General features: G+C 34.0%; 1 protein-coding gene, 1 long non-coding RNA gene and 1 other non-coding gene across 27 annotated transcripts; 2 read left to right on the forward strand and 1 right to left on the reverse strand.

Moving 5' to 3' along the window:
- Positions 1-14,471: 14,471 nt before the first annotated feature.
- LOC121222707 (small nucleolar RNA R71) lies at positions 14,472-14,579 on the reverse strand. Its single transcript, XR_005920071.1, has one exon. It is a non-coding gene; the product is annotated as a small nucleolar RNA R71 (small nucleolar RNA).
- Positions 14,580-32,500: 17,921 nt separating this feature from the next.
- Positions 32,501-38,271, forward strand: LOC121222226 (putative lysine-specific demethylase JMJ16). 25 transcript variants are annotated; one of them, XR_005919395.1, is made up of 12 exons: positions 32,501-32,836; positions 33,211-33,426; positions 33,509-34,237; positions 34,379-35,127; positions 35,275-35,353; positions 35,517-35,668; positions 35,751-35,857; positions 36,279-36,728; positions 36,940-36,985; positions 37,101-37,178; positions 37,583-37,747; positions 38,000-38,056. XR_005919395.1 is itself a non-coding variant. In XM_041102379.1 (5 exons), the coding sequence occupies exons 3-5, from the start codon at positions 33,745-33,747 to the stop codon at positions 34,550-34,552; spliced, it is 405 nt and encodes a 134-aa protein (XP_040958313.1). In that variant the 5' UTR covers positions 32,501-32,836; positions 33,211-33,426; positions 33,509-33,744; the 3' UTR covers positions 34,553-35,079. The 25 variants fall into 25 exon arrangements, 2 of the variants coding, with proteins under 2 accessions (XP_040958313.1, XP_040958314.1); XR_005919392.1 differs by having other exon boundaries at positions 36,940-36,980; XR_005919394.1 differs by having other exon boundaries at positions 36,646-36,728; positions 36,940-36,980.
- Positions 38,272-60,696: 22,425 nt separating this feature from the next.
- On the forward strand, positions 60,697-63,206 carry LOC107942249 (uncharacterized). The gene is made up of 4 exons (XR_001695804.2): positions 60,697-61,141; positions 61,262-61,322; positions 62,738-62,859; positions 62,947-63,206. It is a non-coding gene; the product is annotated as an uncharacterized lncRNA (long non-coding RNA).
- Positions 63,207-72,089: the final 8,883 nt, after the last annotated feature.

The following is a 72,089-nucleotide window of genomic DNA, read 5'->3' on the forward strand; positions in this document are numbered from 1 at the left end:
AAATACAAATTGTAAGTTATCTAAACCATTCTTTTAAACCATTTATTACTTTATTTTCCTTGTTGCTTAAGTACTACTGTACATAATATACCTTCAAATCTGTTCCATATGTACTAGGTTTTAATATTTACACTCTGCTCCACTCCATTATTCCCAGACATGGTTCACAAGCGATGACAACACATTTGGCGATTACTCACCCATAATTGATAACCACAAACTCTTATTCAAATCGTTCTTTAGTTCACTATAACACAAGTCTATACTTATGATATATTACATATATCAATCAGAAGAATTCCACATCAATTTCATTCAAAACCACATATATTCAAAATACCCATATTCTAGCTTTTATAGGATTTCAGGAAAAATCCTTAAATCCCAGACATAACCTCGATATGACAGATTCCAAGAACTCTAATTCAATAATTTCTTAACCCAAATGAACTCATAATGACAGATCCTTAAATCTTGCATAGATGCAATCATATATATACCCAAACTTTTCAAATCATCATGGCGGATACCTTTATCATTATGCAGAAACACTATTCCTTTCAATAACTCATTCCATTAATTCATAGATCTTACTCAACTTTTAACCGTGAGCATGATAATACTTTATCTTAGTCAGGCTTATTTTAGAAAAAAATAGATTTATCCATAACTCACCATAGAAATAGAGAGACACATCTTGCAGATATACATAATAGATCACACCACAAGGGCCAAATAGAACACACCATAAATGCATCACACAGATTATGACATAGAAGTGTCATACAAAGTCTCGTGTTTACTTTCTCGATAGACTTCACATATGGTGCCATGTTTTATTTTCCATGGTCTTATATGGAGGTCCATGTATCGTGATCTACCATTTTGATTTACACATTATCGAAGGCTACACCATGGACATACATACAGACATATTATATCATGCCATGGTTTTAACCATATGGTTTTTCTCACATTCATGTATCGGGTTCTGCCTTTCCAATCTCATCTTACTGGAAGCTAAACCATAAATGGTTCTAGATTATACTAAGCTACCACAGGTCTCTATGTTGTGGTCCTACACTCGTTTTCAATTCCTGACTAACATTATAACCACCTTTCTAGAGGCTCCACATTGAAACATTTCTCTTTACTTACTCACCTAGAAGTGATCATATTCCTGACTAACATTCTTTTCGTATCACGACTATACTTGCATTCTTACCAATCAATATTCTTCTCAACAGAATTTTTCACATATCATTATAACACTCACTTCATATTTACTATGATTATCCATTTACTGACTATTGTAGATATCATCATCCTTTATATATATACTTCTACCTAAAATGTTTACATAATAAAGTCTGAGTAGAGACTCACTTAAACTGTATTTCAAAGCTCTATACTTGGACATCTAACACGATCCTACAAGAACAGCTGGTTACAAAACAAAGAAAAACCATTAAAACTTATTTGTATACTTTCTACCATAATCCCAAACACTGACAATGCCCATGCAAAGCCTTTTTCTTACACCTTATTGTTCATACACTCTTTACAGACTTGCTCTGTCCAAACTTAACATGCAAAATTGTAATACTTACCCAAAGATGGAATAATCAATTATTAGATTTAGATCATTAGCTTTCAGTTTACAGAGGAAGAAATACCATTGAATCATAGTAGAGGAACTAGTGAATAACATAATCAGGAAAAAGAACCTCCCCCTAAAACTCTTGTACACATATATATACAACTCTAACTCACTTACAGAGATTCAATAAGTGCCACTTAAATTCAGAGTTTATCCTTCTTAATGGTCTACATTCTCTTAAGAAAACATAAACAAGGATCTTAATAATAAATATGAGATCAGTCTATCTAGTTGGTTTCTAACCAGATTTTCTTACGACTTAACTAGCACAGTACTTCAGACTAACTGGTCTTACTATACCTTTGGTGATAGCTCATATCATAGATACTTTTCATAAAGAAAAATTTCTGAAATAAAATCCTTACTTACAACCCTAACGATTACTATATGCCCATTCTATTCGTTGAAAGAGATATTTAGGCAAACAACACTTTGCCAATAGGTTACTTCATACCTACACGCCAACTTAGACCTGTTAAATATGGATTTCAGAAAAACTTACTATGTTCGTAAGAACTTACAAATTTTTTGACGTAGATCAGCTCCTGCTGTGAAAGTGTGTACGCTAGGAGGGACTAAGCGAGGATTGTGCCAAAGAAACGACAAGTTAGGATATTATGCTTACAGAGGGCATCTTAGGAATAGTGTATATATAGTACATTAAGCCAAGAAGAGTCTATCTTTATCGAACTTATGTGTTGTAATATCTTATATTATTTTTAAGAGTCTATTATATTCTTGTATGTTTTCTTTATTTCTTTTATTCACAAATATTTAAATAAATAATAGGGAATACGTTGAAAAGTGATTATATACAGATTGTTTAAAAATTATAGTAAGTGTTTGTATGTCTTAACATCCAATATTCGGACTTAGTGATTCTGATCGGGTAGAGGATGTTACACGAGATTTTGATGTATCGAACTACGAGCACTATGGGAAAAGGCATCGAGGTGAATCATGGAAGTTTTCATGAGCCTGTTTCCATTATGGTCCATTGGATCATTTTGCTCGTGAGTGTCCGAGGAGTGATAACGCTACTCCTGTTTCTACTCAGAGATTTGCACCTGCGACTAGGAGTCGAGGAATTAGTCGTGGTGGTTTTGTTTCTAGAGGTGGTGCGAGAAAGGGGAGTGGAACTGTTGTTTATCAGCTAGAGGCCAAAGCGTTGGCTCGAGCATACGTCGTACGGACTCACGAGGAGGGCGACACTACAGATGTTGTAGCAAATATTTTTCTTCTATTCTCTAAGCCTATTTACACTTTGATAGACCTTGGATTCTCCCATTTTTATATAAATGTTGAACTGGTTAAATCAGGAAGCCTAAAGTACGAGACATCAAAAGTAGCTATGGTTGTATCGAGTCTTTTACGGTAGTCAGTGTTCATCGATCAAGTGTGCAGGTGACATCCGTTAAAGATTCATAATGTATCTTTTCCAATTGACTTGTTGATTATGTCATTCAAAAATTTTGATATGATTTAAGGTATGGATTGACTAGCCAAGCATGAGGTATTTTGGACTACCGTGAAAAGAAGTTTGTGGTTTAGAGTGCTGATGGTAATATGATTGAGGTGAATGGTGTCAAAACGAGTGGTTGAACTCATATCATTTCAAAAATTTGAGTTAATAAACTCTTTAATCAAGGCTATGAAACATTTCTAGCTTATGTTTCTAACTCGAATGCTAGTGATAGTCAGTTCAGCAAAATTCAAACTACTTGAGATTTTCCTGATGTGTTTCTTAAGGAATTACCGGGATTATCACTAGATCAGGAATTTGAATTTGCAATTGAAGTGTTCCTTGGAACGGATTCGGTGTCGTTTTCCCTTTATTTATGGCACTGACGGAGTTGAAGGAACTAAAAGTTTAGTTACAAGATTTATTGGACTGTGACTTTATACGCCCTAGTATATCGCCTTGGGGAGCTCCAATATTATTCAACAAAAAGAAAGATGATTCGATGAGATTGTATAGACTATCGTAAACTAAATAATTTGACGATTAAGATTCTGTACCCTCTACTCATATCGATTATTTATTCAATCAATTGAAAGAATATTCAGTCTTTTCCAAGATTGATTTAAGATCGGGTTGCTATCAATTGAAAATGAAAGATAGTGATGTACTGAAAATGACATTTCGTACGTATTACAACCACTACGAAATCTTGGTAATGCCTTTCAGTTTGAAAAATTCTCATGTGACTTTCATGGATCTCATGAACTGCATCTTCTACCCCTAACATGATCAGTTTGTGGTATTTTTCATCTATGATATTTTGATCTATTTGAAATCTTAAGTTGAGCACGAGCAACACCTCCAGATCGTTTTGCAAGTGTTACGAGAAAAGCAATTCTACGTAAACCATAGCAATTCTATGTGAATTTTGGTTTCTTGAGTTGTGTTTCTTGGGCATGTTATTTCATCTAATTGGATTACGGTTGGTCTGTAAAAGATCGAGGCCATCTTATGGTGGAAAGCACTGAGAAATGTGTCGAAAGTCCATAGTTTTATTGGATTAGCCAGTTACTACCATAGGTTTGTAAACGGCTTTCCAAAAGAAGTTATGTTGATGAATAAGCTATTGCAAAAGAATATTAAGTTCATTTGGACTTCTTTAGTCTATTTCAATTCTTGAATGGAAATAAGATCGCTGATTGTACTAGAAAGAACATATGTTTTCTCCCTACTTATTGGTTAATCTGTCCCCATTTAGTTATCTTTAGCACATATTTTAGCATTTTTAGTTCAGTAAATTGCATTTTATAACTCAGTGGATCTTAGTCTATTTATCCTTAATTTTGTCATGTTTTGGTACTGATGTTGTTGCATGAGTATTTCCAGCTTACGCCCAGAATTTTGGCCATACCTAACAACTGTTTGGATAAGAACAAAAATGTGTGAGCTGTTCAGTCTAGTACAACCAACTTGTACGTAATAGGACACCTGTGCTATTTGGATAAATATTAATATTGACGTAAAAATGAAAGAAAGAAAAGAGGCTTTTTGGGGGCTATCATATTCTTCAACCTATCTTTTGAAGCTTTTCGGCTATGGCGGCTGAAGTCTCCTGACGACAAGCCCTGAGTGCAACACAAGAGGGAATGGAGAGATTGGAAACACGAAAATATACACACTTTTTCATGCCCTTTTTAAATCAAATTCATGCAGTTTCGATAAAATTCTTATCGAAAAATATATAATAATTATAAAATAATTAAATTGTACTTAAATTCTTAACATGTTGAATTTTAATTAATTTTATAAAATTTTTTTATTGATTTTGATCATTTTCGACAGATTTTCACTAAGGGCGAAAATTGGCGCGGTAGACACTGTTATAAACATATAATCGAGAAACGATTTTTGAAGCATCGAGGCAAATTAATTTTAAGCCAAAGACGGTCCAAATTATGAATATTAATTCATATTATAATTAATTATAAAAAGTGGCCCAGTTGAGCTAAACCGAGAAAACCGATCCAACCAAGCACTGGGCAGCCCAAAACCGTCCCACATGCTAACCCAATCAGCTTGTTTGGCTGATTATTTGGCTTGCAAAATGGCCCTTGAAGACTCCTTCAATTTGCATTCAAACCCATCCACTATTCACGCCTTTCAATATTTGCTCCAACCTAAAAATAACATGTTTGAAATATTCAAACATGCCACATGTGTGGCTGGCCATGGGGGAGTCTTTGGCTACTGATTTTGACTATTTTTAGCAGCCTTCTGAACCTATAAATATCCCCCTTGGCTGCTCACTTCAAACACATCTCAAAACCATTCATTTTTCACTTCTCTCTCTCTTTTCTCTCTTCATTGTTCTTCATTTTCTTCCCTATTCCCTTGCTAATTTCACCTCTTGAAAAAGAGTCATTCAACCACCATTTGGAGCAATATTCAAGTGTTCATAGAAGCATCGGTTCAACAAGAACAAGCGGAGAAGGAGGAGCAGAGCAAACTAGTCAAGCCTTAGAGAAACACTGGATTTGATTCTTGTTCCTTATCATTTTAATTTTATTGTTGTTGTTATGAACATGTCTATGAATATTTGTGATGTTGATATGTTATTTAATTAATATGACTTAAATTTAATTCGTGTTAGGTTGATTTCATTTCGTCTACTTGAGTTATTAACCATGATTAAGTTATTCTTGCATTACAATTGCAATGTAACTAATGAATTAATTATTTAAATGGATTAAAATTGTAATTAATTGACACAATACTTAATCAGTGCATGTTTACTCATCTAAGATAGCTGAGGGTTAAATTAGTAATGGTATCTAACGATACATTAGCCTTGCATAACTTGCAAGATTATTGTGATTAAACTGTTTCAAGGTAGAAATACATTGTTACCTCACGTAATATTTTATGTAATTATGAGATTGAATTAATTGTTTGAATTGACATAAAGATATGTACAAGAGATTATTTTGATTTCATAAGTATGTATGTGCATTAACACATTTTCTTATTAAAATTTGTTTAATTGGTTGAATTGACATAGAGATATAGTCAATAGATAAATAGATTTTGGTAGGTAAGTATGTTCATAAGTTAGCAAATTACCGAGTTGCCGTGAATTTATTCGTAACAACATGAACATGAGTTTAATAATTCTAAGTTAAGAAATGTAATTAATCTAACACAATTATGTCATCTTGATTAAAATCATCTTTTGAAATCGTGCATTGCAACTTTTATTTTCTTTTTATTTATTTTACTTAGTTAAAAATCTTAGTTTTCAATCACCTCCTTAAATCAAAATATTTTTCTTCATCAAAGTGTTTTAAATTGCATTCATAAATAATTTTTTTCATAATCCATGTGGGTACGATAACTCGACATTTACTATTCACTTTATTACTTGTTGCGATTGTGTACACTTGCACATTTCTGTCGTTCCAGAGATTCAAGTCAAGATTGTTTAGGAATAGTATTCTCCACTTTTTTCTTCTATATTTCTTTTCTAAATGATGATGGTTACTTTCTATTTCATGTTTGTACGGATGTACAAAAGATTTTTGGGTTAAATGTTATTTTATTCAATCTTGCTCTACTGTTTAATCTTTGGGTTTGAATGTTTTTAGCATGGAAGTGTTATTGTGGTCACCGAGATTGGAAAGTGCTGTGACAATTCAAGCTAAAAAGCATGACAACGAAAGTTGCTTAAGGATTAGAGGAATTTAATCCACTTGTTCTTAATAGTGTTCTATCCTTATCATCGAAGGTGAGGTTAATGTGCATGTTTAAGTCTTAGATTAAATATAGAAGTTAAGTTTGGTAAGATATTCATTACAATTTAATGCATCGACAATCACCTATCCTTTTATACATTGTGAGCACTTAGTATTCTGTTGAATATTCATGTTGGGGACCCCAGTTTATCATTATCATATTTTATCTTATTCTTTTCAAGTTATTGAGTCGACAACTACTCTCACAATTTATCTTGTTTCTATCTATTTATTGCACTAGCATTGATAGACAAAAGACAACCATCCTCATAGGATTGATATTCGAGAGACTCATACCTATCTACTATACTTGCATCGACAGTGTTTGCTTGCACATTATTGCTGTGACGTTGAATAGTCGATCAAGTGCATAACGATGGATTTTGTAACAGGGTTACTGTTGTCTTTGAACAAAAGAAATGTCATTTGGGTAAGAGTTGATAGACACGGGAAATCATCTCATTTTATCGCTCTTAAAATTGATTGGTAACTTACGAAGCTAGCTAAGGTTTATATTCTAGAAATTGTTAGACTACACGACATACCTATGTTGATTATCTCTGATCGAGATCCTCGATTTACTTCGAGATTCTGAAAATAGTTGCACAAATCTTTAGGTACAAAATTAAATTTCAGCATTGCTTTTCACCTAAAGACGGACGGACAATCAAAGTGTGTTATTCAGATTTTGGAGGATATGCTTCGAGCCTACGTAATTGATTTTGAAGTGGGCTAGGAACATTATTTACCGTTGCATGAATTTGTGTACAATAAAAGTTTCCAATCGAGCATTCAAATGGCTTCGAATGAAACATTATATGGTTCTAGATGTTGAACATATATTTTCTTGTCTGGTTTGCATGAAAAGAAAGCTATTGGGCCATAATTGATTTAGGAAATGGAACATATAGTTAAGGTGATCTGAGATAAATTGAAAATTGTTTTTGATAGACAAAAATCGTTCACGAACCTAAAATGTCAAGACAGTAAGTTTTCAGTGGGTGATAAAGTTTTTTTAAAGGTTTCTCTTTTGAAAAGGGTCTTACATTTTGGACATAAAGGAAAACTAAGTCCTCGTTTTATCGGATCTTATGAAATCACTGAAAGAGTTGGACCAGTTGCGTATCAGTTGACATTACTAGTAATGCTCCAAAAAATACATGATACTTTTCATGTGTCAATGCTCAGGAGATACTGATCGGATTCGTCTCACGTTATTTTAGTGGAAGAAATTGAGATTCAACCTGACTTGTCTTACGAGGAAGATTCGGTTGAAAGTCTAGCTTGTGAGGTGAAAGAATTGCGAAACAAACATGTTCCTCTCTTGAAAGTTTAGTGGAATAGCCATAGTGTTGAAAAGGTGACCTGGGAGTTGGAAGAGACGATGAGATCTTAGTATCCCCACCTCTTTTCAAGTAAATTCTGGGGACGAAATTTCTTAAGGGGGAGAATTCTAATGACCCAAAAGTCAGTGGTGTCAGAAAGTGTGATTTTGGAACCTCGATTCTGTAAGCCAGACTCGTAAATATTTTTTGTTAAATATATACGGAGTTATAATTGAAGTGAATTGAAACTTGGTCGGGTAATTTTATCGAATTAGGGCTTAATTAGTGTTTAGGGACTAAAACGTAAAAGTGTCAAAAGTTTAATTTGTTAAGGAATATTTAATTGGAACTTTTTTGAGGGCCTTATAAAGTAAATATACCATTTATATGAATATAGTGGACGATGATGTACTTAGAAATTCAAGAAAAAGTGATAAAAGTATAAAAATATAATAAATAAACTAATCTTTTAATAAGAAAAAAAAGGTTAGTGGAAAATACCAAAACCATTTCATCCATTTTTAATTTTCAAACCGAAACTAAGGGAATAAAGGAGAATAACTTTTGGCAAGAGTTTCTAAGTATTCAAGCTTCAATTTGATTAATCCAATTTATTGCCTTTCTTGTAATTTTTATGTTTTCGAAATCCCGTTAGTTCAAGCTAGTTGACCCATGTCATAATTTTTGGTGCCACTAAAGATTTTGAATGTTACCATTGTTAGATATTTGAAGCTCTTGGTGATATTTTAATAGATTTTAAGTTTAGTATAGAAAAATGAGTAAATTGTGAAGGTAATTGATTATATTGTGTAATAGGGATTAAAATGGATAAATTGTGAAATTTGTGGTGTAATTGAGAAATAGGAAGTTCTTTAAGGGCTCTACTAATTTTGACATAAGATTTGGGGGTTAAATGTAAAAATTATGTTAGTCGATTTTAGGGACTAAATTGAATAAAATGTAAAAGTTGCAAAATTTAGAAATTGAATATGAAAATAGTTGAGTATTAATGAAATACTTTGTTTATTTTAATTCACAGCTAACATAAACCCTGAATTCGTCGAAAAAGAAAGGAAAAGACAAAGTCGTCAACGAATAGCTTAGAGTTCATGGTTTCTATCCCATCCTACCTCTTGTACGTTCTTGACAACCATCTTTGTCTCAGTAGAGTCTTTCAGTGGCCTGTTTTGGTCCTCTTTCACATTACTTGGAAAAAGTGAGCCACCGGTTCATGTACAAGATATTATCATTACTGCTTGGACAATTAGACACCCAACCTGTAATCGCAACAACCCAATTGCAAGAGTGGAGCTCTACCAACTAAGCTATATCCCCCGAGCCAAGTGGAGCATGCATGAAGGAGTCAGATGCTTCTTCTATTCTTTTCCTTGGCGTAGCTGGGCCATCTTAGACTTGAACCAAGACATATTGAATTATTTATACATGGTGACATTATGAGGTAAGGTTTCTTGTTCTATTGAGATGATTTGAATTGATTGAATATTATGAGGATCCTTCTTACAATATATATGTATCTAGTTTCCCTTTAATGGAACTCGACAAATGTAATTTATATCCAGAGTTTGTTTTAATAAATGACCTACAAAGTTTGAGAAAAATAAATGAGAATCCTTTACAAATATTATTTGACAAGTCAATTCAGTTGGCTCCTAACCAGATCACATTACAAAACCCAACTAGCACAATTCTTAGACAAACTAGGCGTACTGTGAATTTGGCGATAACTCACACCGTGCTTACTCTTTCCTTGACACATTCTTTTCTTAAATAGCAGAATAACCTGAGACAAAATCCTTAATTACTTATACGAAGGGTACTATACACCAAAGAGGTAATTTCATACTTACACACCAGATCTGGGGTGTGATACTGACCGTTATGCTATGTGCACAAAAAAACAAGCAAAATATTTAATAATCTAATGTAGCTTAACTTCGAGTATACATTGTCGAGTTGTAATATAGAATTTCTTTTACAATGAAATATAGAACATTTCGAGGATTGAACCTAAGAGATTGATAAGGGAAAATGCAAGTGTCAAGTTGATTACTAGTTACGCAACTAGTAACATAAAAAAAACTTAGGAATTATTAGTGCAACCAAATAGAAATCATGTTAAGAGTAATGCTAGATTATCAATTGAACATACTAACCTAATATTTCTTAATCTTGCCTTATTCGATGTAAATAATCAAAATGATGGTTGATTGGTTCGTTAATCACTCACTAAGTTAATGAACCTATTTTGATTATATTTTTCTCCACTGCTAACTAGGAATTTTCTCTCGATCTCATCCTAAACTAGGCATTATCACCTAAGATCTCCTCTTGGTCTCACTATTCGATCTCGTTTGTTCTAGATCTTCTACTAGAGGCGTCAATTCTAGTGTATTTAACATTTTGATACAATTGAACAAACAATAAACCAAAACATAGATATTAACCTAGATTAGGAATTAACTCGTAAATCAACCATCAATAAAATTTAGCACATGATGAAGCTCAAAATCCAAACAAGCATTTCATTATACCAATGATACACAAATGTAAAAACAATAGTTGAGAAATGTTCATTCATAGATGTAGAAAAATTGGAGTGATAGAGCTTGTGTGATCTTCATTTACAAAGCCTCCAACAAGAGAGAATGAAGAGCAACATCAAAATATTTTTCTATTTTAAAAGAAAAGGAGAGAAAACCTAAATCTATCAACTATTAAAAGATAACAAATGATCTAATTATCTAAAAATTATGTAGAAATGTTATAGGATAAAGGTTTATATAGTAATAAATGGAAAATCTTTTATGCCCCTACTAAAAATCCCCTTTGCAAAGTCTAAGGACATAAAATGACACCAAAATGCCCTTTCAAAATAGCTTCATGTCTGGGCAGTTATGATTGCATTGCCAAAATTGTGGCAATATGTAGTCACAACCATGGCCTGTGGTTACAACTGTGACATTCTTATGGTCATGACAATGGAATCTCGATTTCAGGTTCTTTCAAACAATGGAGGTGTGATCACGATAATGGTTGTGCTTACATAGTTCTCTACACCAATTGAGTGCCTAATCATGCCATCATCCATAGGAACCTATAATGTCATTTTCACACAAGTAAATTCACATTTAAAATGACACAATTTCAATTCTCAAAATATGTGGAAAAATACATAAAAATGGCATCTAATATAACTCAAACTATTTATGTAAAAACACACAAAATGACTCTAAATGCAACTTGAAAACAAGTTCCTTAGGTGCAAAAATCGCCTAATTTATCATATCAATCCAAGACACATCAAATTTCCTCACACTTAAGTCTTTGTTTGTCCTCAAGCAAACTATACATACAATACGCAAAGGACAACCCTTAAATTGTAGTTATTACTAGATCATGTTATAATTTACCATTGACAAGACAAATAGGAGACTACATATTCATGTCAAGATTAATTACTAGTTAATTCGAACTCTCTAAGATAAACCAATCTTATTTTACAAAGTTAAAAGACCAATAGACTAGAGGTAAATTGTGTTCTTGTTTGTGTTAGTCCATCAAAGCATATGAAAAAGAAGCTTTATGTATAATCAAATACAAATTACAAGTTTTCATACATTCAAACATGAACATTCATGAAAGTTATCTAATAGAGATGTCAAATTCACATTGAACTTCTCGACTTGTAAAGTTATGAGGCTTGGGACGATTCAGATAAAGAATAAAATGTTAACTTAAAATGGGTTCCAAGCACTAAAAATAGTTAAGCATATAACATTGTTCCCATTTCTTCTCTAGTGTATTGATAAGGCTCACCTCCTTTTCTCTCCTTCTCTAACTGTAAACTCGAAATTATATAGGATTTTCTAGTGTTTTTTACCATTTATTTACTTGAAAATAATATTAATCTTAAGTATTTGATAATTAATTAAGTGAATTTTTCTTAAATGTTAATAATGGACATAAATTTATAAAGTATGTGAATTTGTGCCTTTTTATATGATTTTGTGCATAAAATTAAAGTATTTCATGTTATTTATTAATATGCTAAATTTACTAAAGCAGTGGGACCATAGAGTTGAGCTTATTATATTGTTGCAAGGAAATGAGCTATTATTCTCATGTGTTGGATGACAAGACCAAGCTTAATGGGTCATCAAGATGCCACCTTGACCTAATAAAAAAAGAAGATACATGTTGTTCAAGTCTACAAGATAGTTGTGTCATTAACTGTCCAATTCAAGAGAAGAGAGGCCCAATTCGACAACCACAATTAGGTAGCCAAGAAATCAATTTTGGGACAATTATTTAAAGGTCATCACACTTGGAAGAACATTGGAAATCGGCACACAAGATTTGCTTGAGATACCGTCACCTCTTGCATGATTCAAGCATGAAATCATGCTTGAATCAAGCAACCAAACCACCTTCTCTTCCATATTTCATGGCTGACCATAGGAGGGAGAAATCCAAGGGATTGTCGCTACAATTTTTAGTAAACTCTCCCACCTATCTCACCTTTTCAATCATCCCTTACTCATCCCTTCATCTCTTATTTTCACAACATTCTTCATTCCCTCTCTTTCTCTCTTCATACACCATGCCTACCATTCCATTTTCCCCTTAGTTTTAGCCAAAAAAAGCCTTGAAGAGATCATCTCTTGGCCGACCACCTTGGGGATCCATTAGGAAAGGTACAACAGGAGGAGCGGAGGAAAACACCTTCAATTAGAGCCCGTGAGACTGCCGACTTGAAATAGAGTTTATTTTTCCAGTCCTTGATGTTTTAAATTAATTATGTTTGCAATGTGTTTCGTGATCTTGACATAAAAAATGGTAGCTTAAATCTATTTATCTAGGTTAATTGCATTAATTCAATGAGATTTGTTTGATTCATGTATAAAATGTTTGTGCCTCAGTCGATCAAGTTTTCAAATAAATTCAAGTATGTATTTCGTTCATACATTATTCGATGCATTAGAATTAGTTGAGCGATCCTAACCAGACGATGGCTAGTGGACGCAATAACTGAAAAGTGCATGCTTAATTTAGTCCTAACCCGACTAAATTGAAGGTTCATAATAACTTTAACAAGCTCTATTATCTTGCATAGTTTTTAAATTTATGTGATTAAATTGTTTCAAACCTAACCCGTCCCTGTGACTTCACATAAATACTAAGAAACCCTTAATTTAATATGATTAGTAAAATGCATGTTTGACTAATTAGAAGATTCCGAAAGGACTTAATTTGGTTTCCAAACTCATGAAGATCGCGTTGCCATGGAATGTTTTCCAAAAACTATTAAGCATGATGAAAATAAATCAAGTTGATTAATGTAGTTATCCTAGCCTGTTCATGTTATTAATTGTTGAAGTTGTGTTTTTGCTACTAAATTCATTCATTAATTTAGATAATTTGCATACTTAGATTAAAATTGCATTAGGGATAAATTTTGGATCTAATTAATTTAATCTAGTTTAATCATCATCACTCAAATTATTGTGTTTTTATCACCAAATTGTTAACTTCTAATTACTTGAATGATCATGTACACTTGCACAAAATAAACGTTAGAAGTTTTTGGCTCCATGGCCAGGGACTGTTGCCTTAATCATTCTTTGTGAAATTATTTTTCCAGTTTGGTTTTTATCTAACTTCTAAGTCTACTAATTTATTCTTTTAATTTTTTGTGATTTATTTGAAGGTGTTTATGAGCATAGATCGAATCATCGATTTATTACCTATAGACCCTGAGATCGAGCGAACGTTTAGACAGAGAAGACTTGAGAGATCAGCTCAAAGGCAAGCCAAGATGGTCCTTGGAAATTAAAATGATGGGCAAGGTAATAGAGCCGATCATGTGCACAATTCCACTTTTCAAAGAATTAAATTCGGGAATTAGGAGGCCAGATATTGAGGCACCGTAATTCAAATTGAAATTGGTGATGTTTCAAATGCTTTAACGGTGGGCTAGTTTAGTGGTATGCCCATGGAAGATCCACATCTTCATTTTCGATTATTTATGTAGGTGAGTGATTCATTTAAAATAGTTGGTGTTACTGAAGATGCATTGAGGTTGAAGTTGTTTCTATACTTGTTGCAAGATCGAGCACGAGCATGGCTAAATTTGTTGCCACCAAGTTCAATATCTACTTGGCAAGATTTAGCAAAAAGGTTTTTGGTTAAGTATTTTCCATCGAGTAAGAATGCCAAGTTGCGAAATGAGATAACCATTTTTTCACAATTGGATGACGAATCCTTGTACGATGCATGAGAGAGTTTCAAAAAATTACTTTGTAAGTGCCCTCATCATGGGAATTCACATTGTATCCAGTTGGAGACGATCTATAATGGTCTCAACGCACACACAAGATTGATGGTAGGTGCTTCTGCGAATGGTGCGATTTTGTCTAAGTCTTATGATATGGCTTATGAGATCATTGAGAAGATCGCTAGCAGCAACTATCAATGGCCAACAAATCGAACAAATTTAGGAAGACGAGTAGCCGGAGTGCACGAAGTGGACACACTAACATCACTCTTAGCTCAGGTATCTTTTATTTCTTCAATGTTAAAATAGTTTACCACTAATGGTTTTAATAATTTTGCAGCTCAATAACCAAGTCAATATGATTTTGTTTCTTACGTATATTGTAAGGATGACCATTATTTTGAGAATTGTCCTTCAAACCCTGAGTATGTTTTTTACGTAAGGAATCAGTCTCAAAATACAAGTTGACAAGGACCACAGTCCAACTTCTATAATAATTCGTGGCGTAATCATCCGAATTTTTCTTGGAGTAACTAAGGAAATGGACCGAACAAAACCTACATACAGCATAGGCCCAACTAATCTCAAGGGTTTAACCAACAAGCTTAAACACGTTTGATATACCATTCACTCAACATTTCACATTTCCATTTTAAGTGTTCATTTCAAATGTCCCCTCTTACATATCTATCTATATAAAAATTTCATATAACACCTCATATAATTATTTACATATATCTAATTCATATAATTATTTTATTTATCTGTAACTGATTCATATATCCATTCCATATATCTATTTCTATATAACTAATTCTTATAATCATTTCACATACCCATTTCATATAAACAATTCATATAATCATTTCGTATAGCCATTCCAAAGTGTTAAAATTAACACAACATGATTCAACAATTACAAGTCAGTAAACAACAATATATGGATATTCAGAATTCGTATTTTTATCTATTTTAATGAAACAATTTAACATTGTGCAATCTTTGTTTTTCCGATAGAACTTTGTAAAAGAACTCAATACACAAGTCCAGAAAACAGATGATGCTCATTTGAGCTAATCGTATTCAGAAATATGTGTCAGGTTACCATCTGGGCTAAACCAATGACAACACAAAAAAATAGTCTGGCCAGGACTATATATATCCATGTAAGGTTTACCAGTCTAGGCTAAACCTTTAAAACAACAACATATTACCAGTTCTAGCTAAATCTATGTCACATGTATATTCATGTTTGCAAAAAGGGCTAGAGCTCGGTCCAGAACGGAAATCATTCAGAAATCTCATGTATGAGACTTTTACTCGATCTATTGGAATTATCACAGAATTCAATTTAATACCAAATAAATTGATTTCCATTTTAGCAATATATATAATTAACCACATTTAATAACAATTTGTAACTACAAAAAGAAGAACAAACCCATACCAAAATGATTACTACTTGACAACTTTTTCTTTCCCGCGGTTAACGATCAACCAATTTGTTTCTTGACATAGTTTAACAATTCTGGGTCAATAAGTAATGAATATATAGATATTCATAATTCATATTTTACTTATTTCAATGAAACAGTTCTGTATCAAAATAACCTTTATTCTTTTGATGGATATTTGTAAAGTATTCAATACATAAGTCCAAAAACAGATAATGCTTATAAGAGCTAACCAGATACAGAATAAATGCGTCAGGTTACTCGTCTGAGCTAAACTAGTGACAACACAGGTAAACTAGTTTGGCCAGAGCTATGTATACATGTAAAACAAAAATGATTACCGGTCTAAGCTAAATCTGAGTCACATATAAATTTGAGTTCGCAACACATCTAGGAGCTCGGTCTAGAACAAATATTCAGACAGAAATCTCATGTATGAAACTTTTACTCGATCCATCGAAATCATTCTAGAAAATTTCATTTCTATTTCTTATAGACCAAATTCTTTCCTACATTGTCAACTAAATATACATAGATATAATTATCCCCATTTTATTTCAAATTATAATGAAAGACATCAATAGAAACTTACCTATCAAAGTGATTCAACTATCAAGGACTAATCGACAATTTTTCCTTTTCCTCGTACGCCCTTTGATCGTTGAGATTCTTGATCTAAAGTATAGTTTAATTTAATTATATCAATTAAACCTACATGATCACTCAAATTTATGTATTTAAGCCTTTTTAATAGCATTTTAAAATTTTACCCCTAAACTTTACTCTTTATGCAGTTTAGTCCTTAAACCCGAAACTATCAAATTGAACACATTTAAGCTTAAACCAAGCTAGCTGAAATTCCTATAATCCTTGTATAACTCATACATTTCTCAATTTCACAATAATTCCAGGAAATTTTACTTCTTTAACAATTTACTCCTTAAACATCAAATTCACTAAAAACTACTTTACAAAATAATCTTATTTAGCTACCAAACTTACAAAACTATCATAAAACTTCAAGAATCTCACAAATTCAACAATGACACATTTCAAAACATTTAACAGTTTTACGAATAAACACCCGGGTTAGTTAGACCCAGTTGTAATAATCTCAAGAATATAAAAATTACAACAAATGAGATAAAAATACACTTACTTGGTCGAACCTTGAGCTATCAACAATGCCCTCTCAAGTTTTTGTTTCTCTTGTTTCAGTGGTAAAAAAAAGGGTAAGTGGAAGATGATGGTTTTCATCATTTTTTATTACTTTATTTAATTTAATTTACATTTTTAAACTTAAAATGACCAAAAATCTCATACCATGCCAGAACAAATCGTCCAATACAAATTTATATAGTATAATTGCCATTTAAAACCTTTAATTAATGCTTTTATAGTCATTTTCCATAATTAAACCTATAACAACTAATTTTAGTAACTTTTACGATTTAGTCCTTTTCATTTAATTAACTATATAAACGTTAAAATTTTTGGACAAAACTTTAATATACCTATTTAGTAACTCCGTAAATGTTTATTAAAATCATTTACATGCTTGATTTATAAAAACGAGGTCCCAAAACCTCATTTTCAAAACCACTTGACTTTTATGTACTCACTCATCAGAATTGTGTCCTGAAATCACTGTTTCTGACACCATTGAAAAATGGGCTATTAAAATTAACTTGAGATTTCGAATCATGTTGCCTTGATATATTTTTACCCAAGAACCCAAATGGTGAAGTGACATGATTAAAATCTTCGTTTGATTTCTTTGACGGTGGTGTAGAAAAAGACTTAGAAAAGCTTCTTTTTCCAAAATTTCGAGCCTTTTTATCTCTCTGTCTCTTTGGATTATAAACTTCCTCCATCTTTTGATCACGATCAGACAAAACAATGAACTCATGTATTTCTATCCCTGCAATCAACATTTTAATTTCGTCATTTAATCCATCTTCAAAACGGATGCACATTTTTTCCTCGTTCAACACGATTTTAAAAGCATTCTTGTTGAGATGTACAAACTCTCTTTCATACTCAGCTATCGACTTGTTACCTTGTTTCAATTCAAAAAATTCTTTTTTTTCCAAATCAGGTATCATTTGCTAACATACTTATGTTTAAAATTTGTTTTAAAGAATTCCCAATTGATGTTACCTCTCAGCTGATACGATCTACTTTACTGCAACTTCAGAGAGATAAGATCTATTATTTTGATCAGCTCCACTGCAACTTCAGGGAGATAGGATTACTGGCTTCAATCTACTCCACTGCAACTTAGGGGATAAAATCTGTAATTTTCAACCTACTACACTGCTGCTCAGGGAGATAAGGCTAGTGGCTTAAATCTGCTTCCCTACTACCTTGGGAAGATCAGATTCGCCATCTTCGATCTGCTCCACTACTGCTTATGGAGATAAGATCTATAATTTTCAACCTACTCCACTACTGCTTAGGGAGATAAGGTCTACAATCTTCAACTTACTCCACTGCTGCTCAAGGAGATAAGGCTAGTGGCTTAAATTTGCTTCCCTACTACCTTGGGAAGATAAGATTCACCGTTTTTGATCTGCTCCACTACTGCTTAGGTAGATAAGATATGTAATTTTCAACCTATTCCACTGCTGACCAGGGAGATAGGATTCACCATCTTCAACTTATTCCACTGCTGACCAGGGAGAATCCTATCTTCAACCTATTCCACTACTGACCAGGGAGATAGGATTCACAATCTTCAACCTATTCCACTACTGACCAGGGAGATAGGAATCACAATCTTCAACCTATTCCACTACTGACCAGGGAAATAGGACTTACAATCTTCAACTTGATCTGCTGTCACTTAAAGATGAATTTGATGTGATCTGTTCTGCCACAATCTCAACGAGATAAGATCCATCACTCTAATCCACTCCACTACAACTTTAGGGAGATAGGATTTGTTTATTTAGTCTGCCCCACTTCAATTTCAGAGGGATAAGACTTGCTTTCTTGAGTCTGCTCCACTACAACTTCAGGGAGATAAGACCCAATGTGATCTACTCTACAGCAACTTCAGAGAGATAAGATCTGTGGATTTAATCCACTCCACTGCAACTTCAGGGAGATAGGATTATTGGCTTTAATCTGCTCCACTACAACTTCAGGGAGATAAGATTCGCCACCTTTAGTCTGCCTCACTGCTACTTCAAGAGGATAAGACTTGCTTACTTAGTCTACTCCACTACAACTTCAGGGAGATAAGACTAGATGCGATCTGCTCTCTGCAACTTCAGAGAGATAAGATTTGTGATTTTAATCCGCTCCACTGCAACTTCAAGGAGATAGGATTATTGGCTTTAACCTTCTCCACTGCAACTTCAGGGAGATAAGATTCGCTATCTTCAGTCTTTTTAATTGCAATGTTGGGGAAACAAGATTCGCTGTCGTAGCTTCAATTTGTTCCACTACACCGCCAAGGAAGTAAGATTCGCCGTTGCGACTTTAATCTTTTTCACTGTAATGCCAAAGAGATAGGATTCGCTGCCCTTAGTTTCAATCCGCTCCACTTTAGCTAATCCAAGCCTTAACGCCAGGGAGATAAGATTCACCGTTGTGGCTTCAATTTGCTCAGCTACAATGCCAGGGAAGTAAAATTCGCTGTTTCGGCTTCAATCTTGCAATGTTAAGGAAACAAGATTCGTCGTCGTAGCTTCAATCTGTTCCACTACACCGCCAGGGAAGTAAGATTCACCGTTGCAGCTTCAATCTTTTTCACTGTAAGGCCAAAGAGATAGGATTCGCTACCCACAGCTTCAATCTGCTCCACTTCAGCTAATCCAAGCCTTAACGCCAGGGAGATAAGATTCACCGTCGTGGCTTCAATTTGCTCCGCTACAATGCCACGGAAGTAAGATTCACCGTCGTGGCTTCAATCTTTTCTGTTGCAACGTCAAGGTGATAAGACGGGTGTCTTCGATCTGCTTCACTGCCAGCACAGGAAGGTAAGATCTGCTATTTTCAACCTACTCCACTGCTGCTCAGGGAGACAAGGCTGGTATCTTCGATCTACTTCACTGCCAATACAAGAAGACAAGATCTGCTATTTTTAACCTACTCCACTACTGCTCAGAGAAATAAGGCTGAAGTTTCACCGGTTTGTTCTCTAGGGAACATGACTTATATAATTCAATTCATGAACCTAATTATGCCTATTAATTAGGATGTCATGATCAGAATGAATCAAATGCTCCTAACTAGACGTGTATGAATGACATTTGAATGAATGCAGAATGTCATTCTTTTCGAGAATGATCCTTCATTATCACTCTAGTTATCATTACTCAAAGTTTATTAAGGATTTATCGCTGACGTGCTACAATGCATTTTTGCTCGGCTGGCATCTCCAAAGAAACACTTAATCAAATTGCCCCACTGTGAACTTCAAAGCTCAATCCACCGGGACGCAAAATTTGTACCATATTTCTTCTACTGTGACCCAAGGGTAGAAAAATTTGGCTTTTCTCAATCTTCTCTTATCGCAATGTGAAGCACTTTGGTTCTTTATACCATTCTTAAGGTGTCACACCAAATGCCTACGCACAAATGAAGGATTTCCTTCTCCAATGAAACCTCTTCCTATCACAAGGTGATCATTGCTTATTTGTTCAACGAAGCTTTGTCTCCAACACCCCATCTTGTCATTTTGTTCAATCAATGTTTTTAACAACAAAAACCAAAGAGAAAATCTTAATTTAGACTCTTTCTTCTCAGATTTCCAACCTTTAAACTTGGTGTGCTCTAAGCAATAGTCTTGTTTCAGGTTCCTGTATTATTTAGAAACTTCTAGAGTAATATGCAAAACTTCCCTTGTGAAAGTTTTATTAGTCCATTAATCATTATTCCAATGCAACATGCTTGCAAAAAGGTCATAACAATGGATAAGAATAAAGTTAGTTCTGAGCATAGCTTGAAAGAAATAAATTATCAAAAATAGTAAATAAGGAAAACAAAGAAATTGATTGGGAATGTGTATCTTGGAAAAGAATGAAGTATTCCAATAACAAAAAATTCAATATAAATAGTATGAAAATTGGGTGCCCTAGATATCGCAACTTGAGCTTCTCTGTACAAACTTTCTGAAGACCATTCTGAGTTTGACATGTGTTTAGGAGATCTACAGTGCTTTGTCGATACCCCCAAGATGTCGCCTACCCTTTCCTGTTGATTACAGAATAGCAAGATTATCATATGCCCTAATCTGATCAAAATTTGAACTGCTCTGATCACCTTATGCCCCATTCTGATCAATATTTGAGCCGCCCTTTTTGGGTTTTCAACTCAAATCCCCTTTGGTCTCAAGGTGCCCTTTGCAGGTTTTCGCCTTGACCTCTCCTTTTCCTCTTCTTCTTTCTTTTTCTTTTTCTTTTTTCTTTTCTTTTTCTTTTCCTTTTTTCCATCATCATTTTTTCATCATTTTTTTTTGAATCTGAACTCATAGGATTAGGCAAGTCATTGTTCTCCCTTTTGATCAAAATCAATGCTTTTCTAGGTAAAGTCTTCCACCTTCATCTTGTATGCGTAAAATCTTCTTTGTGATCAAGTTTCTTTTATAGAGCCTTTTAGGGCGAAATTTAACTATGACAAAAAACTATGGATCTTCCTCTTCAATTAGGATGAAATCCAACGACAGAGAAATGACAACTTGACTTCGACGGGCAAAACCATGATGAGCCAAAGAAGAAGGCATTGCTTCGGCAAAGAATTCTAAATGCATCGTTCATGATGTTAATCTTGAACATGATGTAAATTTTTGATACCGTGCTGTTGTTCAAATTGCAATGACAGTGCTTAATCCAGGCATATTCTGGTATGACCATGCGAAGATATCTTTGAATTCTTGAAGTAACTCAGCAACGTCTTGCTTTGTTTCTTCGGTCATGCATGTTCCCTCAAGGTCACAATCTCCATTGTCTCCTCAGGAGGTAAATTTTTTCTCTTCTTGCTCTTCCATCCTCAACAAGTCAGGAGATAAGTTACAATCTATGTCATTTTCAAAGTCATGAAATCCGTCGAAACACATGCCTCGCTCAAAAGGAAATTTTGAGACTGTAGCAGCGTCGCTCATGTTATTGATATCTGGGGACCCATAATGAATATCAAAGAATGTAAAAAAGAATGTATAAATTTATGAATAACTATTTGTTCAATTATGATTATGAATCAATAAAGGAATAATGTGGAAGAAAATCCAAAATAATGAAAGAATAATTATTCGAGAAGAATGAAAGAATATTGGCTCAAAAATGAAATGTATTTTATTAGAATAACGACGTTCAGACATGAGCCTATTTCATAAAGGAATTCTTATTGCCTCTAGGCTAAAGGCAACAAGTGTGTTCTGAACATTACTCTAAGTAAGCTCTAGATGCTACAGAGATTTCTTCTACAATCCGATTATTTAGAACACTCTCAAGTTTATAAGGGTGGATGTCTAACAAGGTTCCTTTTCAAGTGTGTCTTCATATATGGCATTGATGTGATCGTTTCCCACCACTTCTTCATACATTGCATTCAATCCATTATCAATCATGATTGGGTAGTGGATTTTCTGCACTAGATGAGTCACCAAACTTGACAACACCCATGTTGATTAGTCTTTCAACTAGCTTTTTAAATGTAGTGCAATTCTCAATTGAGTGCCCCATAATTCCCGCATGATAATCGCATTGTGCACTTGCGTCATACCATTTCGGGTACGGAGGCTGTGGAGGCTTCACATGAAAAGGGGAAACAACATGCACCTTGAATAAGCTTTGATACAGCTCCTTATACTACATTGGAATTGGCGTGAACTGGAGCTTCTCAGTACCTTGCTTTACACCTGATTCTTATCTTTATGAACCCTGCTGATTAGCAAGCACTTTTCTTGTTTGATTCACTGCAATCGATATACTATTCACCTCGTTTTCTTTTGAGGCTTGCCTTTTGTTATTTCCTCCAGTATCAATCTTTCCACTTCTGATAGTATTTTCTATCATTTCGCCATTCATAACTATGTCAGAAAAGCTTTTTGTGACACTTCCTAACATATGTGTGATAAATGAGACCTTCAATATGTTAACGAAAAGCATGGTCATCTTTGAACTTGGATGGCAACCTCCCTCCACCTCTATGTGTATTACCTAAAACCTTCACTGGGCTTCTTTTCCATGTTTTGTAGAGTGATCCTATCAAGTACCATGTCAACTACATGATTGTACTCCTTTACGAATGCCTGTGCTAAATCTCTCCATGAATTAATCTTGGTATGGCTCAATTGATTGTACCACTTGGATGCTGCCCCTGTGAGGCTATCCTGAAAACAATGTATTAGTAGCTGGTCGTTATTAACATACCCAGTCATCCGCCTACAAAACATGGTTATATGAGCTTCGGGGCTACAAGTTCCATTGTACTTCTCAAACTCGGGCATTTTGAATTTGTAAGGGAGTACTAAATCCAGAACTAAACTCAATTCTTTAGCGTCGATCCCACGATAGTTTTCAGTGATCTCCATCGCCTTAAACTTTTCTTCGAGCCATTTATACTTTTCTTCTAGCTGTTTTGGCAATTCATCCTTCATTTTCTCTTTTTCAGCTGTTTCGTCGAAGTCAGGGATAGTAGGATTAACAAGGTTGTCTCTAGGGTTAGAGCCTGATCCAACTTGAAAATTCATTAGTGTTACAGCACCAGTCTGAAACTGCTGAGGCTTGATGGTGCCAGAAGATTTGCGCTGATATACCTCAAGATGCTGAGGGGTAAAGCCTGGAGGATAAACAGGTCCCTCACTGTCTCCTTCTTCAACATTGAGCACAGAGTCCTTTCCTTTATCAGTTCCTCCGGTCGACAACTAAGTTACTCGAGCCATCATACTCCCTTGAGATTCCATTATTTTATCCATCATTTTTTGCTGAATTTTCTCAAGCTGTTCATTCATTTGTTGTTAAAGCTGATCCTGCATCTCCTTTTGGAACTGTTCTAGCCTTTCCATCCTTTGGTCCATGTCCTTAGTTTTTGATCGAGTACCGTAGCGGTGTTTGGTGGGTTGGTTGGTTTCCAGATTAACTGAAATAAATTTACTCAATTAGACTCTTTCAATGCATATGATGTCATGTATGCAGATGCATGAAATGAATGCCTAAAGAGACATTGATTCTGATTCAATTACATTTAGAAAAATTTTCTAGAAAACAAATCTTTTTACATAAAATGAATATTTATATGGCCTTGCCCTCATAGGCGAAGACATTCGATCCTCTTCTTCATTCGAGCGTTAAGATAAATCTCACGAACTCTTCAAAAGGGACGTCTCTTCCATCTCCTCTTTGCTTGATCTGGGCTGCAACTCATTACTCACTCATCCTCATGATGCTCGTTGGCTTCTCTTTAAGAAAGTTCAGCGGCTCTTGAATAATCTTTGTTATCTTGAATCCTTGGGCAACGGAGCCATAGTCATGTAGTCCTCCATTAAACTATCATCCTTCTCTTATCACGTTTTCTTGGACCATATTCGGACAACCAAATTATCATCCACTTTATCAAGAAACTCATTTTCTTATGACAAGCTCTCTATTTAGCAACTGAACGTGAATCAACACCTCTTTTTTATGATGAAAATGCAATGCAATCGCAACCAAAAAGAAAACAGGTTAGTACAAAGCTAAAGCAAGAATAAATAGAAAACCTATTCGGGTGACCACTAAGGGTTTGACATAGCTTTACCTAGGGTAAGTTCCTAAGGTTCATTATATGAGGTTCAGTTTCTAGGGCAAAGGTACCCGAACCAGCAGATTCCTCGATCTTCACCCATTATAGGCTCATATAGATCAAGTTCGGTTCAGGGGAACACATTTTTCCTATGATTATACGGAGATGATAATCTCACGAAGGCATAGGTACCGATGTATTCCGAAAGTGATCCACTATCCTATACGGAGGTGAAAACCTCAAGAAGGAATAGTTTCTCACTCCCACTTAAAAGGGTAAAATCATTCAACTCATGTAATGTATAATGCAAAGATCAATTAAGCGAGAAAATAATGAATGCAAAAGGATCTCATGAATTTTTTTAAAAAAAAATATTTTCTCGACCATAAGACAAAAATTAATAAACTTTGTGGCTCGACTCTCTTATTTTTTTAAAAAGTCCCTAGTGGAGTCGCCAAGCTGTCGAAACTATTTTTATTTTTGGAAAGAAAAATAAAAAATTAGTTGTCGATTTTAAAAAAATGAAAAATTGGGAGTTGCCACCAATCTTTTATTGAGGTGTGATTGGATCACCTAAAAACGGCTTTGGTTTATGAGTTTTAGAAAAACGGATCCGGGAGTCGGTTACGTACGAGGATGGATTAGCACCCTCGTTATGCCCAAAAATTGGTACCTAGTTGATTAATTAGTGTCTTAATGTCAAGAGTTAAAAAAAATATGATCCTTAGTAGAAACTTTGAAAATGCGTTACTTATTTAGATTTTTCTCATTTCGGAAAAAGAAAATGTCACACCCAATGCGTCAGGGCACGACATTCTACATCTCCAAAAATGAGTTTGTCCAAAATACTAATGTAATAAAATTTAAAAGAATATTCATTTGTTTAAGATTTATAAAGAAATCGCGGCCCAATACATTAGGGCACAATTTCTCAAAATTCTAAGCATTGAATATTTCCTTTATTATTTTTTAGCTAAATCTTTATCTCGAGAAATCAACGCATCACATCCAATATGTTAGGACACAATATGTTGAATTCCCGATGATAAGTTTTATTTTGTTTGATTAAAGAGTAATTCTCGATTGTTAGATTTTACGAAGAAAATTGGAACCCAATGCGTTAGGGCTCAATTTTCTTGAAAATCCTAAATACGAGTATTATCTCTATTTTGAAAATTTTCTATTTCTAAATTCGAGTAAGAAATGATGTAATGTTATATTGTATGTATACATGCTTATATATAACAAATTTTGAAATTTAAAAGCATAAAAAAAAGTAAATAATAATGATACAAGATTAATGATGCCACATAATAGTATTAATAATATTAAAATAATTAATTTAATAATAAAAAAAATAAAATAATAAATAGAGGATTAAATAACATCAATAATAAAAGATCAATGAATTTAAAACAAAGAGTATAAAAAAATATAAGGCAAAATAAAATGTAAACAAATTTGAAAATAATGAATTTGAAAATTAATAAAAAGGGAAAAAGAGATTTGAAATCAACAATATACAAATCAATAAATAAATTATACACAAATCAACAAAATAAGAACAAGCCAAAGAAAATAAGAACGCAAGAGAGAGAAATTTGAGTGAATACTCTTAAGAATTATTATTACTCCCAACTCCCCCCTTTACAATGAAGGGAGAGGCCTCTATTTATAGTTGAGTCTCCCCAAATCCAACGGTACAGATCAATTACATCAACGACTAAGATTAAAGGGTATCTACAAATTAAATCTCTAATATTACAAAATCATATCTTCTAAGATTGCATATATCATATCTAAGATTGCATATCCTTGAAAATTATGTTTCCATAAGCTTGTAGATGGACCTTCAACCTTTTCAAGTAATGAGACATTCCGATCGGGCTAAATGATATAATTTTGTACTGGACTTAGACTTTGTTTTATCATTTTGGGTTTATTATTTTTTTGTGAGCCTGGGCTAAAATTGGGTATTACAGGTGTCGTAAGTCTTTTATTTAATTTCCAAACATATTTCCATTAAGGATCTTAGTTAATTGTACTATTTTCTCGATGTATTACAGAATTCTGATGGTTTCTTTTTATGACAATCAAATTATATTTATGATGTTTTTTATCAACAAGGTATGAATGATAATAGATATCGTATCAATCAATATATATTGTTTTAGTTCTTAATAGGTACCAAGTAAATTAGGTTCCATTTTGGTTAAGATTTCAGTGAGTTTTAACTTTTTTAGTGTGTTTTGGTCCATTTTAGCCAATAGTGTATCGATCAATACCAATGGATACAAAATTTTGAAATTTTAAACTTAACTTTTAATTTTTATCTTAACCATTTTAAAATTACATTTATACTAAAAATATAATTATTAAATGAAGTTATTGTAATTAATTCATAATGTTAAAACTTACATTTTCATGTAAATATATTTATTTAGATGTAATTGAGCTATATTTGTATGTATAATTTATTAATAAACTAAAATTTAACTTTTTGTGTAAAAATAAAAATATAAATAAACCTGAAATATATAGTATACTGAAACATATCAATATCAAGACAAAAGAACAATAGTACTGTGATTTGTACACCCATGACAGCATCACAAGCTACAACTTATTGTCACAAATGTTAGCATCACCTACTTGTGTTACTCCTAGTCTGTTCAACTTGTTGATATTCTTACCTAGGGGGACATAATACTACAACCACTACACCAAAACAGGCTTTTAGCGGCATTTTTAGTGGCGTTTAGGTAAAAAACGCCGCTAAAAATCGAGCATTAGCGGCGCTTTACATAAAACACCGCTAAAGATTGACCATTCGGGGCTTTAGCGGCGTTTTTTAGAAAAGCGCCGCTAATGATCAGGGTTTTTGTGACAGCCCAAAATTGACCCTAGTCGGGAAGTGGTTTCGGGACCGCTAAACCGAGTCACCGAAAGGTTTGAATGTGATGTTTATTGTCTAGAATATGTAATCATGAATGTGTGAAAATTTCAAGCTTCGATTTAGTCGATTGCATGTGAATTTAGTCAATAGGACTTATATGAGAAAATTTTAAAATGTGATAGGTCAATGCATGAGGACCTATTAGTGCATGTGGAAGAAAAAGGGGACTTGCATGTCAAATTCCCCCTCCCTAATATGTAGTGGCCGGCCATGCTATGGGTGGAAACATGTCACCAACATGTTGTGTTAGTGATGTATGGTAAGGAAAATAAAATAATAAGCATGATAATTAAATAATGAAAGGAAGGGTGATGAAAAAAAAAAGAAAAAAAAATGATAATGGTCTCATGCATACACCCCATTGCCGTGAGCTAAAGGAAGGAAAAAGAAAGGTTTTGTTCATCCTTTTTCAACCTCTTTTGACCGAAAATCCTAAGGAAGAGGATTAGGAGGAAGTTTGGCCATGCATGTAACTAGATTGAGGTATGTTTAATGTTATTCTTTGAGATTCATGTATATTTTAAGTTGTAAGTTCAAAATCTACCTAGCCATGGTTCAAACTTTGTTAAATGATGGAGATGACATTCGGCCATGAATGTTACGTTCTTGGTTGGTATTTTGATGTCTTTGGTGATGAGGTAAGGAGATGGTTGACTTTGGGTGTTTAATAAAAGGGTTTGGATGTGAGAGTGTGTGAGAAGTAGAAATGAGGAGTCTTAGCAACTCCATGAAGGTTCGGCCATGGTAGTTTGAGGATTAGAGATTTTATTTCTTGTTAAAAATTTGATGAATCCTAGTGTGTGAAGTGTTTGAACCAACTAAGGATTAATAGATGCATGGGTACAAAGTAGGAAGAATCGGCTACTATGGTTGACACCAATGCCGAATGTAAAGATGTTATAGTAAATAATGTATGTGATTTGAGTTGATAATGTGAAAAAGTATAATTAGATGTATTATAAATGATATAAAGATTTTAGAAATTATTTTGGTTAGGTGTGTGTATGATTAAGTATATTCGGCAATATACTTAAAGTGAGTACTTGATATTATATGGGAGTATGTATATTCGGCCACATGAGTAAATATATATATGATGTTAAATTTGATTATGTATAATGGGCATTAAGATGTGGAACTTAAGAAATGTAGTCATATGTGGAATTACATGATGTTATAGTTGACATTGTACACACATACATCCATTCGGCCATCAACATGAGTAATTAGTGAGGATGGTTGCCGAATATACAAACATACATAAGCATGTGTAATTGAATTATGAATGTTTAACAAGATGGTTAAACTAGTGAATTATTGATTAAGCTCAAGGAGCTAAAGGAGGAGAATCAAGCAAAGGCAAAGAAAAGATCACTGAGTAGCCGAGTTGGAACCGTCTTACCCAACACAAGGTAAGTCATTAAGCATGTAGTTGGTATTATTTCAAATGGTCATAATGTTTATGTATTGATGCTGAATGGAATGAATAAATATACATATATATATGCATGTACGTATGTGATGATGAAATTGTTGAATGAAAGAAAAGAGGTAAGATGTACTGAGTTGTTGATCTCGGCACTAAACGTGCGGGTATAACCATTTATGACCATGAGATTGGCGCTAAGTGCGCGGGATTAAATTGTACAGCACTAAGTGTGCGATTTGACTATGTTGCACTAAGTGTACGAAATGAATATGATCCACTAAGTGTGCGAATTGACCATGCGGCACTAAGTGTGCGAGTTTGACTATGTAGCACTAAGTGTGCGATTTGATTACGTAGCACTAAGTGTGCGAGTTGATTATATAGCACTGAGTGTGCGGACTCAATATACATTCGTGAATCATTATGGACACTATGTGTGCGACACTATTGAGTCGATCGCGGACAGCGGATCGGGTAAGTGTCTTGAGTACATGGCTAATAGGTGCTATGCTTATACTTGGTGTTGAGCTCGGTAAGTTTGAACCTATGTGACAAATATACTTGAAGTCACGTACATAAAATTTATCGTAGGATGGGTGAAAGGCCGTTTAGTCATTTGATTGTAACGAAAATAGATTGATTTATGAAAATGCTTCAATGTCCTATTGATGAGTATATGGAATGTGAATGCATGAATTGATATGAAACTGAATCGATAGGTTGGAGGAACTATGGTATGGTTCGGTATGGATGGAGTAAATTGTCTCGTTCCATTTTGTTTCCTCTTGTGATAATGTTATTGATGGATGGTAGTGCATTGCTTATGACTTACTGAGTTATAAACTCACTCGGTGTTTCCTTGTCACCCATTATAGGTTGCTTGGACTCATCTATTTTTGCGGGGTCAGGCTGTCATCGAAGTCATCACACCGGATAGCAAGTTTTGGTACTTTCTTCTTAGTTGGCTTAGAAGAACATTTTGGCATGTATAAGCTATTACGTTGTGTTTGAACTTTGGCATGTAAACTTTAAGCCATGCGAAAATGGCACGAATGTTCGATTGAGTTGGATCAAGGGTAGGCATGAAATGGACCTAGTTACTTTCGTAACAGATGCTGGCAGCAGCAGTGTCATGAGATTGAAAAATCACTCAAAATAGTAGGAGTGGAATTAATTGATGAATAAATTATGTAATTGAAGCTCGATGAGTCTGTTTTCATGAGGAAGTAACGAAAAGATCATATGGGCAGTATATTAAGAGATAATCAGATTTTTGTGGGACAGGGCCAGAACGGTTTCTGGATTCCCTGCTCCGACTTTGGAAATTTATTATAAATTAACCAGAGATAATTAGGGGTCATATCATATATGTACAGATTCCTTTCTGAGTCTAGTTTTCATAGAAACAAACGGCATCAGTATTGAAGCCCCGTGCAGGGAGATATCCAAGTCGTAATGGGCAAAGGTCAGTGTAGTCGACCCCTGCAACATGGGAGACTTTGACTAATAAACTGTACTAATTGGCCCTACCAAAAATTCTAGAAAAAAATACATAGATGGGCACGTGAGTCTAGTTTCTGGGAAAAATTACGAAACTGATTTTTCAGTTACGAAACTCAAGATATGATTTTTAAAACGACTAGTACACAGATTGGGCAGTGTCTGGAAAATAAATTTTATAAGCGGTTAAAGTCAGTTAACACCTCGTGTTCGACTCCGGTGTCGGTTTCGGGTTCGGGGTGTTACAGTTTTAGCGGTGTTTTTGGAAAAGCACCGCTAATGCTTTGGTCTTTAGCGACGTTTTTAGGGAAGCGTCGCTAATGCTCTGGTCTTTAGCGGCGTTTTTGGGGAAGCACCGCTATTGCTCTGGTCTTTAGCGGCGTTTTTGGAAAAGCGCCGCTAATGCTCTGGTCTTTAGCGGCGTTTTCGGGGAAGCGCCGCTAATGCTCTGGTCTTTAGCGACGTTTTTGGGAAAGCGCCGCTAATACTCTGGTGTTTTGCGCCGTTTTTAGAGAAGCGCCACTAATGCTCTGGTCTTTAGCGGCGTTTTTGGGAAAGCGCCACAAAAACATTTTTATCTGTCTAATTACTATTTAATTTGTTTATTTATATTAATTAAAATTCAATTTATTTTTAATTGAATATTTGTTAAAAATGGATAAATTTGAAATAATGACACGTAGAAATAATTTGAAATAAAAAATAGAAAAATATTTGTTAAAAATTAAAAAATTAAAATACTATTATTTAAAATAATTTTAAAGTTTTTTGGGTACATTACTGAGTGTTTTTTAATTTACATATTAAATAATTTCTTATATAATCGTAAAAGAGTAGTATTAATTTTAAAATATTGAATTAATTGTCTATATAGTTTAAGGTTTTTTATTTAGGGTATATGATTTAGAGTTTAAGGTTTAGGAGTTACTATTTTAAGGTTTATCGATTTTGAGTTTAGGGGTTATGGTTTACAGTTTATGGTTTAAGATTTATGGTTTAAGGGTATAGATTAAGGGTTGGGGTTTAAGGTTTAGGGGTTAGGGGTTAGGGGTTGAGAGTTAAGAGTTAGGGGTTTAAGATTTAGGGTTTAGATTAATTAGTTTTTTAATTTATATATTAAATAATTTCTTATATAATTGTAAAAGAGATAGTATTAAATTGATATATTAAAATTATGATTATAGTTTAAATTATTTATAAATAATTTATATATTAAAATAATGATTATAGTGTTCTTGGTAGATGACTGATTGTTTTTTAATTTATGTAATCGTAAGATAGATAGTATTAATTTTAAAATATTGAATTAATTATGATTATAGTTTAGGGTATATGGTTTAGGGTTTAAAGTTTAAGAGTTGCTATTTTAAGGTTTATGGATTATAGGTTTAGGAATTACAGTTTATGGTTTATTGTTTAAGGGTTGGGATTTAAAGTTTAGGGGTTAGGGGTTTAGGATTTCAGAGTTATATTTTAGGATTTATGGTTTAGGGGATAAGAGTTTAGGGTTTAGATTAATTAGTATTTTTTAATTTATATATTAAATAATTTCTTATATAATTGTGAAAGATATAATATTAATTTTAATATATTAAAATTATGATTATAGTTTAAATTATTTAAGAGATAATCAATAAACTTTATATATATTAAATGGTTTAGGATTTAAGGTTTATTTGAGATTTGTTAAATGAAAAAATTTTATACAATCAATTAATGCTTTTATATTTAAAATTTTTTAATCTAAACCATTTGATATATTTAAATATTATATTTTAAATAAATAAATAAATAAATAAAATCACTTAATTAATAATTTTTCATAAATAAAATAAAACATTTTTAACAAAGCAAAACGACGTTATTTCTTTCAAAAAAAAAAAGCAGTAACGGGCGTTTTTCCCAAATTTCATTTTACTTGAAAGAATTCCCGCTGATTTTTTCCCAAATTTTCCCCTAAAACCCCCAACTTTATCATTCTTCTTCTTTCCTCTAGTACACGGGGCTTTGCACACGACGAACACCGTGAAACATCGACGGAGACGCTCCACCATTAAATCCATGTTTGGCAAACATCGAGCTTCGATAATTTTCAAATCAAGGTCGCCATGCAAAAATACAACAGGATCCGAAGCATCTTCCCCCATTGAATCAAATCGAGAAATAAAGAAAAATTATTCAAAGACGGTCAATGAGAAAAATGAAGATGATAAATAGCAATGTAAAAGGTAGGCAAGGTAGGTCACAGCAGCTTGAAAATAAAATTGTTTTTTGTTTTTAGTAACTAAATAGTGTTCATATTGGTGTTGGCAATAACCGGAGAACAACAAAGTCACTACCGTGTAGGGACGTTGTTTTCGAAACATCAGAATCCCAGTTTGTTTTCTCCGACTAAAGCCAACGTCCATAACCGAAGGCTGTAACAGGGAGCGAAATTCCAGAAGTTTACGGTTTTGTTTCTTTTTGGCTAATGTGGTTCTGTTTATCATTCTTTGCCTTTGCCGGCTACTCTCTCAATTCTTCTTTATCATTCTTGTTTTGGGTTTTCATTTTTTTTTCTAAATGTCTGACAGATTCGATGCGCCATTTTTTTGAACTATTCTTTTTGCAGTGATTGGGTTTAATGTAGAGCCTCTACAATACAACAACATCAAGTTTCAAGTTTCAAGTACGGGAGCCATGAGTAGCTAGTTCTCTATTTCCTTACTTGGAGATTGTAGTTCTTAGAGGAAAGAAAGATTGAAAAAGCTGTTTGATATTTGTTCAATCTTGACAATTTTGATAAACTGGTTTTCTTATGTTGTTAGATTAGGCTCTGGCTTTTAAGGTGGGTCTCGTTTGTATTAATTTGTTATCTATTCCTCGTACAAAATTTAGTTTTTTGAATTGTCATCCATTGTCTTGTGTAGTAATACGGATAGGGATGGAACTTGTGAGAGTTTGTCTTGAAGAAAAGAATGATGATATTTCATCAGTTCCACTAGGTTTCGAGCCTCGTGCATTGTTTACCTTAAAGAGTGAGGCACATGATACTAAAAGACATGAGCATGATAATTTGATCTGATGTTCAGCCTCTACTAAAGCCATTCTAGTTGAAAAGGGAACTGGGTTGGCCAATGATGAAAGTTCAAAGATTACAAGGTCAATGTCTATGAGGCGTCGACCTTGGATAAACTATGGTCAATATGATAACAGTTCAGAAGATGAACCCGATCATGGAAAGCTCAATCAAGTTAGTTTCTTCTTTCCTTGTTAAGTTGTTTGTTTTATCATTGTATAGCTGCAGCATCTTAAATGCATGAAATGACTTAGAAGTCCCTTATAGTTAAGGTTTTTTTGGTAGGATAACTTCATGTTAATTTTGTATTGTAGAGTTGCGTAATTCAGTGACTATAAAGCAGATGGACTATGCTTTCTAGAATGTATAATTGATATGATGTTTTACTTTATTAACCATTGTCTTCAAATGTTACTTCTGAAAAATTTACATGAAGTTGAACAAGAGAATAGGACAAGCAAGCAAAGTTTCCGATAATGAAGTGGAACAAGTGTTGAAACAGGCAACTGCAAGATGGCGTCCAGAAGAGGCATGTCGGCCAGATATTGAGGATGTACCTGTGTTCTACCCAACAGACGAGGTACTTAATGTTGCTTACAATATTTTGAGTTGTTTAATTTTCTTAATTTTTCGTGCCATGCTTGTTACTTTTGCTTGTAAAATCTAGAGTTCTACTTTATAGAATTGAAGTATCTTAACTGGTTTCATTTTGTTTCTCCAGGAGTTTGAAGATACTTTGAAGTATATAGCCAGCATACGACCAAGAGCAGAACAATATGGAATCTGTCGCATTGTTCCTCCATCTTCTAAAATGAACAAAGAATGTGATACGATACTTGTTAATGAAGAATCCTACTTATGGCATCTTAGTGCTTATGAATTACAGTGTTTATAGTGATTAACACTTTTTTGCTCCACTGTTTTATCAGCATGCTGATCGGTTCAGCATCTGCACATCTGCTTGTTTACTTTGCCTGGTACAATTGTCAGTAGTGTTGAGTGGTTTTTAGTTTCTTCATATAGAGAGTTGGCAATATTAGATGAAAAAATAACTTAATCATAACATAAAATATGACACGACATTGAACAATAACATGAATATGACTCGATTACAAAATTCATAGTAATATAAAATACCTTAAACAAGATTATGACACAGATACAAAAATTTCCGGGTCTATATGTATAGAAAATTTTGCTTCAATTTGGGTCCGCGAAGAAATGAAATATATGCTTTAAGTAGAGGTCGTGAAGTACATATATTCCTGTAACTTGCTTCAATTTAATGGAGAAGGAATTCAATATCTCTAGTATTATGTTTCCTTTGATTTTGTATTTATCTATGCAGCATACTTATAATCTTTGACATTGCTTTTTATAGCTCAACTGCCGGGAACAACTCAAGATCACTTGCAAATATTTAACATAGAGATGAAAGCAAAAATGAAGTCACATCAGATGCCTAAACAGGTCAAATTCATTTGTTTTCTCAAATTTTCTTTGTAATGGTTCTATTACATTCTGCCATTAGATTTTGGGCTCTCGACCTTTATTGTTTTTCCTTGATGGTAAACTTGATTGCATGAGCTTATCAAACCATCCTGGGTTCTTGTCCAGGTTGTATTTTGGAAAAGGATTTCCCCAAAAATGCTTGGCCTAGTCACACAAACTTCTATGTATCATTGGTCAATTGAAGGTAAGGTGTTATTTTACAAGTCCAGAAACTTTGTTTTATTCATTGTGGATTAATTCCTTTTGATGCTTGCATACATGTATGCACTCCTTTGTGTTTTATTCTATTTTTGTTCTTAGATCTATTAAATCTAACTTAATTTTCACGCATTCTGTTGTGCAAGTAGATCATTCTTCTCTTATGTAGAAGCCATTCATTAGTATATTTCAAGGCTGCCAGATTCATTCCAGATAAAGTTTTCATGAAGCAAAAGAAATGGGCAGTTCTGAGAAGAAATTTGCTCGTAAACTCAGTGAGATCAACGTCGTTGATGAACAGGTATTTTGCCTCATTGAATCCCCATCTGGAAAAAAGCTTTTGTTTTTTTATTCTTTTAAATTTTGTTGTTTTAAAATTGCAGGAACTTAGAGAAGCTTCAGCTAATATTGAACCAAAGCATCAAAACGACGTTGCAGATTTAATAAATAGTTACAAAAGTCTATACCCAAAATGGGTTTTTGATCTCAGGTAATTTAAAACTTATTTACTTAATGGTGTAATTTTGAATTTCATTGGTAACTTTAATTTGTTAGAATTTGATCCTCTTAATTTGCAAAAATTGGAAATTTGATCATGTTTTTGGTGCATACATGCACTTGAACAGTTGGTTTTTGCTAATTTGTTTTGATCTCCGATAGTTTAAAACTCTTATTTACTTAATGGTGTAAGTCTGAATTTCATTGGAAACTTTAATTTGTTAGACTTTCATCCTCTTATTTTATAAAAATTGAAAATTTCATTGGTAAATACATGAACTTGAACCATTGATTTTTGTTAATTTGTTGCATATAAATCGTTATAGAAATTGAAGATTTAGCCCTATTGCCGGCAAATATATGAACTATAAATCGTTAATTTTAATTTATTTACTAACCTTGTGTTCGATTAGGTGAGGAAACCAAGTAGTTCATTTACAAGGCGTGGTTCAATGATATACACCAAGACCCCTTCAAGGGAATCCTTATCTGGAAATGCGAGATTATAATATATATATACATTTGTTTCAATTTATTCTGTTGAGTTTACTTGAAAATTTGTGGAATTATGTATTACTTGCTTTATTTTTTTAATAGCTTATACTGTTAGTGAATTAGATAGATTTACTCCCTATTATACCTATATCTAAGTTGAAATTATATATGCCTTTGCATTCCAAATATGAAAAATTGGAAATTAGGCATAGCCTATTGAAATTGGTGTTTTGATATGAATGTGTTATGCTTTTGTTTGTGCAAATATGTATCGTACCATGGTAGGATATTCAACATTTGAGTTTGTGTTGAACAAATATGCAATGGAAGTGTTTTGCAGGATTATCAAAGGAATTCTCACCAATAAGGTTTGTTTTACATGATTCTTTTATGTGCAATTGTTTTTACTATCAAATTCATGTTCATATTTTAGTTTAATAGCTTTTCATTTTTGAGATGGTTATAATGGGGGTTTTATTCTACCAATCAGTTGGTGGGTCTTTTTTTTGTCCTTTTTCATTTTCTGCTTTTTTTTCTGGTTTTGTAATGGTGAATGCAGTATGGTTGATGGTTTTGCAGGGGAAGAAGTTCTATTAATGGGTATTTACAATTGAAGAGTGGTAAGGTTTGGAGCAAGTCATTTTACTAAGAGAGTAAGGGTTTTTATTATGAATTTATGATATATTTGTTTAGGTTTGTTGAAAAGAGTTTTAGATTCTGAAATCATGTTGTTATACCAGGATGGTAAGTCCCATGAAAGGAGTGGACAAGAGACAAATCAACAGATGTGAAATTATAAATACCAGCTTGAGCAAGAAGTAAGAGGATTCTAATTCTATTTCATTATTTGTTTTGGCGTATTTGTTCGAAAATCAATTTCTCTAGAAAATTTTCCCTTTCTTATGTTTTTGTCCCCCCAAAACGATGGAGATTGCAAGAAGTAAGGGTTTTTGAACTCGTTTTTAGTCTACGAATCTACATCACTCTCACTCCTCGTCTTTATAAATCTTAAGCTTATCGAGGGTTGATTTGATGTATTCTACTAGGAAGCAAAGAAGTATCGGCATAACAATAGACTTTTAAGGGGAGACATATGAAAACATGAAACAATTGTTTACTCGTTCAGAATTAACGGTTTTGCTAATGAATGACATGCCGTTATCATGATATACATGTTTTGATTTTCTTTTTTTTCTTACCGGTAACAGCCAGCTTTGTGCAGGATTTATATCTCATTCTCATGCAACATGCTACCACTTGGGTGATACAGGTTAAAAAGTTGCAGCAGCAGCTGCAGGAAGAGACCGATTTGCACTTAGCTCTAGCAAGTGCTGTTGAACATTGTAGTTCACCTTCTTCTAGTTCTCCAGGCAAGCTTCCGGATAAGGTCAGTCTCCTTCCGTGGGATTTCTGTTCTTTTTTTATGTTCTTTTCTCAATTTCTGAAACTTGGATTTCAGGCCCAGGAGCTTTTAGATAGCATAGTTGTTCTCGAGATTACTGTAGCAAAGTTAGAGCAGGAATTTGTTTATAAATTTTCCTATCAAACATACCTTATTGAGGCACTTAAAATTTTTTATAGATTTCTGAAGAAATGGTCCTTATTTTTGGGTTTTTACTTGTTTTTTATTTGTTTACAGCAAGCATTACACTAGGGACTGTGTTGATTTTGTTGGCTGAAAGGTTTATGGGGAAGAGAGTTGTTTTCTTGAAGCAACTTACTTCTGGGCTCCTTTTGGTCACCGGTGGGCATTACATATTTTACTGCTATCCTTGTTTCGTCATTGATTTGCTTACTGCTTTAAAATATTGGATGTATGATATATGTTATTCAATTGCGAGCTGGATATATGAACATGTTTGTTAAAACCCTTGTTATTGATTTCTGTAGTATTACTTCCATAGTTTCTCATTTGGTTTATTTTCTAGAAGCATTATGCTGCTTTTATCTTATAGATAAGATTTGATGGTAGCAAACCAATTTAACATTTAATATGCCCGAGATTGAGTGATGCTATCTTGAAATTTAATGCTTCAGAAAAGGATAAACGTGGTGAAAAATATCGATTCACTATAAAATTGATTTGATTAAAAGTATATTAATTTAAATAATATTTTTTATTTATCCTTAAAAATATATTTAAAGTTTAAATTTAACAAATAAAACATAATATAATATTTATTATAATAAAAATTATTTGATTAAAATAATTATTTTTAAATGTTATGTTTTTAGTGGCGTTTTTGCAAGAAGCGTCGCTAAAGGTTTGTTCTATAGCGGCGTTTGTAGTGAAAGCGCTGCTAAAGATTTTTAGCTATAGCGGCGTTTCTCGTAAAAGCGTCGCTAAAGGCCATGGTCTTTAGCGACGTTTGTTGGAGAAGCGCTGCTAAAGGTCATGGTCCTTAGCGGCGTTTATTTCTAAAAACGCCGCTAAAGTTAACGACGCTGTCATTCGTGACATTTTTTGCGGCGCTTTTTCTAAAGGCCTAAAAAAGCGCCACTAAAAGCTTGTTTTGGTGTAGTGAACCTATGTTGCTCTTCAAATAAGTAGCATGTTTTAATAAATTGTTGTTGATTTTATTTTGAATTCGAGAGTATTTTCCAGTTATCTTAATCTTTTGAATTTAAATTAGTTTAATTTATTTTAAAAACATTTGTAGATGCAATTCCATAATGAAAACCCCCTTCCTTATCTTCTTCGTCTCATCCTCTGATAGGTGTTTTGGTATGAAGATATAGACTATATATACAAACACAATGATGATGTTCCACATAAAGTTGTTTTCTAGAACATTTGCCTACATATTTTTGTTGACAATAAGATGTTGAAAAATTAGTGGATGGTCAAGCAAAAGGGAATTTTAATTGTTCTATATAAAGATCTGTTCTCTTTTAGACCAGAATAATTACTGTGAATAGCATTAAGATGAATAAACTACTAATAGCCATAGCCACAGCATATATGTTAGATGCTTGAATGGCCTAGCATTCGGAAACTAAAGAGATTTCATTCTTATTATTCTGAACCCATTACTCATTGATTAGGGAATGTTTTTTTCTCCTATATATATTCTTTAATTTATGACAGACTCATCATATGGGTGAAAACTAAATTTATGTAATAAATATGTTTATAAAAAATATTTAAATAAAAATAGACTTTAGCTCAACATTAAAGTGCAAATGTGAAAAGTTAAAAAAAAAAAGGTACGATTCAAATTTTATTATATTAAATACATAAATGATAAAATATCCTCAAAATAATATAATTTATTTTATAAAGTTAGGATACTTTCGTCTTTATCCAACTGAATTGATACCTCGATTAACCCATAACACCAACTCAATCAATGACTTTATAATAAGTATATATATATATATGTATATAAAAAAAATCTATCTATAATATATAATATATAAAATACAGATTTCTGAACTGATCAATATACCCTTTGTTGTTCTTTGTATTACCAATTTAAATATTTTTATATTATTTATAATAGTTTTCATGCATATACATCACAATTCCAATTTTATTAAAAAAATTGTTAAATGAATTTATATAATAATACATTTATAAGTTAAAATTTATATTGGAATACTTTATTATTAAAGCATTTTTTTCATTTACCAAAATAAATTTATTTTAGTTTAGTTTTAAATGTCAAAATTTAATGATTTATTTATGTAATAAATAATTTTATATTTCATGCATAAAACTTTATAAATAAATAATACCTGTATGTAATCCATTATAAGATAAAATAATTATATTAATTATATATTACCAACAAAATATTATAGTCAATTTATTAATTCATTAAAGAAAATGAAAATTTAAGGGCGCGAGTTTTCAATTTACAGTATATCAACCTGTACAAATATTTTGGTAATGATTAAAGATTTATTATATTATTTAAGTTATCAAAATAATTTGTATATATATTTAATAATGTTTAGGGGTCAGTATAATTTGATTTTAACTGAATCAATTGATGGAACCAAATTAATTCAATTAATTGATTGATCATTAAATTTAATTCGACCGGTTAATTTTTTTTTCGAAATTTTAGTTAATGGTTAATTTAGTTCAAAAATAACTATTTAAGTAATTAATCAAAATTTTTAATAATAGTCAAAAATATAAAAATCAAAAGATTGAATTAAAACTTCATGGATTTATATGAATTATTATAATAGCTTAAAACTTACTATATCTATCAAGTTGATCAAATAAATTATTTTAAAATTTTATAAAAATAAAAATATTTAAAAATAGAGAAGATTAATTCAATTGGTTTTTTTAGTTTGGTTCAATCGGCTGTATTGATTCACAAGTCAATCGATTCAACCCCTATCTCCCGACAAATACCCTGATCAATTCCCGGTTTAGTTCTAAAAGACATTAATTTTGATCGATGAAATAATTTTTCAATCCCATTAGGTAGAACAAGCAGGTGTGAAGTTCGAAAATAGAATTAATTGTCAATGTCTTGATCTCGGGAGAACAAGTTTCGAGCATTGCTAGTATTGCTAGACATTAAAGAAAAAATAAAAAAAAAGAGAGATAAATAATGTAAAAGAAAGGAAAGAAAAATAAAAGAATTAAAAAGTTTTTTTTTTAGTTTATATGATTGGAGTTGTTTTTAATGAATATGGCATTTTGGTGTAAATTGAGTAAGATAAGAATAGTTTAGGTGCAGATAAAAGTATTATGAAGGTCCCCTTTCACTCAAAAAATGGATAAATTAGTCTTGTACGCTATTAAAAAACAAATTTGTCCTTTATGTTAAAAATTTCACCCACTTCTACTGTTAAAAATTGACGTAACTAACAAAATAATCAAATAGTTACACATGGCGCACTATGCGTACCTTATTTTGACGTATAGGGACCAATTTTTAACAGTAGAAATGGATAATTTTTTAACAGAAAGACCAATTTGATCTTTGATCTCACGTATTTGGCTAATTTGGTCATGTTTTATCTTTGATCTCACGTATTTGACTAATTTGGTCATTTTTGACTAGAGAATGAAAAATACAATTTGAGTCTTAGTATTACCTTTATGTACCACTTGTGACAAAAAAATATTTAGGTACCAACTTGGGGAAAAGAGATAGTTTAAGTACTAAATTGTGGGCTAAGCCCTTTTTAAAATAAATTTAACGGTTTCAATAATAATTATGCTAACCTAAAAAAGTAATTTAAATATTACTTAAAAAATAATTTATTGAAAAAAAGGTATAACTTAGAAATCAATTTATGAATTAAACATTGTTTATTCCAAGTAATCCGACTCAAACTAAGTTGGATATGGAATAAGATCTTACTATTGATCTGGTTTGGATTATTATTTAGATTTCTTTTGAGAAAGATTATTACTTAGATTAAAAATATTTTTATTTAAATTTAATTAAAAAATATGTAGATATTAATATGAAATGAAATTATTCGGTATGCTGTCAATGAAGTTTTTAGACTCCACGAGTAGGATCAGGCGGTTGACAGGTGTCTTACAGGAGTACAGTAAAATATTTATAAAATAATATTTATAAAAATATATATAAATCAATTTTTTAAAACTACTTGTAGAATAAAAAAAATTCACTAGTGCTAATATAAAACTACATTGTAAAGAATAAAATGTGTTTTGATATTGAATAATATTTATGAATATGATACGATAATAAAGGTTTTGAAATGTAGATTTCTAATTAGGGCAGATTGTTACGGTTTTAAGAATATAAACAATTCCCAAATTTCTTTGATGCCTATCCATTACATAGATGATGGAACAAAATTTCCGGAGTTCATCCATGGATACATATAAACATACTTATATAATGTAATAACGATATCGTTTTCGTTAGCGACAAAAAGGATCATAACACAACTCCTAAAATGGAATGTCTAACATGCCTTCACATGACAAAGAACAGAGATGAATATGAACACCAACGATTCATGTAATTAACTTTGGTACTTCACAATTTAATAACACAAACTTTCACAGATAATATTTTTTTTAAAATTATTTAATACTGTTAGTGAATAATAATATAACACATTACTAAATTAAACCAAAAAAAAGTATAAATGCTAATAATTTTATTAAATATTAATCATAACTATTATAAATAAATATTAATAACTTTTGGACTGAGGGTCTAGCTATAGTATTTTAACATTTTTTATAATTAATTATGTTTAAATTATGTTTAAATAAAGTTATTGATATCTATTTATATGCCCTCCATTATTTTTTATTTTATTTAATAATAAGGTCTAATATTATTATTAAGTGATGGTGCATGGGACTTGTGCACCAACAATACATCCAATATTTTAGTAAGAAAAAATATAAAATAAATTAAAATAAAACAAAATTTGAACTCAACTTGTAAAACTAAAAAAATTCAAATGTCATCTGGAGAATATGAGCCATAAACCCTAGAGGAACCCTAGAATTAAAGGGTTCAAGCCTTGATTGGCCCACTGCTATTTAACATTCAAAGAACTTGCTGATGATTGTTTGTGGAATATAGCAGGCAAAGGAATATGCTGTTAATGGGCAGAAGAGAAAGCAATTAATTATAGAAAAGGGTATGGAATCAACACATACAAATAAATCTCGAAAAGGATAGGCAAATCTCATCGGACATTAAACATTTCATTAATTAATCATAAACCTTCTAACATATTATTGTAATGATTAAAACTTGTTAATTTATATATGATATGTTGGGTTCCATCATCACACCTATAGAGCTATAAAAACCAACAACTTTTTCATAACATCCAAGTCATTTTCATGATTGTGTAAATAAACAGAAATAATTTCAATTTATATGTAATTTTGTAGCTGGCACCAATCAGATGAAGGGTTTAGCAACTATCCAACAAATGGAAAGGTTTGTAAGCCTCTCCCTTACCACAAACGAAGATGCTTATAAGGATATAGGATTAAATGTATTGATTAAACATAAATATATTCACATCAATTTTAATTTTATTAATAAACTAATCATACTTCTCTATTTATTCCTTCTTTCATAGAAAAATCTTAGCTTCTCAGTTTTTTCAAACTAAATATTTACTTTATCGGTTGGTCTTCCAGCTAGTCAGATTTCAGTTTTTTTTAAATATTTTTTTGTAGTTTTATTTTTTTTAATTTTAATTATATTTTCATGGTTTTATTTAAAGTTTAGCCATTTTATTCTATCTACATTTTTCATGGTTTTTATTTGATCCACTTTGTTTTCTATGAAAGTCGAGGTGGTTTTATTTTTAATTTTAATTTTTAGTTATGTTCTAACATATATGTAATATTTGTCAATATAAGTGTATCGCCAGATCTATTATAAACCGTTCTTGAAGAGTTTTATCATAATATATGATACGGGGTTACGCGCGGACCAAGATCGAGTTGCCAAGTCACGGGAAACTCCTACGAAAATCCTAAACAATCAGATCTGAAACGAAACAAAAAATTAAAAGATTAGAACTTTGAATTTCCAGATCTGAAATAAAATCCCCAAATCATCAAAGAATCAAATTGAGAATAGAAATAAGTGTTAATAAGGGTTCTTGAAACCCTAAAGGAGATTGCGATTCTGTCCAATTGAATACCAAGATAGTTTTCCCCAAATTTCGGCAATCTAATTTCACCCAAAAAGAGTATGGATGAATCGGCAAGAACCCTAGAAATTGGGGATTTTTTTGAATCGATTATGTGCTGCCGACAAGAGATCGATTAAACGAAGAGTTCTTGGAGTTTAAACAAATCTGAAACACGACAAAGAACAGCAAAGAGATTAGATCAAGATTCGGCACAATCAGAAACAAATAAAAGAACTTGAACAGCAAGAATTAAATTAAAGTCCTAAGAAGCCTTGAAATCCCGAAAGATCTCACAACTCCCTTCAAACAGCTTTAATCTCCCCTCTAAAGAATATCAATGGCAAGAAGAAGGCTGAAGATAGCTCCCACAATCAAAAGATTGTTAAAACAACTTCTAAAGAAAACCCAAGAGAGAATTCTTGGAGAAAAATTCAAAGAGAATTCTGCACTTAAACAAATCTGAAATTTTTGATATAATTGAGAAGTATCTAACACGGTGACTGGCCAAGCCTTTATATAGGCTTTTCAAATATTTTCCTAATCTAATTAGAAAACTAAAACTAAAACTAAACAAACTCCTAATTATTTTAATTTTAAATGGAAATTCGGCCAAGGGCTTTTAATTTGGCCTCTTGGACTGAATATTTACATAAAAATTTAAACTAAAAATTTTAAAAAAAATAAAACTTTACAAATTGGGTCACTTTGACAATTTGGCCTGATTTTCAAGTAAGCATGGTTTGTCTTCTTGTTTGGGCTTGGGTTGGGCCTTTGAGACTCGTATCATTCCCCCTTCCTCAAAAAGATTCGTCCTCGAATCTGAAAAATCAAATGGACTCGACTTTCCTCGATCGAATGGGACTAATGGCAATTGAATCCACTGAAAAGAATAGCCATGAGTTAGTAAATAGCAATGCAAACAAACTTGTAGCCCAATCATAAGCATAACAAAACAAGTATAACGCATGCGAATTGACAGATTCAGATTACCATGCAAACAAGCTAATTTACTCGCCAATGCCTCGTCAAATATTCGAAACAAAGATGGACATGTTTTAAGGCATTCAGTCATCTCAAATTGTTTCCACAAACCATGAATAAATTGTGAGTAATAAATCAAATGGTAAACATAATCGTCACAAGCAGGTATTTGAAAAGATTCACACGATTCATAGAGTTGCACAATCATACCATGCATTAATCGACAGACTATGGATTCACTCACACATGCATCAAAAACAATAATCTTTTTATCAATCATTAAAACAGATAGATCATCAATAAATAAAATAGGATAGTCAAGCACTTTTCTAAGTGTTTTACAAAAATTAAATCATCAACACGATCTTTGTCACTATCCAAGGAGTACAGAAGTGTTTCAAAAGTTTCAAGCATCTTACCTTTATTAGCAGAAGAATAAGGGTCGATTTTACCTTTTCCACTTAAAACAAACCTTCGCTCATCGGGGGCATAGTGTAGTCGAAGCTCCGTTGTTGAGTTAACCTTTGTCCAATGGAACTCAAACTTTATGTACAACCACATAAACTGTTTAAGGCACGAATATAAACTGAAAACAAATTTGGCAAATTTCGTTACCTTATTCACCAAAACAAATTTGCACCAATTCGAGAATTTTACACAAGGCAAATTAAGAGAATAACAACTCATGCTTCATTTCATAATGACTTTATCAACCACAATTGAAGAGTAACAATTAATCAGAACAAAATGAAGGGATCTTTTAAGAACTAATTCACCTAAAGTTTTATCAATAATTTTCAAATCTGCACAGGACTCAGTGGCTAAAATTTCCTTACCTCGCTTACCTTCGAGCTCATGTAGTGTGATTTCATCTTCAACCTTGCCTATGTTGATCGTATGAAAGCATCTTTCATTGGAAAGGTATTGAAGTTGAAAGTTATCTTTCGGTATTTCGGGAACCTGAAAAGTAGCAACACAAGAAAAATTCATATCTTGGTTAGTGGAAACATTCCTCACTACCCTTTCCTTGTCCTTTTCTTTTGTTTCTTTTTCTAACTTATTTTCTCTTCTTTCTTCAATTTCTTTTTCACTTTTCTTTTCTGTTTCACATTCCTTTTCGCTCTCAATCTCTTTTTGCTCTTTTTCATTCTCTTTTTCTTTTTTCGCACTTGTTTTAACAATAGAATTTTTCAGTTTGATTTGGTTCTCATGGACTTGTTCCGGAGTGAGTGGCACTAAGGTGATTTTCCTTCCTTGATGCTTGAAAGAATACCTATTGGTACGACCATCGTGAGTGACCTTTCGATTTAGTTGCCATGGTTCTCCTAGCAACAAATGGCAAGCTTGAATAGGTACTATGTCGCACACGACTTCGTCTTGATACTTACCGATAGAAAAGGCGATGCGCACTTGTTGAGTGACCTTAAATTGGCCTTCATTGCTAAGCCCTTGTAGTTGATAAGGTCATGGATGCTTGGTAATGGTTAAGCAAAGCTTTTCCACAATCGTCATGCTGGCTACGTTCGAGCAACTTTCACCATCAATAATAACTCTACAAAGCTTACCTTGTACATGGCAGCGAGTATGAAAGAGATGTTGTCGTTGCTGCTCGCTCTTTGGTTTTGCCAAAGAGGGTTGTCCACGATCATGAAAATCATAATCAGTTCTAGGGACACGCCGAGGAGCGTGCCTATGAGCAGGAGGCTGGTTATCCACATTGTCTTTAATTGGATCTCGATATTGAGGTTCTTGATTCAATCGCACCTCATTCAAAGTAGTATTCAATGCTTGAAGTGTAGCATTTATTTTTGTGATTGCAGCAGCATGTCCGTCTAGCTGTTGTTGGACTTTCATAAGTGTATCATTATGGTCATCTTTAGACATTTTCTAAAAATCTGCAAAAAATAAACACTCAACACTTAAAAATAAAAGTTAGCAAACCTCACCGTTAATCACTCAAAAAGAAAATCAAATTCTCAATGAGGTAGAATTCAGGCTTATGAGTTCTTTAGTAGAGTTTATATCAATCAATTAGAGAGTGTATGAACCGAACTACCAAAGAATCCTAATTTGCACTAGGATGCCAAAAACGGACGAGACACCAACTGATTTGTGTTGCACCGAGGAAGAATTGTGCACATTTTAAAAATCCTACTAACACAAGAAATAAGAAGGTGTTAGATATTGTAAAGGAAAAATAAAGGCAAACAAATAAAAACCTACAGCTAAGAATCAATAAAAATTGCTGAAACAGAAAACCCGAAAAACTGTGGAGTAACTTGACAAGTTCGTTCGAGGTGTTCCCGATCTCCAAAAATCACAAAATTAAATATGGAATATCCTTAAATATTGAATTTGATCTGGAAATTTTGGGCACCAAACTCAACCCGCTGAATATTTTTTAAAATTTTTATTGGATTTCGTATTTTTTTGATTTTTTGACTTTTTTGACTGATTTTTTCGCGGGAATAATTTTTTTATATTCAATCACAGTTCCAAAAATATGTATGTAAAATTTCAGATCAATCGGACAACGTTTACCCACTCAAATGAAGTTTTATTGAAAGATTTTTCTGGGTAAAACTACTGTTTTTGCTTTAAAAAATTGAGATCAGTTTAGAAATCAACCAAGAACACCCAAAACGCCCAAAATCTGATACCAAATGATACGGGGTTGCGCGCGGACCAAGAACGAGTTGCCAAGTCATGGGAAACTCCTACGAAAACCCAAAACAATCAGATCTGAAACGAAACAGAAAATTAAAAGATTAGAACTTTGAATTTCCAGATCTGAAATAAAATCCCCAAATCAGGAAAGAATCAAATTGAGAATAGAAAATAAGTGTTAATAAGGGTTCTTGAAACCCTAAAGGAGATTGCGATTCTGTCCAATTGAATACCAAGATAGTTTTCCCCAAATTTCGGCAATCTAATTTCACCCAAAAAGAGTATGGATGTGACAGCCCAAAATTGACCCTAGTCGGGAAGTGGTTTCGGGACCGCTAAACTGAGTGACCGAAATGTTTGAATGTGATATTTATTGTCTAGAATATGTAATTATGAATGTGTGAAAATTTCAAGCTTCGATTTAGTCGATTGCATGTGAATTTAGTCAATAGGACTTATGTGCGACATTTTTGAAATGTGATAGGTCGAAGCATAAAGACCTATTAGTGCATGAAATAAAAAGGGGGGACTTGCATGTCAAATTCCCCCCTAACTAGTAGTGGCCGGCCATGACAAGCATGGTAGACCAAGTGTGATGGGCAAGACATGTCATAGACATGTTGTGTTGGTGCATCATGGGTGGAAAAAAATAAAATAAGGAGCATGGGCATAAAATAATGAAAAGGGAATATGATGAAAAAAAAATGTGTAGTTGTTTCTCCCCCCCCCCATTGCCGTGAGTTAAAGAAAAGAAAAGAGAAAATTTTGTTCATCCTTTTTCATCTTCATTTGGCCGAAAATTCAAAGGAATGAGGAAGGAGTTCTTGCTTCATGTTTGGTTTGGAAGAGGATTAGGAGGAGGTTTGGCCATACTTGTATCTAGATCAAGGTATGTTTGAGGTTGTGCCATGAGATTCATGCATGTTTTTAGTTGCTAGCTTGAGTTCTAATTAGCCCATGGTTCAAATCTTTGCTATGTCATGGGGATGATATTCGGCCTAGGTAGATTTTGTGTTAATGCCATTGCATGCTAAATATGAAGCTTGTTAATGATGCATGTGATGGTGGATTGATGATTCTTGAATCTTCTTTTTAGCATTTTTGAGTGAGCACATATGTGCATTGGTTGCTAGATGGAGAAGAATCGGCTAACAAGTTGTGTGCTAAGGCCGAATATAATTTTTGTATATTAATGAGTAATGCATGTGTTAAATTGATGGAAAGGGAGAGGATGCTTTACTAGTGTATATATGTGTGTATTAGCCAAGTTTTGAACTTGAAACAAAAGGGTGTTTAGTCAATACAAGTGACCATACTTGTAGAATGTATTAAGTGTTGAAATCGGCCCCAACATAGACATGCATATTCGGCCATAGGAAGGAGATTGGTGTTGCATGTATTCGGTTAGAGGCAAGCATATTGATGCTTTTGTCTTGGCTTAGAAAATTCGACCAAGGGGGAAAAATTAGCTAAAATGTTGAGTTTGATTCATGATTCCGTACATATGTGACTTTAATGTCTAATGTATAAATATGGGCTAAGTGCCTTGTGTTCCTCTTTTCGATGCTCAAATGATTAAATCAATTTATTTGTTTAATTAAGCTCAAGAGCAAAGGGGAACTAAATCCGATAAAGGGAAGGAAAAAGTGGTCAAATAGCTATCGGAATCGTTCGACAACACCCGAGGTAAGTTCTTGAGTAAAAGAGCTTAAATTATGATTTGATTAGATCATGTTTTAAGCAAATTAAAATCATGCTCTTTGTGTGGCTATTGAGCCGAAATTGCAAGAATGATAAATGTCTTGTGTTTGAGTTTTGCTAACGAGAACGAAATACAAATGTGCCATGATTTATTGTTAAATGTGCATGGTTATTTGAATGATGTCCGGGCTAAGTCCCGAAGGCTTTGTGCTAAGTGACCATATCCGGACTAAGATCCGAAGGCATTTGTGCGAGATACTAATTCCGAGCTAAGCCCGAAGGCATTTGTGCGAGTTACTAAATCCGAGTTAAGTCCCGAAGGCAATTGTGCGAGTTACTATAACCGGGCTATATCCCGAAGGCATTTGAACGAGTAGCTATATCCGGTTAAATTCCGAAGGTACGTGATTTGGGAATGAATGATCTTGCTGTAAAAATTTCAGTAAATACTCTAGAAACATCCCAACATTGAGGTATGTTTCGTATGTGCTTGAATTTAGTTGAGCCCTTACAAATAAGTATTCGCTCAGTTGATAAACGAGCTACCGGCCTTTGGCTAAGTTGATCTTTTGTGTATGTACATAAGGGTTGGTAATGTGAAGCAAGTATGATATCGAAAATTTGTGCATATGAAATTATTCGTTTAGCTATATGAATGCTATACTTTTGCTGTGCTGGAATTCCTTGCTCAAAACTTACTAAGCATAAATTGCTTACTCCGTTTCTTTGATCCTCTATTTTATAGATTTTGGTTCTCCAGCTATCGGACTCGGGATTTTGAAGTTGAAGTCGCCCACACTATCAAAGCCCCCTTTTGGTACAATTTTGGTTGAACTTGAAATGGCATGTATAGGACTACCCGTTTGTTGTGGGTCATGGACCCTTTGGACTTGTATAATTTTGGATAGCCATGCCAAAATGGCTTATATATGTTTGAGTGTAATGTTATAATCATTTGGTATGGATATGGTTATTGAGAGGTGTGGATAGGCTTGACAAGGATTGGCCATGGGAATGGTTAATCACTATCATAAATTGTGCTACTTATGCAAAAAGGGCTAGTTGAATCATGGAAACTATGAAATAGGTAAAGTCTACCTTAAAGGCAGATGCTGACAGCAGCAGTGATGTAGATTTGGAAATTCACTAAAAATAGTAGGAATGGAATTAAATAGTGAATAAATTATGTAAACGAACCTTGATGAATCTATTTTCATAGGAAAGTAACGAAACAATCATACGGACAGTATGTTAAGAGATATTCAGGTTCTCGTGAGACAGGGCCAGAACGGTTTCTGGATTTCCTGTTCCGACTTTGGAAATTCATTATAAATTAACCAGAGACAATTAGGAGTCAAGCCATATATGTATAGATTCCTCTCTGAGTCTAGTTTCTATAGAAACAAACGGAATTAGTATTGAAGCCCTGTACAGGGAGATATCCAAGTCGTAATGCGCAAATGTCAGTGTATTCGATCCCTGTAACATGGGAGACTTTGACTAATAAACTGTACTAATTGGTCCAACCAAAAATTCTAGAAAAAAATATGTAGATCGGCATATGAGTCTAGTTTCAGGGAAAATTTACGGAACTGGATTCCGAGTTTCTGAACTCAAGATATGATTTTTAAATCGACTATTACGCAGATTGGCAGTGTCTGGAAAATTTTTAAAGTCTGTTAACACCTCGTGTTCGACTCCGATGACGGTCTCGGGTTCGGGGTGTTACATTTGATTGGTATCAGAGCTACGGTTTAGTCGATTCTAGGACTACCGTAATGCGTTGGGTCTAGCTATACATGCCATTTTATGTGATTATTTGATAGTGTGGTGATTTCTGACATTTGCAAATGTGTTTATTTATAGTAATGGATCCCGATCCTGACCGAGCGGTAGCTGATGATCTTGAGAGTGTAGCGCCTGCTCCCCCACAAGGGACAGCGCCGGTGAACTCTCAACCTAATGCTAGTAACCCGAATGATGAAGCTAGACAAGCTTTCTATAGCGTGATGAATGATTGGTTCAACCAATACATTCGAACTAATACGGCTGTTCCACAACCTCCCTTCCCGACTAATACAACCCCCGAACCTACAATACCTCCGGTAACTGACCAAATAAGGTCAAATAAGCCCCCAGTTGACAGAATCCGAAAACATGGGGCTACTGAATTTAAAGCTACGGATAGCGACGATGCCGAACAAGCTGAATTTTGGTTGGACAACACTATCCGGGTACTCGATGAGCTATCTTGTACACCCGATGAATGCCTAAGTGTACTATCTCCTTGCTACGTGATTCTGCCTACTATTGGTGGAGTACTCTGACTTCTGTTGTGCCCCGAGAGCAAGTAACTTGGGAGTTTTTCCAAACTGAGTTTCGGAAAAAGTATATCAGTCAGAGATTTGTTGATCAAAAACGGAAGGAATTTCTTGAGCTTAAGCAAGGTTCCATGTCGGTTACTGATTACGAGCGAAAATTTGTTAGACTTAGCAAATACGCTCGGGAATGTGTTTCGTCCGAGGCTATCATGTGTAAACGCTTCGAGGATGGGCTGAATGAAGATGTAAAAATGTTCGTTGGCGTTCTTGAAATACGAGAGTTCGTAGTACTTGTCGAGCGAGCTTGTAAAGCCGAAGAGCTTAGAAAAGAAAAACAAAAAGTTGATGTGGGAACTGGAGAGTTTCGTAAAAGATCCTCGGGAAAGTCTCTTCAACAGGCATCGAAGAAATTTCGAGATGATGTGGGCCGGTCTAGAGGCACTTCGGGCTTTTTTAGACGAGATCGTGATCGACCCCCTGTGGGTACACGAGGCACTTCGGTCGCCAGTGTTGGGAATGAACGTCGAGACAGAACGAAATGTCAATATTGCGGTAAATGGCATTCGGGGAGTTGTAGATTCCCTGACCGCTCCTGTTACAAGTGCGGATCAGTTGACCACTTCATTAAAGATTGCCCGAGGTTGTCTGAATAGAATGTAAATCAGAGTGGGAAACCGGGTGCTACCACTGCTCGAGGTAGACCATCTGGAAATACGGGCAATGCTAGTGGTGGTCAGAGAGGATCTAGAGATGCTACGACCGGATCCGAGGCTCGTACGCCTGCTAGAGCTTATGCTATACGTGTCCGCGAGGATGCTTCTTCGCCTGATGTTATTACCGGTACTTTTACTCTCTTTGATACTAATGTAATTGCTTTGATTGACCCCGGTTCTACTCATTCTTACATATGTGAAACCTTAGCATCCAGTAAGACTTTACCTATTGAGTCTACTGAGTTCGTAATTTGGGTGTCAAATCCCTTGGGTCGTTACATGCTTGTCGACAAAGTGTGTAAGGAATGTCCCCTAATAATTCGAGGTTCCTGTTTTCCGGCGGACTTGATGCTTTTGCCATTTGATGAATTTGATGTTATTCTTGGTTTGGATTGGTTGACCGTGCATGATGCGGTTGTGAATTGCAAAAGCAAGACGATTGACTTGGATGGGTTGCCAGCTGTAATATCCTCAATGTTGGCCCAGAAAAATGTAAGAAAAGGGTGCGAAGCATACCTTGCGTATGTACTTGATGACAAATAATTAGAAAAGAAACCCGAATCTGTGCCGGTGGTTTGTGAATACCCGGATGTTTTTCCTGAATAATTACCGGGTTTACCACCTGTTCGGGAGATAGAGTTTGGTATTGAGCTTGTACCTGGGACTACGCCGATTTCGATGGCTCCGTATCGTATGGCACCAACCGAGTTAAAAGAGTTGAAAGCTCAGTTGCAAGAATTGACGGATAGAGGTTTTGCTTGACCAAGTTTCTCACCTTGGGGTGCACCAGTATTGTTCGTGAAAAAGAAGGACGGAACCATGAGGTTGTGCATTGACTATCGTCAACTGAATAAAGTGACGATAAAGAACAAATATCCGTTACCGCGTATCGATGATTTGTTCGACCAACTGAAGGGAGCCTCAGTGTTCTTAAAAATAGATTTGAGATCGGGCTATTATCAGTTGCGAATTCGAGATTCGGACATACCCAAAACTGCCTTCAGAACGAGATATGGTCACTACGAGTTCTTAGTGATGCCGTTTGGGCTCACTAATGCCCCTGCGGTATTTATGGATTTGATGAATCGGATCTTCAGACCATATTTGGATCGGTTCGTAGTTGTGTTCATTGATGACATCTTGGTCAATTCAAGAGATGAGACCGAACATGCTGAGCACCTGAGATTAGTGTTGCAAATTTTGCGGGATAAGTAGTTATATGCTAAGTTCAGTAAGTGTGAGTTCTGGTTAAGAGAGGTTAGCTTCTTGGGTCACGTGGTATCCGCATCGGGTATTCGAGTTGACCCGAACAAAATTTCAGCCATACTTAACTGGAAACCTCCAAGAAATATTACCGAAGTTCGGAGCTTCCTGGGGCTCGCCGGTTATTACCGACGATTTGTAAAAGGTTTCTCGATGATAGCCACAACAATGACGAAGCTACTTCAAAAGGATGTTAAGTTCGAATGGACGGAGAAATGTCAGAAAAGTTTCGATCAACTGAAAACTTATTTGACTGAAGCTCCAATTTTAGTGCAACCCGAATCAGGCAAAGAGTTTGTCATTTATAGTGACGCATCCCTACTTGGGTTGGGTTGCGTATTGATGCAAGAAGGTCGAGTGGTGGCCTATGCGTCGAGACAATTAAAGCCACATGAGAAAAATTATCCGACCCATGATCTTGAACTAGCTGCCATCGTATTTACTTTAAAAATATGGCGACATTACTTATTTGGTGAAAAGTGCTATGTATTTTCGGATCACAAAAGTCTCAAATATTTGATGACTCAAAGAGACTTAAATCTGCGACAAAGACGTTGGCTTGAGTTGTTGAAAGATTACGAGCTTGTCATTGATTACCACCCGAGAAAGGCTAATGTGGTTGCGGACGCCTTAAGCCGAAAATCATTGTTTGCTTTACGAGTGATGAATGTGCACTTGTCCGTTCTACCCGACAATGTGTTAATAGCTGAATTAAAAGCCAAACCATTATTGATTCATCAAATTCGTGAAGCCCAGAAAGTTGACGATGAATTGGTTGCAAAACGGGCTGAGTGTGCTCCAAACAAGAAATCGGAGTTTCAAATTGATGATGATGATTGTTTGAGGTTCAGAAGTCGTTTGTGTGTTCCAAGGAATTCGGAACTCATTTCGATGATTCTGAACGAAGCCCATTATAGCCGAATGTCAATTCACCCGGGGAGTACGAAAATGTACAACGATTTGAAACGTTGGTTTTGGTGGCATGGTATGAAACGAGACATCTCTGACTTTGTTTCGAGATGTTTAATATGTCAACAAGTGAAAGCGGAACATCAAGTGCCTTCAGGATTACTTCAGCCGATCATGATACCCGAGTGGAAATGGGATCGAGTCACAATGGACTTTGTGTCCGGACTGCCATTGTCAGTAAGTAAGAAGGATGCGATTTGGGTTGTTGTTGATAGACTGACTAAGTCGGCTCACTTTATCCCCATGCGTACGAATTTTTCATTAGATAAACTAGCCGAATTGTATGTTTCTCAGATTGTGAGATTACACGGGGTACCTATTTCTATCGTGTCGGATAGAGATCCGAGATTCACCTCGCGATTTTGGAGGAAATTGCAAGAAGCTTTGGGTACCAAGCTGCATTTTAGCACTGCTTTTCACCCCCAAACCGATGGTCAATCTGAGCGGATAATTCAGATACTTGAGGATATGTTGAGATGTTGCATCCTCGAGTTCAGTAGTTCATGGGAACGGTATTTACCTTTGATTGAATTCGCTTATAACAATAGTTTTCAACCAAGTATTAAGATGGCACCTTACGAGGCTTTGTACAGTCGTAAATGCCGTACACCATTGTTTTGGACCGATCTCGGTGAAAGTAAAATTTTCGGAGTTGATTTGATTAAAGATGCCGAATAGAAAGTAAAGGTAATCCGTGAAAGTCTGAAAGCAGCCACAGATCATCAAAAATCGTATGCGGATTTAAAACGAAAAGACATTGAATATCAGGTGGGAGATAAAGTGTTTCTTAAAGTTTCGCCTTGGAAAAAGGTACTCAGATTTGGCCGTAAGGGCAAGTTGAGCCCGAGATTCATTGGGCCGTACGAAATCTCCGAACGAGTTGGTCCGGTTGCGTATAGATTGATTTTGCCCCCTGAACTTGAAAAGATTCACGATGTCTTTCATGTTTCGATGCTTCGACGTTATAGATCCGATCCGTCACATGTGATTAATCCCTCAGAAGTTGAAATTCAATCTGACTTGAGTTATGAAGAAGAACCGATTCGTATCCTAGTTCGTGAAGTGAAAGAGTTGCGAAACAAAAGGGTTCCGTTAGTTAAGGTGTTATGGCTCAAATACGGGATCGAGGAAGCTACTTGGGAAACCGAGAGCTCGATGAAAGAACGATACCCAAACCTATTTACCGGTAAAATTTTCGGGGACGAAAATTTCTTAAGTGGGGGAGAGTTGTGACAGCCCAAAATTGACCCTAGTCGGGAAGTGGTTTTGGGACCGCTAAACCGAGTCACCGAAATGTTTGAATGTGATATTTATTATCTAGAATATGTAATTATGAATGTGTGAAAATTTCAAGCTTCGATTTAGTCGATTGCATGTGAATTTAGTCAATAGGACTTATGTGCGACATTTTTGAAATGTGATAGGTCGAAGCATAAGGACCTATTAGTGCATGAAATAAAAAGGGGGTACTTGCATGTCAAATTCCCCCTAACTAGTAGTGGCCGGCCATGACAAGCATGGTAGACCAAGTGTGATGGGCAAGACATGTCATAGACATGTTGTGTTGGTGCATCATGGGTGGAAAAAAATAAAATAAGGAGCATGGGCATAAAATAATGAAAAGGGAATATGATGAAAACAAAAAAAAATGTGTAGTTGTTCCCCCCCCCCCATTGCCGTGAGTTAAAGAAAAGAAAAAAGAAAATTTTGTTCATCCTTTTTCATCTTCATTTGGCCGAAAATTCAAAGGAAGGAGGAAGGAGTTCTTGCTTCATGTTTGGTTTGGAAGAGGATTAGGAGGAGGTTTGGCCATACTTGTATCTAGATCAAGGTATGTTTGAGGTTGTGCCATGAGATTCATGCATGTTTTTAGTTGCTAGCTTGAGTTCTAATTAGCCCATGATTCAAATCTTTGCTATGTCATGGGGATGATATTCGGCCTAGGTAGATTTTGTGTTAATGCCATTGCATGCTAAATATGAAGCTTGTTAATGATGCATGTGATGGTGGATTGATGATTCTTGAATCTTCTTTTTAGCATTTTTGAGTGAGCACATATGTGCATTGGTTGCTAGATGGAGAAGAATCGGCTAACAAGTTGTGTGCTAAGGCCGAATATAATTTTTGTATATTAATGAGTAATGCATGTGTTAAATTGATGGAAAGGGAGAGGATGCTTTACTAGTGTATATATGTGTGTATTAGCCAAGTTTTGAACTTGAAACAAAAGGGTGTTTAGTCAATACAAGTGACCATACTTGTAGAATGTATTAAGTGTTGAAATCGGCCCCAACATAGACATGCATATTCGGCCATAGGAAGGAGATTGGTGTTGCATGTATTCGGTTAGAGGCAAGCATATTGATGCTTTTGTCTTGGCTTAGAAAATTCGGCCAAGGGGGAAAAATTAGCTAAAATGTTGAGTTTGATTCATGATTCCGTACATATGTGACTTTAATGTCTAATGTATAAATATGGGCTAAGTGCCTTGTGTTCCTCTTTTCGATGCTCAAATGATTAAATCAATTTATTTGTTTAATTAAGCTCAAGAGCAAAGGGGAACTAAATCCGATAAAGGGAAGGAAAAAGTGGTCGAATAGCTATCGGAACCGTTCGACAACACCCGAGGTAAGTTCTTGAGTAAAAGAGCTTAAATTATGATTTGATTAGATCATGTTTTAAGCAAATTAAAATCATGCTCTTTGTGTGGCTATTGAGCTGAAATTGCAAGAATGATAAATGTCTTGTGTTTGAGTTTTGCTAACGAGAACGAAATACGAATGTGCCATGATTTATTGTTAAATGTGCATGGTTATTTGAATGATGTCCGGGCTAAGTCCCGAAGGCTTTGTGCTAAGTGACCATATCCGGACTAAGATCCGAAGGCATTTGTGCGAGATACTAATTCCGGGCTAAGCCCGAAGGCATTTGTGCGAGTTACTAAATCCGGGTTAAGTCCCGAAGGCAATTGTGCGAGTTACTATAACCGGGCTATGTCCCGAAGGCATTTGAACGAGTAGCTATATCCGGTTAAATTCCGAAGGTACGTGATTTGGGAATGAATGATCTTGCTGTAAAAATTTCAGTAAATACTCTAGAAACATCCCAACATTGAGGTATGTTTCGTATGTGCTTGAATTTAGTTGAGCCCTTACAAATAAGTATTCGCTCAGTTGATAAACGAGCTACCGGCCTTTGGCTAAGTTGATCTTTTGTGTATGTACATAAGGGTTGGTAATGTGAAGCAAGTATGATATCGAAAATTTGTGCATATGAAATTATTCGTTTAGCTATATGAATGCTATACTTTTGCTGTGCTGGAATTCCTTGCTCAAAACTTACTAAGCATAAATTGCTTACTCCGTTTCTTTGATCCTCTATTTTATAAATTTTGGTTCTCCAGCTATCGGACTCGGGATTTTGAAGTCGAAGTCGCCCACACTATCAAAGCCCCCTTTTGGTACAATTTTGGTTGAACTTGAAATGGCATGTATAGGACAACCCGTTTGTTGTGGGTCATGGACCCTTTGGACTTGTATAATTTTGGATAGCCATGCCAAAATGGCTTATATATGTTTGAGTGTAATGTTATAATCATTTGGTATGGATATGGTTATTGAGAGGTGTGGATAGGCTTGACAAGGATTGGCCATGGGAATGGTTAATCACTATCATAAATTGTGCTACTTATGCAAAAAGGGCTAGTTGAATCATGGAAACTATGAAATAGGTAAAGTCTACCTTAAAGGCAGATGCTGACAGCAGCAGTGATGTAGATTTGTAAATTCACTAAAAATAGTAGGAATGGAATTAAATAGTGAATAAATTATGTAAACGAACCTTGATGAATCTATTTTCATAGGAAAGTAACGAAACAATCATACGGACAGTATGTTAAGAGATATTCAGGTTCTCGTGAGACAGGGCCAGAACGGTTTCTGGATTTTCTGTTCCAACTTTGGAAATTCATTATAAATTAACCAGAGACAATTAGGAGTCAAGCCATATATGTATAGATTCCTCTCTGAGTCTAGTTTCTATAGAAACAAACGGAATTAGTATTGAAGCCCTGTACAGGGAGATATCCAAGTCGTAATGCGCAAAGGTCAGTGTATTCGATCCCTGTAACATGGGAGACTTTGACTAATAAACTGTACTAATTGGCCCAACCAAAAATTCTAGAAAAAATATGTACATCGGCATATGAGTCTAGTTTCAGGGAAAATTTACGGAACTGGATTCCGAGTTTCTGAACTCAAGATATGATTTTTAAAGCGACTATTACGCAGATTGGCAGTGTCTGGAAAATTTTTAAAGTCTGTTAACACCTCGTGTTCGACTCCGGTGACGGTCTCGGGTTCGGGGTGTTACAATGGATGAATTAGCAAGAACCCTAGAAATTGGGGATTTTTTTGAATCGATTATGTGCTGTCGACTAGAGATCGATTAAACGAAGAGTTCTTGGAGTTTAAACAAATCTGAAACACGACAAAGAACAGCAAAGAGATTAGATCAAGATTCGGCACAATCAGAAACAAATAAAAGAACTTGAACAGCAAGAATTAAATTAAAGTCCTAAGAAGCCTTGAAATCCCGAAAGATCTCACAACTCCCTTCAAACGGCTCTAATCTCCCCTCCAAAGAATATCAATGGCAAGAAGAAGGCTGAAGATGGCTCCCACAATCAAAAGATTGTTAAAACAACTTCTAAAGAAAACCCAAGAGAGAATTCTTGGAGAAAAACTCAAAGAGAATTCTGCACTGAAACAAATCTGAAATTTTTGATATAATTGAGAAGTATCTAACACGGTGGCTGGCCAAGCCTTTATATAGGCTTTTCAAATATTTTCCTAATCTAATTAGAAAACTAAAACTAAACAAACTCCTAATTATTTTAATTTTAAATGGAAATTCGGCCAAGAGCTTTTAATTGGGCCTCTTGGACTGAATATTTACAGAAAAATTTAAACTAAAAATTTTTAAAAAATAAAACTTTACAATTTGGTCACTTTGACAATTTGGCCTGATTTTCAAGTAAGCATGGTTTGTCTTCTTGTTTGGGCTTGGGTTGGGCCTTTGAGACTCGTATCAATATATCATAGTGATGGTGATGGATTCAAGATAATGCGGAGAAAGAAAGACCATATGAGACTTAGCCTTTTGTGTGTCACTTGGGGCTTTTGATAGTCTTTTCTTGTTTGATAGTGTTCGTCAGGTTGATTTGATAATGGAGAGGTTTGGATGCAAATTTTAGTAATTCAATTAAGTTGATGCATTTCTAGTTTGAATCAGAATTATTCTAGTGTTGCAACTATTCCCAATTTGTCTTACTTTTTTTTTAAAAAAAAATATTCTACAAACATGATATTTATGTATTAATTTACAGTGATCTATTTATAATTTGTATTACGTGCCACATTTTTATATTATTATTGATAGTAGATTAATAGTATTTTTCTTAAAAAGAAAATAAAGTAACCATAGTGATACAATTTATGTTTTTGACAAAGGTACGTGAATATTTATATACATAAGTTGAATTCTACTACATAAACGATTGAAATTAATCTCTTGACATAATGATACTCCCTTTCAGTATCTTCCATGACACGTTCTTAATAGCCATAATCGAGTCAATGTCAAAATGTCATACTCCATGCAAGTATTCAAGGTAGTGTATGTTTATATTCATTAAATCTCACAATTTTATAGGTAAAAGATATATAATTTGAACACTTGCATACTCAAGGCTACTCCGATTAAACCTAGTGAGTTAAAACTATGCAATATCCAGATATGTGTATATATATATATATGATACTAGTATCTGTCACACTTCTTCTTTTCTTTCCCTCATGGTTGATCCTTCTTTCTCATAGTTAGAGAGAGAGAGAGAGAGAGAGAGAGAGAGAGGGGTTAAAAGTTATTAATGTTCCTAACAAATGTATATGGAAATACTCACTAACCTGTCTGCAAAACTTCATGGCGTGATAATATTCAATTTGCATCACTTGGGACCACTATTTTTTTTCTTTTTTATTTTATAATAATCAAAAGAAAAATTATAGAATATGATAAAAGTATCCTAACAATCCTCCCCTCCTATTTAAACTCCTCTTCTTTATCCTCTCTTCTCAACATGGAGCCTAGCAATGCTCTTTCTATAGCTAGCAAAAGACTTTATATATAGGGCTCTCGCTGTGTATAGTTAGTCTTTCATGGTGTTTTTCAGGTTCAATTGTTGTTTTTAAGGCCACAAGGAAGTGTTTATTGTTTTTATTTTTTCATTTTTGGTGCTCCACCATCAGATGAAGCTGCCAGCATGATCTTAATTTCCCTTCTTTTTTCAATCGAGGAAAAGATCAGATCATGTGGCAGTTTCACCTGTTGCTGCTAGCACAATATCCAAAAAAAAAAAACCCTAATTTCTCTCAAAATGAAACCCTAATTCTGACTCCTTTCTCTTTTGCTAACACCGGTACACCACCATTCCTGTTTTCTCTCAATCCCTAGAAATGGGTGGTCATATCAAAACCTTAACATGTATGCATTCGAAAATCTTTTGCTTTGTATGTATATATATATATATTGTTATAATTTTTCCCTCTTTTTTCGCTGCGGGTTTGAAACTTTTAGACTTGAAATTTGGGTGTCTCTGTGCAGTTTCCATGATTTCAAGATCCTTTAACACTGCTTTGGTGATTGAGCCTTCTCTCAGTCTCTGGTATTATCTTTAAACCATCCGTACAGTTTTCCCTTCAATAAAATTTAATATCTCAGTATATCTATTGGTTTTATTTCTACTGTATGATCAGCTGTTTGTTTAGGGTTTTTCATGACATATGTATGCTTGCTCCTCAATTCTTTCGGAGCCCAACATTTCGTTATAATTCTATAAGGGATATCATAAACACACAGCCTTTTCATTTCGTTATAACATGTATGTATATAGGTAGGTAGGTATTGGCATAGCCAGTGCTTGTTTCTGATGTGAGGTTGGTTTATTTCAATCGATCTACAGCAGATTTACAAAACCAGAGGGAGAGAAATAAATTAGAGACATTAGTCCTTTTTTTGGCACTACCTGGGAATTTCATAGAGTGATGGAAACCCCTGCTGGAAAATCCAAAGATCTCCAAGGGAAATAGATAAACTCCCTAAATAAATTACATAGAGGCCTTACTTTATGTGCCCTGTGAAGGCTTGGAAGTTGGGAACCTGCTCTTTTTTATGCCTGAAACTAAGTCCAAAGTAACCTTTGGCAGCTTGGATCCATCTTATTCGACTACCAATTCTCAGAGAGAAGGGAGACAGGGATAAATTTATACATTTTTTTTCTGCTCTTTTTTACTAGTTCACGACGTTATTTCGAACACAGTACAAGATGCATTACAGAATCATAGATATATACAAGTTCAGTTGAGATATGGTAATTAGCAGTAGAATGGAAAACTTATTTCATAACTGGTGAATCTAGCTAACATATCTTTTCTTTTTGGGCGTAATTATTGCTGCTGTGCTGTTTTATGCTAATTAGTTCGGGAAGGTATACCTTTTTTGCTTCGTGATCTTAGTACAACTTAAAAAGTCTACGAACATATTGGTAAAATAATCGAAATAAATAAAACATTTTCCTTTGGGATATAGGAGAAAATTGAAACCTGCTCCCCAATATAACTAACCATGAAGCAAAATGGAAGATCAATATTCAAGTGCTTACTTCCTTTCTAACGAGAGAACAAAAGAGGGGTAACTTGACACTCATATTTGGGCTGCAATCTCAGTCTAAGACCCTACGAATCTACTTTCAACCTTAAAACAGGAGTGTGATATATATTTTTATATTAAGAGCTATTGATGTTCATTCCCAGTACTATGTTTAATATCATTTGGAACTCCTCTGAGTATCAGTTCTCTTTCTCTGCCTCTCCGTGAGGGTTGCTTTAGAGAGACAAGATTCCACGCATTTCTCATTTTTCTTTTATTTTTCATGTCAGCTATCTTGATTGAATAAAATTAAACTGAGAATCCATTGACAACTACTCTTTATAATTATTTTCCATTTATTGATGCTCTTGGGAATTAGCCCCGATTAAATGCTAGATCTTTGTCATCATTTAATCACTGCCTTGTTTAAAGGGTATCAAAGATGGATCAACTTCACTCTGCGAAAGAGAAATATCGATAAAAGAAGTGTCCTAGGTCCCTTTTTCTCTTAGGGAAGCCCCTCCCCCCCCCCCCGGGGGTGTTGTAATAACAAGGTGAGTTTCCCTCCACTTGAAACTGAACTCCAAAGCTCTGCAGCTTTGAAAACAACATATATGACCTTATTTGATACCTTTGCCTAGGGTTTGTTTGGATCTTGCATGAAAAGCTAAGGATGGTTTCCAATGGTGCAACACACAGTATTGAGCAACAGGGAAAGGCCATTAATTCCTTCGCTTGTCAACGTCAAGCTCGTTTACAGTAAATATTGCAGGTGCACACAACCTAGAAGGGGTAACAAAAATTACATCAATGTAATATCTCATGCACATGCACGTTGCGAAAGTACCACTTGAACTAAAATGAACGATGAATTAATAGTGAATATCAACATGATTTCCTCTTCCCGAGTTAGCAAGAATGATCTATATTATCCGATTCGTTTACTTTCCTTGAGGTATCAATATTTAATATCTATGTTCATATAATTCTTCAAATATATATATAAAAACTCTCTTACAATATAAAATAACTCTAGCAAAAGATATATGAAATAAAAGATGAATGGAAAAGGAAAATGAAAAATAGAGAATGTAACTCTTCTTGTTGTCGTCCCTTTTCTTTCCCTTGAATCATATTTATATTACAAATGTAGGGGTAAAAGATAAAGCCGTACAAAATCAAAGATAAATAAGAGATAAATGCGTGTATATTATTTGAGGAGTAATTTGCATTTTATAAGTCATCAAAGAGGATCACAAATACAAGAAAAGGTTCATGCAAATGCTCCAAAACTATAAATAAGCTGATTATCTTAGATAAATATCCAATAGAAAAGATAAATAAACTATTTTTCTCCAATTATGAATATCTACTTTATACACTCATTGGAAAATTTTAATGGGATAAAAATCTAGTGGACGAAAAGAGTATACAATATTAACACTACACTACAGCTTCAGTAAAAACCTTTGGCAGGAAAATCGAAGGGTATAAAGCCTCAATTAAGGGATAAATAGTACATGGCACCCCACCACGCGGTCATCAAGTCCAAATTCAAGATGTCAAAACTGTTGTCGAAACAACTCATATTACAATCTTTTACTTTTATATGTTATAAAATTTACTTTTAAAACATTTAAATAAATTCATTGGAAATAAAGATGTTGTCAGGGCTTAAAATACATTTTTATGACAAAACCCGATTCAAGTCGTGCCTAAGAAAGTAGCGGTGAACCTTCGAAAAAGTTCTGAAAACTAGTGATAGAATATTGAGTGAGGTCGTGACATCGGAATAGGGGAAGTCGCAACGTCACTAGCTATCTAGTAAGGTCACAAAGTAGGATAAGTGAAGGTGTGACACTGAGGGGAGAAATCGTGACGTCAAGATTCTGAGGTTGCGACATTACTTGGTGTACAATCTCAAAACATACCAAATGGTTCCTTTAAGTCAAGCAAAATGATTCCCAAAATATGTCTAACCAAAACCAACATAGTACCAAATCATTTTGCATACAATTGACTTATATAAACACATCTAAATCAATCAAACTTATAACATTCAATACATTATACCAAAACATGCATGACTCATCCATTCATAATATATAGTATAGTTCACCAAGTGGCCTAATGTAACATCTCTTACCCTGTTCGGTTGCTGAACTCGAGTAATAGAATGCTATAGATAAATACGAAACATTTACATAAAAATTATAGTTCAAAATTTCAATTCAATATCAATTTACCACATATGATCATGTATAACATGGAATTCAATCAATTTAGGGTTTAAATTTAGCTTACAAAAGCTTTAAATTAACCCAGTATCAACCAGGGATCAATTTGAAACAAATACAAAAACATAAAAAAATTGTAAACAAAGTTCACACAAATGTGTGAAAGGCTGAGACCATATGAGGATGAGACACACGGACGTCTGGGTAGACCGTGTAACAGACTAACCCTGTGTGGGGTTGGATTCACACGACCATGCGAACAAACTACTATGTAACTCACTAAAGTCGTGTGGGTAAAATGTGTAATTTCTCAAAAGTTGTCACACGATCATGTCATCGGGCCATGTAACAGGTTGTGGTTGTGTGCAATTTATACATGCATAATTTCAATAGGTCACATGGTCGTGTACCAGCCTGTATAACAGCCTGATGCCATGTTTTGGAACCGTGTGTGGCACAAGGCCATGTGGCACCATAAGTGACCTACAAGTCTCAAAAACAACCTAAACCTTTTTTCATACACAAGCATGATCTAAAGCATGACAAACCTACATAAAAACCTGCATATGATACACTAATATATCAACCAAAATACCACATTTAAACCATACCAATATGCCACAAATGGCACCTCAGCATGATCAACCTAACATACATCATTTGACCATTTAAAAACATCTTGAAGTAGCTTAATATCAACCACAAAAAACATGCACTAAAACTTACCAAATTGTTTTAAGCTCAACACAAGCACACCATCCAATTCTTTCACAACAATTTACCTGCAAAACTCATCTCATAGCATAACACCTACTCACCATTTAAATCATTAAGCATACATGCCAAACTATTTAACATTATAACATTAACATGGCCATTTCCATCACACACATATATATACATATACACACATGACTCTCAAAATGCCAACGAAATCCAAAATAGAATATTGTATAACCATATAACACCTTTAGGTACATGCTATGACCGAACTAAAAACATCACCAACACTTGAGTTTGGGATTTACCACTAGATGCTGAAGTTGACGATCGAATAAAAAAAACCTAGCCTACGCACTGAAAACAAAATTGTACGTTGAGTATAACTCGGTGGTATTTTTATAATCCAAAATTAAAACATAACATAAATCATTTAAAATGCATAACTTAAAAATAAATGATGATATGCAATTAACATGTCAATTATACGATTTCTCACATCCTTTGATCAAATCTAACACAATTTACTAATATTAGGACATGGCAAATCCACTTCATATATTATTTGATATCTCAATTCATAAGGTATCACATTCCATCATAATTTCCAAATTCATGTATTCAATGAACATAACTATCAATGTTTCAACTCATTTCATAAATGACTATTCCATTTCACATTTCAATATCAAATATCACATCTCATATAGATATTTCAATCTCAAGAACTGGAGGACTTATTCATCAAAATTATTTCAATTATGAATATTAAGTTTTTACCATTTATCTCTTTATTAACCTGACTCGGACTCGAATAGATACACGAATCCAACCAACACACCATTTTGACACTCAGTTCCTCATCGGATAAATCCAAAATAAATAGATAGATGCAACATTTCTCAACAAGTTTGATACCTAGTGTCTCATTGTTATAACCGAAGCAATTTGGAACCTAGTGCCTCATCGACTCTGTAACGCCCCAGAATTTTTATTTTTGTTCTTGCGAAGGTGTGACAAAATTGTGTATTTACTTTAATGGTTAAGTGTTCTAGGTGTGTGAGAGGTCCCAAGTTCAAGCCAGGACTTGAGAAAATTTTGGTATTTTTATGAATAAGCCCTATCTTTGATCAGTGGGCTTTTAAGTAAAATTTGACAAATAATTAATAGAATGGGTCTGCTGGTTTGGTGGATAAGTGGAGTGTTGGTGTAAAGGAGGTCTTGTGTTCAATTCTCTGTGATGGGGTAGATACAATATTTTGCTCCAATTTCGACTAAGAGTTGTGTTGGGGAAAAATTCTAAGTAGTTGTGTTTTAGTGGGTTAATAAGGAGTGATTTTAGGAGATAATAGAGGAGAGGTTATCAGAAAATAATCTGATTATATTTTTGTTGCAGAAAAAAAAAGTAGAGTTTCAGTTTTCTCTCCAATTACCCAAACTTTTTATAACGTTTTCTTCTTCTTTTTTCCCTCCTCTGCCGATTCTTTCCCCTAGTTGCTGCCGAAATTTCCATTATTTTTTTCTCCTTCCATTTCTTTCTTTATTTTCCAATTGATTTAGTTGTTCATCGTTGGTTGCATGTGTTCATTAAGTAACGGTTTTGTCTATTGTTAATCGTTCTTGGTTAATCTCTGAAAGGGGGATTCCTTTTTTGTCTTTAGGAGTTAATCAAGGGGCTGGTGGTTTCGAATCGACGCTATGACTGTGCGAAGTCATGGTTACTCAAGCGAGGTAAGGGTTTTGTTTGGTTTTTGGTCGAGTTCCTTCCAAAATTGGTTGATTAAAAATGAATTAAGTGATTAATCTAGAGATTTGGTGGTCGTTTTTTAGGTTCTGGAGGCTTAGGAATGCTTACACATCAGAAATGATACCAGGTGTGTACCTGAAACGTAGTAAATAGGATTTGGCAAAAAGTCAAAATTGCATGCTGCCGAGAATTAAGACAAATAAGAGAAAATGATGCAAAAAATTCTAGTCTAACTTTTTAAACATATAACTTCGAAATCAATATTCTGCACTAAAATAGTTTTGGACAGTAGCAGTAGTCTAACTTTGAAAAATCATAAAAAATAGTGGAAATTGAGTTAGAGGTTGAATAAAATACGAAATTAAATTTTATTGAGTCTAGTTTTTCATGGAAGAAACAGTGTAAGCAATGAAATTGTAAGTTATGATATATAATGAATTTTGTGAGACAAGGTCAGAATGGGTTCGGGTTCCCCTATTCTGACTTTGGAAAAATCATCAAAAATTGTAAAAAAAATTAGGGGCTTAAATTTATATGTTTAAATTCTTACTGAGTCTATTTTTAAGAGAAACAAACAGAAATATCATCTGAATTCCGTACTAAGAGATAAATAATTTTTAGTAAGGAAAGGTTGAAGCTGTCAAATAGCAGAATCGGGATAAATTTGAAGATTTTGCTGTGCTTATTTGATAAACTATATAATTTGAAAATTTTATGGTAGAAAGGTATTTGAGTCTAGTTTTGAAAACATCAAGCAGATCTTAATTTGGAATTCTGTAGCTTAAGATATAAATAATTTAGGGACAATGAGTCAAGTAGACAGCTTTGAATGAATATATAAGTAAATAGTGAAAACATATATGAATATTTAGCTAGCATGGGTTACATTAAAAATGGATCACAAGGCCAAGACCAATTTGGGCCGAGTGGGCCACACGGATACACACGGGCTTGTGGTTCTATTTTTACCGGGATGTTTCTAAGATTGCAAGGGTCGCCCATGTCGACTGTGAACCTACTGTAAGGTCGGTAAGCACTACTTAAACCCCTAAATGTGTGAAATTGACTGAATGATATATGTACTGAGCATGTTAATAACTGAACCGAATATATGTGCTAAAATTGCATAATAGCATATCATCCATTGTATGTTGCATTGCATTGAGTTGGGGGTTGTTATTCAGAGGAAGTGTATTGAAAGGATTTAAGCCTAATTTATTGGCAACTCAGTTGCAAACTACTGTGCCGCATTCGGTACTACTTTGAGTGTAGGGATGGGTGGGTTGATTATATCCCCACATGGAGTGTAGGGTTTGACGGAGATGGTGTGTAGAGGCTGGATGGGTAGGATTTTGCTACTGCATAACTGTTACTGCTACTGATACTGTGATGGGCTAAGGCCCTACTGTATTTTTGACACTGTACTGAGATGGGTTAAGGCCCAAACTATCACTGATACTGAAAAGGGCTTAGGCTCAAGACTGTTCAACTGTGCACTTTGAGTACTGATTGTTTGTTTGTTTCTGCGGGATTACACACTGGGTTTATGTAAACTCACCCTTTTTGTTTAATGTGCAAGGTAATCCCTAGACTTAGATGGATCGGTGCGACGGAAGACTCAACGGTGACCACAAAAATTTTTGGACTTCATGGTTTTCAATTTGCGTTTTATGATTTAATTATTATTGATTATTTGGGTTGTAATTTAAGGATCCTCTGGGACTTTGGTTTTAAATTTTGGGTTTTTATTTATTTATTTTACTTTATGAATTTATACCTACTGGTCATAGGAAATTAGGTTTTCAAAAAGTTAAAGTAGTTTCTAAACGCATGATCACTTAGACTATTTTATTAAAGTTTCCGCAACGAGGGATGTTTAAAAAAATATTTTAAATGAATAAAGACGACTTCCTAAGTTCTAACAAAGGTTTACTAAAGATAATAACATGGAATGTTTTCTATGTAACAGCGAGGTTTCAAAAACACTATAGTGTGACATTGCCAGATACGACCATAACGTTTAGGCTAGGTTTGGGGTGTTACAGACTCATAGTCAAAGTAACCCTGAACTCTTCCTATCCTATGGTATACCAACTATATCCGACTCTGCCCAAACAGTTAATAGGATATTCATTACTCATTTCATTATCAACCAATATCTCAATTCACACGAATTCATTTATAAATAGAAATGGCAACATAAATCATCTCAATATGTACTCAATTTCACAATTATATAAATATACCCATTTTTCACATATATTCAATTTAGTCCTCATGAACATTATTCGATTCAAATCAATCCAATAAACTCATTATAACAAAGTGTCTCACCTTATGTTCTTACCATGAGAAACAAGTCAATATGTAGCAATTACAAAATAATTCAGATTATAGAAACACAAATTGTAAACTCCAAGCTATTTGTCGACGACTTTGTCTTTTCTTTTCTTTGTTAAAGAGTCTGAGTCGACGTTGGCTATAGATTAAGAAAAACATACAAAATAATCAATACACAAACAATTTCACATTCAATTGCTAATTTAAGCAACTTTTTCATTGTATTCAATTTAGTCCCTAAAATCAAGACTAACATAACTTTCAATTCTTACCTCAATTTTCATTTCAATTTCACTACACTCCTTATTGGACCTCCTATTTCTCACTTTTACCACAAATTTAAAAATTTGTGCACTTTAGTCCCTAATGAACAAAATCATTAGTTGACTTTGCAATTTAGTCCTTTTTCAAATATGAACTTAAAATCTATCAAATTGATACCTAAAAATTCAACTATTCAACAATAGTAATGTCCTCAATCTTTAACAATACTAAAAAAATACTACATGGGTCAACTAGCTTAATCTCCCAAGATTCTAAAAACATAAAAATTATAAGAAAATTACTAGATTGCACTAACTAATTTTATTGCCAAAATCTTCAAAACACTTAGGACCGTCGAGCTCTTCTCCATTCACTTAGGTTTTGCATGAAACAAATAGGGAGAGAATGTGTTTTACTTTATTCAATTCCGCTAGGCATGTTTTTGTCCTATTTTATTTATTTCATTTATAATTTTATAACATTTTCAACATTTAAAACCCATATTATCATCCACCCTTATTAAAACATTGGTTTAATTGCTTTATAAGTCCTTTAATCTAATTCTAATTAAAGATTCCTTAAGAATAAAACTTTTAACACTTTTACGATTTAGTCCCTGATCCGTAATTAAACATTAATTCGATAAAATTACCTAATCAAAATTCAATTCACTTCTAATATAACTCCGTAAATATTTAATAATAATATATACGAGTCTAGTTTACGGAGAAAAGGTTCAAAAATCATACTTTTTGGCACCACTAACTTTTGAGTCGTTACAATTCTTCCCTTTAAAGAAATTTCATCCTAGAAATTTACTCGAAAATAGGTGGGAATACTGGGACTTCATCGTCTCTTTCTGTTCCCAAGTTGCTTCTTCCACACTATGTGACAGCCCAAAATTGACCCTAGTCGGGAAGTGGTTTCGGGACCGCTAAACCGAGTCATAAAAATAATTAGCTGTCATATTTGATGCTTATTGTATGTATATATGCATGTGTGAAAATTTCATATTTGAATTTTGTTTAATTGTAGGTGAATTTTAGTAAATGGGACTTATGTGAAAAAATTTAGAAATGTGCTAGGCAAATGTAAAGTGGCTTATTAATGCATGGTATAGAAATGGTGGGTTTGCATGTCAAATTGCCCAATATTTGAGCTAGTGGCCGGCCATGCTATGAGTGGAAACATGTCACAAACATGTTATGTTAGTGATGTATGTTAGGAACAATAAAATAAGGAGTATGGGTAATAAAGAAATGGAAAAAAAGGAAAGAATGTGTATGATTGTTCTTCCCCTCTCCATTGCCGTGAATGCAAGAAAGAAATCAAAAAAAAAGTGTCCATCTTTCTTCATTTCTCTTGGCCGAATGTTCTAAGGAAGAAAGAAAGAAAAAAAAAAACAAGTTGTGTTCTTTGGTTCTTCTTGGCCGAATTGAAAGGAAGAAGAAGGGAGTGAAGCAATCGGTCATCTTAGGTCACTATTAAGGTAAGGAAGTTTGTACTAGCTTTTGAAATTTTAGTTGATATTGAGTGAGTTTCAAGTGATTTTTGTAAACCATGTTAAAATTTTGATTTTTGGGGGGTGAGTATGGTTTTCGGCTATAAAAGATTAATAAGGGTGATGATTGTGTTTCATGCAAAACTTAGATTAATAATGGTAGTTGCTTACATCTTGATATCTATGAGTTCCTTTCTTGGCTCTACCATAGACCCACGAAGTATATGTTTAGTTGGTGTTGTTGGAGGTTTATGATAGAAGCTAATGAGTGAGAGTTTGATAGGTACTATGAGGTTAAACTTCATGAGATTGTAAGCTTGTAAGTTGGATGATGAAATTCATGCTTTGTGAAGGTAAATGGTGTAGAAGGAGCATTCGGCCATGAAAACAAAAAAAAAGGGGAAATTTATGATGAATTAAGTTGGAAGCTATTATAATGTACTTGTGCATTCGAGTATGGGATGAAAAAAAATATATATGAGATGGCTATAATCAGCCTTGTGATTCGGCTTTTGCATATATATATTTGCACATGGTGTATTGGTATGATACATATATATGTCATCCCAAGGTATATGTTTATATATGGTGATGGTTTAGTTATGGAGTGAATGATGGATGCATATTGAGTTGTAATATGTAATGCATTAGTTAGTAAAATGTATGTCATTTATATGTTGTACTAAGTATATAATTGGCCTCAACGTAGACATGCATATTCGGCCACATGAGATGGATTGGCGTTGCATGTATTCGGTTAGAGGCAAGCATATTAATGCTTATATCTTGGCTTAGACAATCGGCTAAAAGGAGTGTGGGATAATATGTTGAGTTGATGCATGATTTCACATGTATGTGACTTTAATGTCCAGTGTATAAATATGGGCTAAGTGCCTTGTGTTCCTGTTTTCGATGCTCAAATGATTAAATCAATTTATTTGTCTAATTAAGCTCAAGAGCAAAGGGAATCTAAAT

The sequence above is a fragment of the Gossypium hirsutum genome, chromosome D10 (assembly GCF_007990345.1).
Source record: "Gossypium hirsutum isolate 1008001.06 chromosome D10, Gossypium_hirsutum_v2.1, whole genome shotgun sequence".
NCBI lineage: Eukaryota > Viridiplantae > Streptophyta > Magnoliopsida > Malvales > Malvaceae > Gossypium > Gossypium hirsutum.

Bases quoted from the DNA above. Each gene is read 5' to 3' on its own strand.
- LOC121222226 (XM_041102379.1), top strand. From the start codon at position 33,745: ATGTCTATGAGGCGTCGACCTTGGATAAACTATGGTCAATATGATAAC. The intron at 33,832-34,093 runs GTTAGTTTCTTC...ATTTACATGAAG, and splicing joins ATCATGGAAAGCTCAATCAA to TTGAACAAGAGAATAGGACA. The intron at 34,238-34,378 runs GTACTTAATGTT...TTGTTTCTCCAG, and splicing joins TGTTCTACCCAACAGACGAG to GAGTTTGAAGATACTTTGAA.